The sequence below is a fragment of the Mchenga conophoros genome, linkage group LG7, assembly GCF_057382185.1.
Source record: "Mchenga conophoros isolate Kocher_MC1m ecotype Shallow Benthic linkage group LG7, M_conophoros_male_GT1.1, whole genome shotgun sequence".
NCBI classification, from domain to species: domain Eukaryota; kingdom Metazoa; phylum Chordata; class Actinopteri; order Cichliformes; family Cichlidae; genus Mchenga; species Mchenga conophoros.
Window position 1 is genome coordinate 11,929,440 of NC_140532.1, and position 70,908 is coordinate 12,000,347.

The 70,908-nt window shown below is 41.5% G+C and overlaps 4 protein-coding genes across 9 annotated transcripts in view; 2 read left to right on the top strand and 2 right to left on the bottom strand.

The window, feature by feature from the left end:
* The first annotated feature begins 4,229 nt into the window (after positions 1-4,229).
* Positions 4,230-16,509, top strand: rgma (repulsive guidance molecule BMP co-receptor a). The gene is made up of 4 exons (XM_085282095.1): positions 4,230-4,794; positions 8,431-8,546; positions 9,971-10,488; positions 13,531-16,509. Exons 1-4 carry the CDS (start codon positions 4,781-4,783, stop codon positions 14,221-14,223), a joined length of 1,341 nt encoding a protein of 446 aa, XP_085138221.1. The 5' UTR covers positions 4,230-4,780; the 3' UTR covers positions 14,224-16,509.
* An 11,843-nt stretch (positions 16,510-28,352) lies between these two features.
* On the bottom strand, positions 28,353-56,274 carry chd2 (chromodomain helicase DNA binding protein 2). Of its 4 annotated transcripts, XM_085282096.1 has the most exons (42): positions 56,051-56,274; positions 54,558-54,624; positions 54,349-54,409; positions 52,253-52,311; positions 49,187-51,056; positions 45,423-45,657; positions 44,621-44,707; positions 43,343-43,404; positions 42,788-42,904; positions 42,254-42,427; positions 41,516-41,655; positions 41,199-41,424; positions 41,007-41,107; positions 40,736-40,777; positions 40,468-40,646; positions 39,258-39,382; positions 38,953-39,169; positions 38,779-38,868; positions 38,508-38,698; positions 38,216-38,404; positions 37,935-38,097; positions 37,638-37,790; positions 36,915-36,986; positions 36,419-36,568; positions 36,173-36,321; positions 35,991-36,087; positions 35,811-35,903; positions 35,522-35,695; positions 34,217-34,386; positions 34,060-34,101; positions 33,804-33,943; positions 33,572-33,710; positions 33,316-33,466; positions 32,921-33,043; positions 32,697-32,819; positions 32,423-32,563; positions 32,185-32,301; positions 31,903-32,081; positions 31,687-31,786; positions 31,418-31,607; positions 31,073-31,319; positions 28,353-30,210 (listed from the first exon to the last, which is right to left on the bottom strand). In XM_085282096.1, exons 5-42 carry the CDS (start codon positions 49,246-49,248, stop codon positions 29,925-29,927), a joined length of 5,436 nt encoding a protein of 1,811 aa, XP_085138222.1. In that variant the 5' UTR covers positions 49,249-51,056; positions 52,253-52,311; positions 54,349-54,409; positions 54,558-54,624; positions 56,051-56,274; the 3' UTR covers positions 28,353-29,924. The 4 variants fall into 4 exon arrangements, with proteins under 4 accessions (XP_085138222.1, XP_085138223.1, XP_085138224.1 ...); XM_085282097.1 differs by lacking the exon at positions 44,621-44,707; XM_085282098.1 differs by lacking the exon at positions 42,788-42,904 and having other exon boundaries at positions 56,051-56,273.
* Positions 56,275-60,503: 4,229 nt separating this feature from the next.
* Positions 60,504-64,769, top strand: fam174b (family with sequence similarity 174 member B). The gene is made up of 3 exons (XM_085282103.1): positions 60,504-61,134; positions 61,855-61,986; positions 62,732-64,769. Exons 1-3 carry the CDS (start codon positions 60,857-60,859, stop codon positions 62,733-62,735), a joined length of 414 nt encoding a protein of 137 aa, XP_085138229.1. The 5' UTR covers positions 60,504-60,856; the 3' UTR covers positions 62,736-64,769.
* A 1,610-nt stretch (positions 64,770-66,379) lies between these two features.
* The window catches only part of st8sia2 (ST8 alpha-N-acetyl-neuraminide alpha-2,8-sialyltransferase 2), a 14,446-nt gene continuing 9,917 nt past the window's right edge, over positions 66,380-70,908 (bottom strand). For all 3 annotated transcript variants that reach the window (XM_085282101.1, XM_085282100.1, XM_085282102.1), the window contains one exon: positions 66,380-68,005. In XM_085282101.1, the coding sequence (XP_085138227.1) occupies positions 67,693-68,005 (313 nt within the window). In that variant the 3' untranslated portion in view covers positions 66,380-67,692. The remainder of the gene's footprint in view (positions 68,006-70,908) is intronic.

A 70,908-nucleotide genomic window follows, 5' to 3' on the forward strand; every position in this document is an offset into this window, starting at 1 on the left:
TCTAAGGTGCTTGCTTGTGGCAGCAATAAAAAGCTGTCAAAACACAAAACAATTCCCCATGCAAGTCTCATTATCATCAAAATATGAAGGCTGCTAAGTAATTTGAGGCTGACACTTTTTTACTTCTGCATGCATTGTTTTGTTTTTTTTGCTGCAGCTATTGTGACAAGATGGGACAAAAGCGAGAGCGGCATGAAACCCCCGCAGCTGTGCATACATGACAACGCTGCAGGACATGTAGCAAAGTTCAACAACCAGGCAGAAGAAGCCAAGACATAAAAGAGCAGCGAGGAACTGCTTGTTTTCTAAAAACCGAATCCCCAGACAGTGTTTGCAGCTTTTACTTAGGATTAACGGTGTGGGTCAGGTTGTTATGATAAAGTCTGCATTCCTCTCTCAGTCTTATCGTCATTCAGCATTTACGCAGGTCAAGGATGAACAACTGGAGTTTATGGGAGAAAAATATCAAGTGTATAAACCAGGAATGTCAAACATAAGCCCCGGGGACCAGAACCTGCCCAGCAAAGACTCCAATCCGGCCCACTGGATGACTTCAGTGTCGCTGGTCGGGGCCACATAAGATTAAAGTGGGCTGTATGTGGCCCATGATGTAAAATGACTTGTGAATTACAGCTGGATGTGACTTCTGTGGAAGACTACAAAGCTCTCCAGAAATATGAAAAAGAGAAATTTATGTGACAGTGACAGCAATTTATCATTTTTATTCCAAGGGTAAAAACTTTGCACCGCCGGTCTGTGTACAATACCAAAAACAGTTAGTTAGTTAGTGTATTGTCTGTCTTGTCTTAATGTTGGTTTAAAATGGAGCACTGTAACAAAAAATAATTTCCCCCAGGGATCAATAAAGTATTCTGATTCTGATTCTGATTCTGAAAAAAGCATCAGTTTTTCTAATGGCTGTGGAGACAAATATAAGAATAATGCACACATTTTCATCATTTCCACAGAGCGCCGTTGAGCCCTATCTAATTTTATATTCATAAACCGAATATATAGCTTGTCGTTCATTTTTTGTGCAGAATTTTTAAAGCAGGAAATTAAAAAGGCAGCTGTTTTATTGAGATAAGCTTTCCTTGCATACATTTATGAGATCGTGCATGCAAATGGAGTCATAGCTGCTCACCAGTGTGTATGTATGAGTGTTTGGGGTTTTTTTTAATTGTTTGTTTGTTTGTTTTTTAAACCCTGTCAGGTGCTGAACAGTGATTCATCATCCACAGTCAAAAACAGTTATCCATTCACAAATGTTTCTCCCTGAAATTTGGCCTGATCGGCTCTGTTGAGCAGCAGAGCTAATTATTTGTCTAGCGGCCTGTACACACTCTGTCTAGTTCGGTCCATGTCTGGAATTAAACAGTGTGCATAATTCTTGTTGGATTGCAGTCCATCTCTGCTCAGTACGAGAGAGAGAATCTGCAACGAGGGTCAAGTCCCTCCGTCTGTGTGAATGAACAGGCCAATTTGCAAGCCTCCTGCATCCGCATTGTTTCAGACTGTGGCAGTAATTCCACAAATTATCTGAGCCTCCCATATCAACCCTTAATAGAGTTTTCTGAATTCATGCCCACACCTTATTACCAAAGACAGTCCTGCTGTGCACACCACCCCCTCTTTTTAAATGCCAATCGTGCACATGAAACATAGATCTTAGACAGTTTGTTTTATCAATGAATGCTAAAGGGACTCTCACAGGTTAACACCCTTCTGCTGTAATTGTGTATGAAACCTCTGGCTGCGATACAAGTTGAATTTAAACACTAAAAATACTCCACGTTCACATGAGGTCAGCCCATAGTGGCATATTCAATTTACTATAGCTTCCTTACATAGATATTATACCTACAACTGAGTCTGTGGAATAAAACTGTCTCTAATATATTGTATAGACAATAATATCCATTAGAAATGTTGTTTCAGGTAAACAAAGCAGAAATATTTCCCTGATCAGTCCAGCACAAAAATTGCACAAATATATACAGAGACGCTTCATCAAAGTCCGAAATGTATTTTTAATCTTTTTCAGGTTTCGTCGTTCTTTTTTTAATACTCAGCTGCTGCTGTTATTATTATTGCAGAGTAGTCTAGCAAAGCCCAAAGAATAGATTAACTATTTGAATTAATATTGTCAGCAAATGGCAAAAATGCAGAGCACAAAGTTTGTTGTGATGCCATTAGAATCCATTAGAATCAAAGCTGTTCAGTTTAGCATCACAAGACAAAGAATAGCAGCAAGCTAATTCTTTGCGTTTGTGGATAAGAAATTACTTTCTCGTGTCGATTTGTTGATTAAATCGACACGAGAAAGTGATGCCCAGTCTTGATTCTAAGTCTGACACCTCTGAAAAGAAAAGCCCAGCAACGCTATGATGGCCTAATTGTTATGCTGCAGGAGTGCAGAAGGCGTCCGGAAGGTCACTTCGAGCATATGATGTTTACTAATCCCTGTCTGACTCAGAAATACTGCAATAGATCGGGTTTCTTACACAGTTCATCCACGCCCAACGCGCAACCGGCCGGGTGTGGATGAATGTAGTTTGTGTCAAAAGACTGAAACATCACCTAAAGATGTACAGAAACCATTTTTTCTCTGAGGAATTTATGACCCAAAATCACAGACCGTGCAACTGTTCTGTCCCGAGAATCTCACAGTTGAACTTTTGATCCGGCGATGAGGAAACCTAGCATGTGATGATCTGAGGAAATCACCTGATAGTGAAGCAAGAATTACTCATCTGCATTTGTCCACATCGTCTGTGTGGTTTATGATTAATCGTGCTGCAGAAACCTTTTTCTTAAAACTGCGGTCTCCAGGAAAGATTGAGCAAAAATGAATCAGTCAGTCTTCTTCTAGTATACAAGTATGTAATCTCTTCATTACAAAGTGTGAAGAATAAATGTTTCTGCCAGGACCTTGTAATCTTTTTTTTTTTTACATTAGTCTCACAGGCATCTTCGTCTCTCCTTGGTTTCTACCATATAGTTTCTGCTTAACACATTTTATAACAGACTAAATCACAGACAATTAAAGGAAATCACACAGCGCCCTGAGCATATAGGCATCACCCAATGCTTTTGTTCCTATAATAGTAACGTAGCTGATTGTCACACACATGCACACAGAGGCGTGCGCACACACACACACACACACACACAAAATTGAAGCATTATAATAATCCAGTGACATGTAAAGCCGTTGTGTTAACTGGCCGTAATACCTCAGCAAGGCAGCGTGTACACCAGCTGCGTTTAAGATGAGGCCGGCATCCGGCACCTCTAAAGCCATTCTTTTCACACCGGGGTGTCACTCTTTCATGTTCTTCTGCTACATCAATGTAAAATGTGCTGCCTCTCAGTGGCCATCTGGAGTGGGCAGGTCTGGGCTGTGATAGTAAAATGAGAGGATTTACAGGGGTCAGTTTCTTGCTGGATGCACCGAGGGATGATGTAATGTGACAGTTCTGGCCAGCGGCTCAGTGCAAGCAGCATCAGTGTCAATAGAAGGTGCAATCAGAAGCTCATTAGGAAAGGCTTGTGTCAGCTCTGCATTTCTGCTGGCTTTCTCCCGGCCACTCTGCTGCTTCGCTCAGACGCTGCTAGTCCGAGGGAAACTGGAGCAGAGAGAAACAGTTATGCTGGAGGTTTGAAACGCTTGAGGAGAGAGGAGCGGGTGGGGGGTTGTGGTGGTATTTTCCTGCATGCAGCCTGATCCTAAAACACAGGTGCAGGTTCCTTGAAGCCCTTTGAGCATACCCCACCCCAACCCCTCTTCCCAGCTGCAAAGTGTTTGTCCACTTGATCCTCCATTAAATCCTGATTATTATGGATTTGTCTTTTTCAAATTGGTGATTTGCAAAGATAAGAGACTGATAAAGGTTATCTGGCAAGGGCTGTTTGCTGCCAATCAATGAGACTAATTAAACTTGATCCAAATACTGCAGAAATAAGAGTATGTAAAAACAGAGGTGAAAGCAATGCAGATATCCTCACTGCCTGGTTTTAAAAAAAAGCCATTTGGTTTAAGTGAAAGCAGAGTTGTCACTACGCATGGGTTCGGTTTTTTTATAAGATAAAAAGTGTTCAAAAGTGCGTTTCTGCCTGGTTTTCAGTGCAGACCTCTTTTCGCTGCAAAGCATCTAGTTTAAAAAAAGAGAGAGAGAGGGGAGGGGGGGGTCTGATATTTGGGGCTCCCATGCGGCGTCATGCAGAGCCGATCATTGTCTCTCTCACACTTTCTAACTAGCCATTTCACAACATCCACACAGCGGATCGAGCTGTACGCAGCAGCAGTTTTACCTTCAGGGCTTTTTTTCTTTCTTTCGTTTTTTCTCCTACACGACGTCGACCCATAACTAACAATTTGAATTCGGCACGCGGATGAGGCCAATTACCGGACTTAATCTATCATTACGTCCCCGTTCCGATCGGCTGATAGTCAAATGAGTTAAGCGATGGCTGAAGAGCTCCGAGTCCGCCACCGGGTGCCAGAAGTGGTTGTTTAAATTTAAAAGAAAACAACTAAAAGAGAGAGGGGGGAAACACTTTGATTTCCTTGCAACGCGGACTTGGAGAAGCTGTGCGGCGGACATGATGTGCAGAGTGGCGGATTTTACGCGCAGAAAGCCGCTGGGTGCGTTTGATTTCGGATTACTGTGACACACTGGCTGTGTAGTTTTCAGGGGGAGATTTTTTTTAAGGAGTCTGCTTCCCTCTCGCTCCTGTTCGCTGCTGTCCTCCAGGACTCCAGAGTCGCGGAGATCCCATGCAGTCGCCAAGGTTGGTTCGAGACTAAATTTTACTCCTTATTTCTCATATTAGGCAGGAATGTGATCAGTTGTGTGCTGCTCAGCCCTGTAATGTGTCTTGTCTTCCTATCATCCTGCCCGGAGTGTTTGGATTTCAGCAGATTTAATAACCTGATCCTTTTTCCAGTGTCACACAAGAAAAAACTAGGAGAAAACTGAATTTTGAAATGCACCAGACCCCCCACCAAAAAAAAAAAAATGCATCTACACGCCTCATTACTTCTAAATTATTGGACAACTGGGAGTAAAACTATTAATCACAATTTTATATGTTATTTTGTCTGGATTTAGCAGTTACTCCCGACTAAAAATACCCTTGAGGCCACTTTAATCCAACATGCAGCCAATGATGATCTTAACGGTGCTACAGGACAAATGCGCCTGTCGGATGCAGATTTTTCACCTTTTAAATCCCAACTGCGTGACAGCTACCTGTAATTAGACCAATAACCGAGCTGTCCACAAAGCTCAAATTTAATGACAGGTTTGGTTGTCCTCGTAACGCCATGTGCGTCTGTGTCATGATTTGAGGTTTCATATCAGAGCTCATAACAAGCGCCATCTGTTGGAAAAGAGGATCAGTCCCTGTGGCTGTGGAGATAAAGATAAATGGACAGAGATATGTTGGCCTGTGCAACCAGTTTAACGCTGCACACAAAAGAGATGGAGCAGCTTGTTATTTAGATTACACAGGGAGGATTTAAAAAAAACTGTCTGCTGTAATTCCCCCAGCAACCTGGTTTGACAGGTGATATCAGAGATTTAAGCAGCACATCATAAAGCCATTATGCTGGATTTATGGAGATGTTTTATTGTTATATTGTGTCACCGCTACCTGTTACAGCATGTGGACGACAGGGTCTCCCGGATAAATATGTCCTCATTTATATGACGGAACATGGTGGTGGTTAAAAAGCAAAAAATTTGAGCTGTAGATAAAAACATAACTAAGCTAAGCAATTCGATGATCAGTGTGTTGACTCGGAGAGGTGGTGACTAGAAAAGACATGTCCTAACCTCATTTTGATTGATTATTTTATTAGTGATTTATCGATTAATCAATAAAATGTCAGAAGTTTCTTCCTATTTCCCCACCCAGGAAATACACCAGACCCCAAAGAGGTTCAATTTCAGTGAGAGATTTAAGAGCCTCTTTGATAAATAATTTAACTAATCAAACTGGAAGCAATCAAATTAGCTGATACTAATACTGTAATTTATTATTCTGGTATTCTAGCAGAAACAATTAGTGATTCAGAATAAGGAATACATGGGGTCGTTTTGGACAAAGAAATAGAGCTGTGACTTTTTATTGATATTTACGAACCCTCTGTGACATAACTGGTTTCTCATTCACTTTTAATAGTAATAACTGAATCCCTTAATGAAGCTGGATAACAACAGATAACTATCATTCATGCTTGTTCTCCATAAACGGATCATAAAAATGACTAGTTGGCTAAAGCACTGACAACAACAATAATTTCCTCTATTTGTTTTGTTGTTCAAATAGTGCAAAAACATCTTCACATAATGAGAGTAGATGGTTGATATGGATGTTGTAGGTTAGTCTGCAACAGGTGATGTATGTGCAGCATCTGTTTTTCAGATCTGGTGCATTTTGCAGATTGATCACTGGGCTGCTTCTGCCCAGCAGCTGACCGACATCTGATTAAGACAAGCTGCATCAAACCCTTCAGAGTGCTGCTGAACAGCTTCATTCCTCTGCTGCAGCCACGCTACAATCCAAAAATATTCCACAATTCATCAAAACATTTCACCGAGCAGCTTATACCTTTCAGCTGCGCTCATTCCTTCCTTTCAGATGTGAATGCTCGGTATATTAGGTTTGGAAGTAACTCTGCACGGGGGCCACCCTTGTTGAAAACATGTGTAGGCTCGGACCTCTTTGTACATGAACATATCCATCACCCGCAAGAGGGACAGCAACCACAAAGACAATCAGCGCTCTGTGGAAAAATACTGTACAGCCAGCCACAACCTGAGCAAGATGGTACATATTTTGGTGTAAATGAAATGCTCCACTAATGTGTCATCAGCACAATTCAAAGCTAATCAAAAAGAGGAGCAGATCAACACCTGCACTTCTTGTCATTTGGAGAAATGCTTTTAAATCCACCGAACCAACATGGAGGAAATGCTCACTGCAACGAGGGGCTGCTTGTTCTCATTTCAGTGAAGTAATTAAGTAGTAAAATGCCATCAAAATTCTTACAATCAGGTGGGGCTCACTGTAAGTTTGAGTACCTCATGCCCGGGTGCTTTAAATGACTTGTGCTGGGTAAACTATGGCCGCTGTGATATCAAAGAACTGCGGTGTTTCCACACTGTTTCGCTCTCTCTCTTTTTTTAAGTCATTTAACAACCTGAGGATGAGTTTACATCATATAATTACAGGCACATTACACATAGCGGATGGTTAAATGCTTATTTTGAAGTTAATGCCTTGAAACATGGTTGTAAGAAGATAACATTTGCAATAACAAATACTGTGCAATTTGTTTTTCACCCTCCTAGTAATTGTTTTTAAAATTATGGCTTATGGCTGAATTGTATGGCTGAATACATGGAGTTAGGTAACATTTTAGTAAAGTACGCTATTAAATGATTCAACTTTTTGTCAGTATACAGATATTGATCCTCAAGCTAAGATAATCTCCAAACATTCACTCGTTCCACTATGTTAAACACGATCAGTTTAATGGTTTTCCTTGTTATGTGTACCAGGAACCCAATTATCTTTGGATCAACTCAGGGTCTGGGAATCTGTGATGGGGATTTTTCCCTAGATTAAAAACCACAATGGAGAAATTAGGAAGCAAATCAGTGAGATGAACCCACAATTACATGTATGCTTTATCATTTTGACCCAACTTTTCACTCAATCCTGGGTATTTGTGGTAATGAGAACATCTTGTTCAATAATACCTTTGCACATTGCCCACAGTGGGCTATGTTGGGTGGAAGGGTTGTAGCAAGCATTTTAAGGTGATGCAAATGATGTATAGTTTTTCGAGAAGTGATATGAAGAAAAAAAACTGATGATTGTTCGTATTGTTGGTGGTTTTCCTCTTGTTAATCTGCCCACACACGCTCTGTGGAGGCATGACACAGTTTTCATTTCAAGCCTTTAAACGGTGCGGTTGTTGTTGTGATCTTATAACAAATCAGATCTTTCTTTTATATGGCGGTGTGGACTACCACTTTGTGGGTCATGAAAAGTCGGTCGTCGTCTAACAAGTCTGCACACTGAGGTGTAATTTGAGTCTCGCAGAAAGGTGGGGGTTTAAGGGCGAAACGGGCAGCCGTGATTGGTTCAGCTTGTCCGATGGCCCGCAGAGGCTTCGCCTCCTCGGCACTCCCTAAAAGGAAGGATAGCTCGGCTGCCTGCCTGCTTGGAGCTGTTTCAGCTAGCTGCCTAACTTCTACCGACGAGAGGAACAAAACAGCCTCTTACCAGGCGGTGATGAGAAGACGGGACCCCCAGCTTCAGACCGTTTTCATGGACTTTCTAGTGTTTTCTTAGCGAAGGCTTGGCGAGTTGAGCTAACTGTCCTCCACTGTTTTTTGTCCTTAATGCGACCAGGGAGAGGAGTACAGTGCGAGCCCGAGCTGGATGGATGGTTATGGGGGAAAGAGGGAGACCCTCGGCGCTTGAAGTGTGCAGAGTCCTCGCCGTGCTTTTCTCACTCTTCCCCTCTGGTAAGAATTTTTTTTTTTTTGTCCGTTTTCGTTTTCTTCCTTTTTCCTTTTAGACCCAACAAGCGCGTTTTACGCCAACACACACGGTTTATATGACTTCACGTAACTGTTAATCACAGTGCTAGCAAACTCCAGAAGTTATTAGCATTGATTTTTCTCCACCTTGGCGTCCAAAGTTGCCTGATTTATATACTTTTTATTTGCCGAAATATTGTATTTTGTATCATTGTTATTATTGAACCACTTGTTTTTATTTTTCAAAAAAAAAGTGACGTTTTAGCGGGAATCCGAAAACTAGTATGAAAGCTTATAATAGTCCTTATCGTTTAGTTAAAAATCCACCAAACTCTATACAAAAAGTGACTAAAATCTAGAGAATTGCAGCGAAGCGTTTACTTTGTACGTTTATAATTGTTTTTAATTTGAAAATATTAATTTTTCATATTTATTTATTGTTAGAAATCTTGACATTTAAAAATAACATTTTGCCAGGTATTAGTTTTGAGACAAAAACCACTGAAAGGTCTTCCCGGAGCTGCATGCGGCTCTCCAAAAGTGTTTTGTTGGGGGATGGGACGGGTCTCGGGGTTTTGGCTCCTTCAAAGTGTTTTTTCAAGCCGAGAACTGCACCGTAGAAGCCAAATAATGTATCTTATTAACTATATATTTGTGTGACTGCAGTCAGTCACTTTTTCAGCTCACTTAGCGCAAAGCCTAATCGGTTTTCTTCTTTGATCACATGTCGTTACACAACAAAGTGATAATACGCTGATAGCTGAGATCAAGATTAGTTTATTGCCATCTTGATAAGTGGATGGGTGGTGTGGACGCTTTGAGTTGTTTAAAGTTTGACTTCAAAGTGCTGGTAGTCCACCCCCCGGAAACCTCTCACAGCCAGTTCAAATAAATAAATGCTTTATTAATCGAAGGTGATAGTATTCAAACATGGTGTTGCAATGATTCATCCTGGGAAATGTTAAAGTAGCATTGGTGCAAAAGTTCGCCGGATATTGCAACAAAGCTGGAGACCCCAGAGGAGTAGTGTTATTAATCGGTTATCGTGTAGATTAGTATCCCTAATCGAGTTTTTACCTGTGCATATGAAGAAAGAGAAATGGAAACAACTGGATGTGAAAGGGAAGTGAAGCGAAGCTACCTTCTTTCCAGGCTTCGCTTTTGTTTGTGGCTACATCATATAAAATGTATATATTGGATGAAAATTACATCTAATGTTATTGTAATTGTTATTAATTCTATAGATTGTTTTTTTTTTTTATCATTTACAGTATAGTATGCACAAAGAAAATGGTTAACTTAAGGAGGAACAACAGTAGCCTTTTGGATAGAGAGTGTGCTTTAAAGTGTCATGTTTCTAGATGACTTTATTACTTTTGCTCCAACTGGATGTTGTTCCTCTCTGACAGTGAGCCTGCAGTGCAAAATCCTCAAGTGCAACTCTGAATTTTGGGCCTCCACCTCAAACTCTGGACCGGAGGAGGAGTTTTGCACGGCTCTGCGGGCGTACAACAGCTGTGTACGTCGGACTGCACGTACCTGCAGGGGTGACTTGACATATCACTCTGCACAGCATGGCATAGAGGACCTAATGAGCCAGCACAACTGCTCCAAGGAAGGACCGACTTCCCATCCACGTACCCGGACGCCGCTTCCTCCAGCACCCCCGCCGGTTATGACTGACAGCCAAGAACGCTCCGATGGCCCGGAAGTGTGCCACTATGAGCGCAGTCTTCCACGCAACACGGCGCCACCTAACTATACCCACTGTGGCTTTTTTGGAGACCCACACCTCCGAACCTTTGGCGACGACTTCCAGACATGTAAGGTGGAAGGAGCCTGGCCGCTCATCCATAACAAATACTTGTCCGTCCAGGTGACCAACACTCCCGTAGTACCAGGCTCTTTCGCCACCGCCACAAGCAAGGTGAGACCCTCTGTTGTTCCTGTGTATGACTGCAGCACTAGCTGATTGGCTAAGGCTTTGAATATATGTCTTGATGCATGCTCATCCAGGTAAGAAAATCCCAAAAAGTTGAATTTGTTCTGGACGTAGCGTTTTCAGTGGCAGAAACATTTCGTCACTCATCCAAGTGACTTCTTCAGTCTCAGCTGACTGCAGGTTTCCCCAACCTTATAAACAGCATATTTGCATAATGACTGAAACTAGCACCACTGACAAACAATGATTGCATTATTCATCAGTGGCGCTAGTTTTTTCTTTCTGAATCCAGTCAGTCCGCTTGCATCTGAGTGATGTAAATTCCATTATCCAAGAGGGTCCATGTGCCAGTTTTTTGTGACAGTGCAGAGTACCCCACAGAGACTGCACTGGATGCACTACAGCTAACTGCAGTGGATTGTTATCGAGGCTTAATGCCGAACTGATCATCCTTAATCAAGCTAATGTTTATTTTTCCACAAAATGTGCTGTACTAAGTATTCTAGAAGGGATTCTGTTCTGTGTTACTAAAAATACACTAAAAGCTACACAGAGGAGAACAGGAGGGCAAGATGTCTGACACAGGAATGGTATACAATCATCCAGTCACTTTTCAAAATAAAAGACCCTGTGCAGACTAAATGCTGTGCTGCTGAAAGTGTGTTTTGAAGAAGTTCAAAGGATGCTATGTGTGTTGCATCGCTGGGATGAGCCAACAGTCAGTCAGCTAGGGCCACTGTTAACAATTAAAGGGCCATTTACACATTCCTAAGAAGTTGTTCAAAATTTGGTGAACAATTTTTGGTTGATGCGCAGTTAAGAAAAGGACTCTTGTCTGTGTTGTGTTACCTCCGTAATTAAAGGGGGGGGAGCGCAATCAACAATTTCTATTATCATTGACTCAATTAAGTAGCAAAAATGTGCTGGGTACAGCTTTTAAAATGGGAAGCATTGCCTGGTTCTGTATAAATATATGGTATGTAAGGATTTGGACTGTCAAGCAAAACTGGGTTTTGTAGCATTCTCTGTAGGTGACTTGAAAAGGTGTTTTAAGATAATAATTTGTTGATCCTTGCAATATTGCTTGTAGGGTTTCATAAATGTTAGTACAAATTAACCAGCTGCACATATGTGTCTGTGTGAAGAGCTGGGATGATTTCCTTTTGTTGACATATACATGGGCAGCTGCAGAGACCGCAGGTGTGTAGATGTTCTTACTGCCCTGCTTTCTTATCTGCTTGGGGAACATGTTACATACACGTGCATTAGATCAGCATTACAGGAAGACCTGCAGGTCCTTTTTGAAGAGATGGGTTATTTATTTATTTATCTTTATTTTTTTCCCCCTCTACACATTATTGCACATAAGATTGCCATATACAGGTGTAATAGCAAATGCCATGTGTTCTGAAAGGTGCTGTGGGCCTGTGTTCCTGTCACACTGTGGATCCTGCTTATTTGGATGAGTTCTAAATTAGGATATGAGGAAGCTCGATCCAGCAAATCTCAAAGGGCTCCATGAGCTTTATCAAAATCTTTTGATACTTAAAATCAAGATCTTTGATAAAGCTTATCAAGATCTTTGAGATTTGTTGGGCTGGGCTTCTTCATCTCATAGATCTTGATAAGCTTTATGAATCATATGTTAGTATTAAAACAGCTGTGCTTTGTCGCATGTGAAGCTTCATTCTCTGTTGAGCTCAGTCTGATGTTTGGGTTTCTTATTGTAGCACACAGTGAGCACAGAACTGCAGATTATTTTGTCCACATTATGAGATATTTTCTTTCAGATTTATCAGCAGTGCACAAGTCATTATTGATGTTTTGTTGAATAGTGAATTGGTTAGTTTGGATAGCCGCCCCTAAAATGGTCAAACTGGAGGCCATAACATAGGAGTTGGCCTAGACTTGGCAATGCTCCAGCACCATTTGGTTGAGGACCTGAGTCGTTTGCTGAGGATCATAGCTGAAGTACTCAGACTGAGGTATAAGAGGACTTTGTCCCTAATCACATTTTTAGAAACTATAATTTTCTGTAATCAAGGTTTCTAATCATACTCTATTAAGCATTTGTGGGGGGTTTTAGCTTTTAAAGTAATTGCATTTTTGTACTGCTATTCTTGGAAGCAAATGAGACGGCTTTTTAAAGATCATGATTCTGGACAAAGGGAAAACAAAGCAGCAGCCAATGCCACCTGTGCAAACAAGGCCCTTCTGGTTAAAGATCTGCATTAGCAGAGCTCCGTGTTGGTACATAGCTCTCGCTACAGCAAATAAAACTGTCTGGTTATTTCCATCTTCATACCAGTAGATAAGGCAGGCCTTTTTCTTTTGTTTGCTTTTATTAAACATTTAAGAAGGAAACTGGGAAAAAGCAGAAGTTATTGTGGCTCGGATAAAGGAAATTGAAAGAGGGAGAGAGAGAGAGCTGGTGCAGCAGATAAATTGTCAAGCTTAAAGAGTATACTGTGGACCCCCACCCTGTGTCCCCTGTCTCAAACGAGCAGACATCCCAGTTCCTAGGCCGTCCATGTTCACACAAAGGCTCATTGGTGTCCTGATGAAACCAAGCTTACAGAGTCCTGGCCAGTCTCACTTAATTAGCTGCAGAGTATATCGCTGTGTCCTGGCCCGACGCCACTCCATGGAGCATAGTTCTGGGGGTTCACAGGCAGGTTTTTCAGTACTATGAATGGATCGTCTTTGTGTCTGCAAACTGAGGCCTGATTTTTACATGGCCGAGACTTGTGTTTTTTGAAGGCGTTTGCCTTGGCCTCCCTCATGTTGAGCCAGCCCTGAAATGTGACTCTTAAGTGGGGCGTTGTGGTAGATTGCACAAACTTGTTCTTAATGCAAAAGTATAAGCACTTCCCATTTTCATTCCGATGTTTACATTTACTGCAGTTTACTAGGATTTAGTATGTGAGTAGGTAGGGAAATGGTCACTGATAACTGTCCTGAGAATCGTAAAAGTTGACCGTAAAATGAATGTTGAATATTGATGCAATTTCTTTCTCCATTCTGCAGCTGACGATCATCTTTAAGAACTTCCAGGAATGTGTGGACCAGAAGATGTACCACGCAGAGACAGACGAGCTGCCGGCTGCGTTTGCAGACGGCTCAAAGAACGGAGGCGACCGCAACGGAGCGAACACTCTGCGTGTGGTGGAGAAGGTTGCCGGGCAGCATGTGGAGATTCAGGCGAGATACATCGGAACAACCATCGTAGTCCGGCAGGTAGGCCGCTACCTAACCTTTGCCGTGCGGATGCCGGAAGAAGTTGTGAACTCAGTGGAGGAAGGTGACAACCAGGACTTGTACCTGTGTCTTCACGGTTGTCCTGCCAACCAGCGCATCGACTTTAGGAACTTCAGAGCTCGAGCGGCGGAGGCCCAAAGCGTCAGCAGGACCAGGAGCAACACCGGTGCCAACGGCTTTACCTACCAGTCTGCAAAGACCAAGTGCAAAGAGCGGCTTCCAGTGGAGGATCTCTATTTCCATTCTTGCGTGTTCGACCTCCTCTCGTCCGGAGACATAAACTTCACCATGGCAGCCTACTACGCTTTTGAGGATGTTAAAATGCTCCATTCAAATAGCAAAAGATACCACATCTTTGAAAAGGCTGCCGAAATGAATAGTGCAGAACAGAAGGGCAGAAATGTACTTTCAGTCTTCCTCGTCAACCTCCTCGCTGTGTTATTGTGGACAGTCTGTCTATAGCGTCTTTACAACAGTGTCCTCATGGTGTGTCTGTCAAGGAGCATTAGAGCACCATCGCTGCGTCCTACATCGGCTCCTCTCTGCTCTGGTTCTGTGACTTGACAGGTAGCTTGCAAGTAGGTCATCCCCGACCCAAGTCTCATTTTAGTGCTATTGTCGTGTCTTGACGTCAGCTTAATGACAGGACGAGCTCAGCGTTCTCCCACCTATCATCACACGTATTCAGCTGCTTCATTGGATTGGTCTTTGAAGAGGGCAGCGGTGAGAGAGCCCAGCTACTGCTGAGCTCAGGATATCCACCTGGGATTAAATCCCACATTCTCAATGGGGCTTGCATACCTATGGGAAGCTGGACAAGATGATCTTTTGCAGAAAGAGGAGTTTGCTGTTCCTCCCTCCTCTGACCCCCCCCCCCCCCCCCTTTCATTGGTGCCAAGCCAGTGAAGCTCTATGGCTCATGTGGCAAAACGAGAGGACCTGACAGGGGCTTTTGTTAACCTTAGGCCAGAAGCAGCTCTATGTTTGATTAGTTTCCAGCTTTGGAAAAGCCGGAGCCTTTTGGAAGAAACACTCAGCCAAAAGGATGTCAGAGCAGCGTCTCCAGTTGTCTGCTGTGGAGATTAATGGGTCATATGTTAGGTTGTGTGTGTGCGTTAGTACAATATGTGTGCCGAATTCAGCATCTGTGGTTAATTTTGTGTTTGTGCGTGCAGCAGTTTCCAGACAACAAACCTCCAGCGGGAGAACTCCATTCCCATGTCTTTGTGTTGCACCTAAAATTTCAGAAATAGAAAAAGATGAAGCGCTCGAGTTCATCTAGTGGACTCTTTATCAGCCAAGTAGCAAATTCCAAAAAGGGAACTCAAAAATAGTCATCTGCACGTCATTTTTCACTGTCATGCAACCTTTTCCCCTCCTTTTGAGCCGTCACACAACACGCTGACGTGTGGATCAGACAGCGTTTGTACTTTTAGGTCGGTTATGTGAATGTAGCGAAGAAGGTTTAGAAGTGCAAACTTGTTTAAGGGCACTTAAAGCGTTTACAGAAGGTCGAGCAGCCAATCAAAGCCCGACACCTCCTCGAGAGCATTTTGTGAATTTGAATCTCCGTTTAAGCGTCGGTGGTGTAGATGCCGTTAGTACTCGCTGTAAAGACATCACCTCTAGTCAGTTGAGCATTTTTATAGACTACCAGCGTGCTGAGCTGACTGTGGCTTAGTGAGTAAACGATAAGCATATGTCTGCAGACGTGATTTCATGGCTTAAATCATTGCCAAAGAACAAGCCCTTGTGCCAACATTTTTCCAAACAGCTGAATTTTCATCTTTCAGTCCTTTAAAAACAGTTTGCGACTCCTGTGTATATAACTCGTGTTTGTGGGTGAATTACAGTAACACGTACTGTAAAGGCAGCATTGGTTTCTGTTACTGCAGTCTCACTTTTTGCTTTTTCTTGTTTCACAATAAAGCTTCGAGGTTTCCAGCTGAACTTTGGCTCTCAGCTGCAGTATCTGTTAGTGTGCAAGTCCTCCCCCGTAGGTCCCGTTACCGCTGGGGCAGTTTAATGGTCATTTATCCTTTTTTACACTGAAGTATTTGGCAGGCCTTACTACTGCTATTTGGAATATGTATCAGTGCAGTTTGACGGCAACAAAAAAGGAAAAAAAAAAAACCGCATACAAAAAACTGATGATTGTAATGTTGAATCTTGTGTTGATAGATGTAATTTGTGTTTGTGTGTTTCACAGTAAATGGTTCTACATGTGTAATGTGAGACTGTACATGGTTTTTGTGTATTGTTGAGTTTAAATTTGTATATTACCTGTTGTGTTTTGAATTTATCACTCCAGTTTTTTGTACACAAGATGTTTCAGTGAATGTGAACTTTTGTTTTTCTTTAATTTGAAAAGGGATTTTTCTTTTGTCTTTTTGCAAAAACATGAACGCCATAGAACCGATTAGTCTTTACTGAGTACAGCGTACACATCGGTCTGTGTAGCAGTGATAAACGTTAGTTGTTTAGTATCAAACAAGACTGCCCACCTTACCCACAGAAGAGATTGTTGCAAAGTATTTTTTTGGGGCGTTCATGTTTTTGAGTTTAAAGCACTTTATGTTTTCTTTGACATTTAGCTCTTTTGTTTGACTTGTAAGGGTTTAAAAAATACAAAAAAAGCTGAATGGGGGGAAATGCCAGAAAGATCAAACTGTGTTGTAAATGTGATCCCACATGCCAGCTGTTTGTAATGTAAATTATTTATTAAATAAAAGGAAGATGTCTCGTTTATCAGCTCTCCTTTTGTCCTGTGTGGTGTGAGTTTGAAAGCATTTTTTGAAAACCACCCCGTGTGGGTTTTCTGCCTACACTTTGCAGTGCTTGACTGCCCCCTGCTGTAGATATGGGCAAATGTTAAAATGTTGTTTTGTTGTTTTTGTTGTTTTTGTTTGTTTGTTTTTAAAGAAGTTTTAAGTTTTGACTTTGGAGTTAAAAATTGATATTAAAAATGGGATTTATGAGCTTTATATAGTTAAAATGTAAACGCAGTTAAATGTAAAAGTGAAGTTTCAGGTGTATCGACAATTTATAGAGAAAAGCATAATAAATAATCTAGAATTGACAATTTACTGAACATCCTATGCAGACAGAGTAGGAGGAACGAGTAGGAGGAACGTCCAAACTTCATACAGAAGTCTCAAGGCCAGAATCAGTCTGCTGCAAATTAAATAAAATGTGAGGTCAAAATGTCCATAAAACATGTCTTTCTGACCCAGAGGAGGGAGGAACAGCAAACTCCTCTTTCTGCAAAAGATCATCTTGTCCTTGCGGTGGTCACCAGAAAGCTCCAGGCAGAATTTGAGTAGGTATGGACATCAATGTGATGCCGAAATTTTATTATCCTGTTTGGAAGAGCCAAATGAATCTAAAATAACACTCAGGTTTACTGTTTGCTGTTGCACTGAAGAACCCTGATCCAGCCTTCCTGTCTTATTAGTCCGTTCACATTTATCTGCAGGAAACGAAACGCAGAGCATGAAACTGCTTCACCTCACTGGAAGGAGAACCGCAATCGGTTGTAGCCGTGATGCCCTCATTTAAACATCGGATAATTCAATCGTGCAGGAGGAAGGTTTCCATGTTAGAATATTATGTGGAGTGGTGTCTTTGAAGGCCACGCAGGAAGAAATATACACAGAGCAAAGATTTATTAGTGTGTGTGTGTAATGTGAGAATGGTGGTTTATGTATGTTGAAGTTTATTCTCCTCTAATGACTTCAACAGAAAACATGAAACTGAGGAGAAACTCTGTTAGTCCGTGCTGCATTTTCCTACTACAGGCCATCATTGGCGTATTAAGATAAGATAACCTTTATTAGTCCCACACGTGGGAAATTTGTTTTGTCACAGCAGGAAGTGGACAGTGCAAAAGTTATGAGGCAAAAATTAGAATACAATAAGAATAAATACAGTACACAGCTGTACAGAATAGAATAAAATAAAATACTATATACAGTAGAATAAAATAAAATAAATATACAATAAGATAAAAATAGAATACAAATACAAATACTATATACAACTGAGTAAAAATACAACGATGACAGAAAGGATTATTGCACTTAGTATTATTGCATATGTATGGATGTGTGTGCTTGATCAGTTAAAGTCTTTATTATGGAGTCTGACAGCAGTGGGGAGGAAAGACCTGCGAAATCTCTCCGTCCCACACCGTGGGTGCCGCAGTCTCCCACTGAAGGAGCTGCTCAGTGCTGTCACAGTCTGCTGCATGGGGTGGGAGATGTTGTCCATCAGGGATGACAGCTTAGCCGCCGTTCTCCTGTCACTCACCACCTCCACTGGGTCCAGAGGGCATCCTAGAACAGAGCTGGCCCTTCGGATCACCCTGTTCAGTCTCTTCCTGTCCCCAGCAGAAATGCTGCCGCCCCAGCAGACCACGCCATAAAAGATAGCAGAAGCCACAACAGAGTCATAGAATTTCTTCAGGAGTGGGCCCTCCACTCCAAACGACCTGAGTCTCCGCAGCAGGTACAGCCTGCTCTGCCCTTTCCTGTAGAGGGCGTCTGAGTTATGAGTCCAGTCCAGTCTATTGTTCAGATGAACACCAAGGTACCTGTAGCTGTCCACAGCCTCAATATTCTGTCCCTCCTGTTATTTCTAAGGCATGTTTTTTATAAGTTTGTTATATGGCGGGTCATAATCATTCGTTCTGTAATTAACTGTTGCAACATGTCAGAAAATATGTTTATTCCTGATCTTGTCTGGGCAAAGCCTGCCATCTAGTGGGTTGACAGGGTAGCACCATGTTAGAGCGCAAGCAGTGGTTTTCTCCCAGCGCTCGACAGGGAAGGTCCATTTGGCTGTGTCTCTGTAAATTCCTGCATCTGACGCCCTTGAAAAGGCATAATCTGTAAGTGTGGCAAAACGGTTTATTGTTCCCACTTATTAGTACCTTGTTCAGCAAAGTAATGAGCTTCTTGTGTGTTTAGCGAGTTTGTTACATTACTAGCACAAGCTAGCTGTTAGCCCTTTGTTTAGCCTGCTAACATGAAGCATACCAGCATGTGGTGTTAGCTGTATCTCTTACCATCTCTGTATCTCTTGATTGTGTAGTGACTGTTTACATAAGTCAACAATATTTAATGTAATCTTTGTGTATTTGTATGGAGAGTGAATACACTGTATTCTGTTTCTGTTATTACAGTTTTACAAAAAAGGAAAATAAGGATCAGTAAAGCTCCGAAGAATGGCACGCGGTCTCCTGAGTGTTTACTGAAGCCATTTTATGTTTAGCTCACTGCATAAGCTGGATAGAGACATTCAGCTGAGGGCAGAAGAGTAAAAAGATTGTCCACGCATCAAGTGCACTGCCAGGATCCTGAGACACTCCAGCGACAGCAATCATGTCCAACCACGGGGACACCTCGCAGCTTTCACAGCTGGAAGTCAGGTCGGAATGCAGATCAGCAGCTTCACGCCGGTCAAACAGCTCAGCAGCTTCACGCCGGTCAAACAGCTCAGCAGCAAGCCTTGCTGCAGCACGAGCACGAGCTGAAGCCGAAGCTGCTCGAGCAAGAGCAGAATATGCCAAATGCCAAATAGACATGGAGGTCGAAAAGGCCCGGATGGAGGCAGCGCTAAATGCTCTGAAGCAGGAGGGAGAAGCAGAAGCAGCACTTGCAGCTGCAAGGGTCCTAGAGGCTGCAGTTCTGGACCAAGCAGAGTCTGTGAAGCCACCAGACATTCCTGCCACAATAGCTGCGGCTGTCAGCCGCACTCAAGAGTATGTAGATACCCACTTCCACAATAACACTAATATGGAAGGTGAGTCAAAACACAGTAGAGAGCAAAAATGTGACTTAGACAACACCCACACTACAGGGCCGGACATATCAGCAGCAGCTGCGCGTGGGTACCCCCCCAGTTCTCCACCTGTTTGGCAGCCCAAACTTCCACCTCCCCATTGGTCCAACTATGTTGGAGCAGCCAAACCACAACGACAAGCAGATGTATCAGACCTCGCTGCCCTCCTCTCGCGTCGTGACCTACTGACAGCAGGACTGACAGTGTTTGATAACAAGCCAGAGACTTATCTAGCATGGAGATCTACGTTTCACAATGCCACTGAAGATTTAAACCTAAAGTGCAGTGAAGAACTCGATCTGCTCACTAAGTGGCTTAGTGGGGAGTCTCTCCAGCATGCTCTGAGAATCAGGGCTGTCCATGTTAACAATCCAGAAACAGGTCTTCAGCGTTTATGGCAAAGGCTAGACAGGATTTATGGCTCATCAGAAGTTATTGAAGCTTCTCTGTTCAAACGCCTAGAGAGCTTTCCCAGAGTTACTCCGAGAGACAATCACCTTCTACAGGAACTTGCAGATCTCCTCCTGGAACTTGAAGCAGCAAAAAACGAAGGATATCTGCCAGGCCTCAGCTTTCTTGACACTCCAAGAGGCATAAACCCAATTGTGGAAAAACTCCCACATACCCTGCAAGAGTCATGGATCAAACAGGGGTCCAAGTATAAGAAAGAACACAGAGTGCACTATCCGCCTTTCTCCTACTTTGTCCAGTTCGTAAATAGCAATGCTGAAATGAAAACTGACCCCAGCTTTATCCTACAAAATTACAGCACTGGGCACATGAGGATAGAAAGGCCGCTGGTGAGACAATCACATTTTAGAGCCCCGCTAACAGCAAACAAAACACAGGTTGGCACACCCAGCAACAAATCTAACACTCACTCTCTTGATCCCGACAAACGGTGTCCAGTACACATGAAGCCCCATTCACTTGCAAAATGTAGAGGGTTTAGGATGAAAACACTGGATGAGCGGAAAAGTCTGCTCAAAGGGCTTTCGATCTGTTACAAGTGTCTCTCATCAACAGAACACAGGGCCAAAGACTGTAAAGCTGATATTCGTTGTCTGGAGTGCAAAAGCGATACCCACATCTCCGCCATGCATGCCGGGCCACCCCCTTGGAGAAGTGGGAGCTTTGATTCTACACCAGAGGCACACGGCGGGGAGCCAGACATCCCGAGCTCCACAGTGACTACATCTAACTGCACTGAGGTATGTGGACAGGGACAACAAGGACGGTCTTGTTCTAAAATTTGCATGGTGAAAGTATATCACAGCACAGCCCCTCAAATGAAAACGAAAATGTACGCAATTTTAGACGACCAAAGTAATGTGTCACTGGCTCGTTCTCCCTTTTTTGACATGTTTAATGTACATGGTGAAGCCTTTCCATACACAATGAAAACATGCTCTGGCACAACGAACAAAACAGGCCGTAGAGCTCACGGCTTTGTCATTGAGGGTGTGGACGGAAAAGTGTCCATACCACTACCAACACTGACAGAGTGTAATCAGATTCCTGACAACAGGAGTGAGATACCCACCCCAGAAGCTGCAGCTGCTCATCATCACCTAGCTCACATAGCTGCACAAATACCCCCTCTTGATCCAGAGGCAGATATTCTCCTCCTCTTAGGCCGTGATGTAATTCAGGCTCACAAGGTTCGACGCCAGGCAAATGGGCCCAATGAAGCACCTTATGCCCAAAAGCTTGATCTTGGATGGGTAATTGTTGGGGATGTTTGCCTCTCGGGAGCTCACAGACCCACATTGAACTCCTACAAGACTAACATACTGGATAATGGCCGCCCCAGTTTTCTCTCTCCCTGTGGCAACAGAATCTACACAAAAGTGAAGATCACAGAAGAATGCCCCCTTTTTGAGAGCACACAGGTCAAAGATGAACTGGGCAAACACATCTTTCAACAAACTACTGATGATGACAAAATGGCACTCTCTGCAGAAGATAAGACGTTTCTGAACATTATGCACAAAGAGTTTGCTAAAGATGATGCAAATAACTGGGTCGCCCCCCTGCCCTTTCGTCATCCCCGACGTCGCTTACCCAACAACAGAGAGCAGGCTCTCAACCGCCTCATGGCCCTACGGAAGACATTAAAGAGAAAGACGGAGATGAAAGATCATTATGTGGAGTTTATGAAAAGGATCTTCGACAAAGGTCATGCAGAAAGGGCACCCCCTCTCAAACCCCACCAAGAATGCTGGTATCTCCCACACTTTGGTGTTTACCACCCCCAAAAGCCAGCAAAAATCAGAATAGTCTTCGATTCAAGCGCCCAGTTCGAAAATGTGTCTCTGAATCAAGTACTGTGTAAAGGCCCAGATCTCAATAACAGCCTTGTGGGCGTGCTTCTCAGATTCCGAGGTGACCCACATGCTGTGATGGCTGACGTGGAGCAGATGTTTCACAACTTCACGGTCAGAGAGGACCATCGTGATTATCTGCGTTTCCTGTGGTTCCGCGATCACGACCTCGATGGAGAAGTGGACGAGTTTCACATGACAGTCCATGTTTTTGGGAATTGCCCGTCCCCCTCAGTTGCCATCTATGGACTCAAGAAGACTGCTGTGGAAGGAGAGAAAGAATATGGCAGTGATGTAAGGGAATTTATTGAGCGCCATTTTTATGTAGATGATGGGCTAAAGTCATTTCCCTCTGAGACCCAGGCGATTGACGTCCTTCACAGAACACAAAGGATGCTGGCTCAGTCTAACATCCGCCTTCACAAGATCTCATCCAACAGCCCTGTAGTCGTCAGTGCCTTCCCAAGTGAAGATCTAGCCACAGGCCCGCAGGAACTCCAACGTGGACAACACGCCCCACTCATGCAACGCAGCCTTGGGTTAGGCTGGGACCTGTCGACAGACCAATTGTCATTTCAAGTTGAAATCAATGACAGGCCTTTCACCAAACGTGGTGTATTGTCAGTCATCAACAGTTTGTATGACCCACTCGGCTTCGCTGTGCCAGTCAGCATCGAAGGCCGCTCCATTCTGAGAGAGATCTCTATGGACATTAGCGAATGGGATGCACCGCTGCCGAGGGAGAAACAGGACAAGTGGCAGCAATGGAAAGATTCCCTAAAGCACTTACAACAGCTCAAGATCTCCCGCATGTATACATCCATCTCACTATCTGAATCTCAGAGAAAAGAAATGCATGTTTTTTGTGATGCATCCACAAAAGCTGTTGGAGCCGTCGCTTACCTGAAACTCACAGCAGGCAATGGGCTCAGTGAAGTTGGGTTTCTTCTTGGAAAGGCCAGGCTGGCTCCAAAACCAGACATCACAATTCCAAGACTGGAACTTTGTGCTGCTGTGCTGGCTGTAGAAGTGGCGGAAATGGTCCAGCAGGAGCTTCACACTACTATCGATGAGGTGAACTTCTACACCGACTCGAAGGTGGTCCTTGGATATATTTTCAATGAAAAAAGACGCTTTTATGTGTATGTGCATAACCGTGTGGAGCGCATTAGACGTTCTACCCAGACCCACCAATGGCATTACGTACCCACACAGCTAAACCCAGCTGACCATGCCACACGAGCACTGCCCGCTGAGCATCTGTCTCACTCTACATGGCTTAGCGGACCTGCCTTACAGATTCAGGCCAACGACAAATACAGAAAGAACCTTTTGACCTTGTTTGCCCTGAAAACGACACTGATCTGCGCCCAGATATCGTATCCTGTGCCACCTTTCTGTCAAAAAAAGAGCTCGGGACCACAAGGTTCGAGAGATTCTCAAATTGGAGTCGTCTGCTAAAAACTATTGCCAGACTGCTGCACATTGCCGAGTCGTTTAAAGGTGAAACGGAGAGCACATGTCGTGGATGGCACAAGTGCAACAACTATGCTACAGAAGAACAGCTCCAGCAGGCCAAGGTTACTATCATTCGTGCAGTTCAAAAAGAGGTGTATGCGGATGACATCAAGCGCATGGAGCAGAGTGAGTCCATTCGCACACAAAGTCCACTTAGCAAGCTGAGTCCTTACATAGACGCTGATGCAGTCCTTAGGGTCGGTGGCCGGCTCGCAAGAGCTCAACTGTCAACAGATGAGACACACCCCATGCTCATTCCCAGTAAACACCACATAACCCAGCTCATAATCAGACACTTTCACGCACAAGTATGTCATCAGGGCAGACACTTCACCGAAGGTGCAATCAGAGCTGCAGGTTTTTGGATTGTGGGTGGGAAAAGAGCCGTCAGTAGTGTCATCTTCAACTGTGTCATATGCCGCAGATTAAGGGGCAAGCAACAAGAGCAGATCATGTCAGATCTACCAGAAGACAGAATGTGTACAGACCCTCCTTTCACGTGTGTGGGCCTAGATGTTTTTGGTCCGTGGCCTGTTACAGTCAGAAAGACACGAGGAGGTCAAGCAGAGGCCAAGAGATGGGCAGTGATCTTTACGTGTATGAGCACTCGTGCCATACATATCGAAGTGATAGAAGCAATGGACACTTCATCTTTCATTAATGCTCTGCGCCGTTTCGTTGCCATGCGAGGTGCTGTTAAACTACTCAGATCCGACTGCGGCACAAACTTTGTGAGTGCTTGCAGAGAACTCCAAATCGACAAGAAGGGTTGTCATAACGACAAAATCAACAAGTATCTTGGAGACAGAAGCTGTGAGTGGCAATTTAACCCTCCACATGCATCGCACATGGCTGGATCTTGGGAGCGCATGATTGGCGTCAGTCGGCGGATCCTTGACGTAATGCTGCTGCAGCACGGAAATGCAAAGCTCACACATGAGGTGTTAGTGACATTCATGTCGGAGGTCACTGCAATAGTCAACTCAAGGCCACTTACCACAGTTTCTGCTGACTCAGAGCATCCTGAGATTCTCACTCCTGCCATGCTACTCACACAAAAGGTTGGTGCGCCCCCAGTACCACCAGGTCAGTTCCACGATCAGGACCTGTTTAGAGCGCAATGGAGACGTGTACAGTACCTAGCCAACATCTTCTGGGGACGATGGAGGAGAGAGTACCTCAGCGGACTACAGGGTCGTCGCAAGTGGAGGGCATCAAAGCCCAATCTACAAATTGGAGATGTGGTCCTGCTCAAAGAGGGACAAGAAAACAGGATTGACTGGCCACTAGGGCTAGTCACAAAGACCTTCCCCAGTCAAGATGGCAGAGTAAGGAAGATTGAAGTCAAGATCATCCGCAGTGGCGAATGTAGAGTGTACCTGAGACCCATCAGTGAAGTCGTCTTGTTGGTACCTAAGAGCTAAGTCTGAAAGACTCTTAATATCCTTTGTAATAGTGGGATTCAGCTTTAGTTGGTGTGACGTCCTGCAGACGTCAGGCGGGGAGTATTCTGTCCCTCCTGTTATTTCTAAGGCATGTTTTTTATAAGTTTGTTATATGGCGGGTCATAATCATTCGTTCTGTAATTAACTGTTGCAACATGTCAGAAAATATGTTTATTCCTGATCTTGTCTGGGCAAAGCCTGCCATCTAGTGGGTTGACAGGGTAGCACCATGTTAGAGCGCAAGCAGTGGTTTTCTCCCAGCGCTCGACAGGGAAGGTCCATTTGGCTGTGTCTCTGTAAATTCCTGCATCTGACGCCCTTGAAAAGGCATAATCTGTAAGTGTGGCAAAACGGTTTATTGTTCCCACTTATTAGTACCTTGTTCAGCAAAGTAATGAGCTTCTTGTGTGTTTAGCGAGTTTGTTACATTACTAGCACAAGCTAGCTGTTAGCCCTTTGTTTAGCCTGCTAACATGAAGCATACCAGCATGTGGTGTTAGCTGTATCTCTTACCATCTCTGTATCTCTTGATTGTGTAGTGACTGTTTACATAAGTCAACAATATTTAATGTAATCTTTGTGTATTTGTATGGAGAGTGAATACACTGTATTCTGTTTCTGTTATTACAGTTTTACAAAAAAGGAAAATAAGGATCAGTAAAGCTCCGAAGAATGGCACGCGGTCTCCTGAGTGTTTACTGAAGCCATTTTATGTTTAGCTCACTGCATAAGCTGGATAGAGACATTCAGCTGAGGGCAGAAGACTCAATGTCCATACCTTGGATGTTCAGTGGTTGCAGTGGAGAATGCTTGTGCCTGCGGAAGTCTACCACCAGTTCCTTGGTTTTACTGGCGTTGATCTGGAGGTAGTTCAGCTGGCACCAGTCCACAAAGTCTTGGGTCAGACCTCTGTACTCCTTGTCGTCCCCATCAGTGATGAGGCCGACTATTGCAGAGTCATCAGAGAACTTCTGCAGGAAGCACTGGGTGGAATTGTGGGAGAAGTCTGCAGTGTAGATGGTGAAGAGGAACGGAGCCAGAACCGTTCCCTGTGGGGCCCCCGTACTGCAGACGACCCTGTCCGACACACAGCCCTGAGTCCTCACATACTGTGGTCGGTCGGTGAGGTAGTCCAGGATCCAGGTAGTGAGGTGATGGTCCACTCCAGAGTTCACCAGCTTGTCCTTTAGAACCGAGGGAAGAATGGTGTTGAAGGCACTGGAGAAATCAAAGAACATGATTCTCACAGTGCTTCCAGCGGTCTCCAGGTGAGCGAGGGAACGATGTAGGAGGTGAATGACGGCATCATCCGCTCCAATGCCAGGCTGGTAGGCAAACTGAAGTGGGTCCAGTGATGAGCTTATTAGGCGCCGAAGCTGAGCCAGGACCAACCGCTCCAGGGTCTTCATCAGGTGGGATGTCAGAGCCACCGGCCTGTAGCTGTTGAGGTCCTTGGGGCATGAAGTCTTTGGCACTGGTACAACACAGGAGGTTTTCCAGAGCTGTGGGACTCTTCCCAACCTCAGGCTCAGGTTGAAGAGGTGCTCCATCACCCCACACAGTTGGTCCGCGCAGGACCTGACGACCCTCGAGCTGATGCCATCTGGACCCGCTGCCTTCTTGCCATTAATCCTCCTCAGTTCCCTCCTAACCTGGGTGGTTGAGAGAGACAGGCTGGAGCCTTGTGTTGAGTGTGTATTGGATGCTGTTGTTGGGGGTGGGGGGGGAGTGAGCAGGGTGAATAATTTATTAATTATTTATGAATTTATGAATTAATTTGGGGTTGGCCATGAATGCAGACATGTTTGTTATTAATAAAGAAGAAGAAAGTACTACAGATGCAGTACACATGGGCACTATAGGATCTGGGGTCTGGAGCAGGTTAATGAATGTAGCTGCTTGTTATGAGCAGCCTGTTGCAAAAACATTTATTCCCATTTCTTTAGCTGAATCTATGACAAATGTCAATAATAACACAGTTTGGCAGGCATAAAAAAGCATTATTGCATCAAGAAGGTGATTCTGTAAGAGCGATTATCCATAAATTTGGCACATCTTGGCATAGTGTGCAGTGTGTCCTTAAAAGTTTGAGGAAACTGGATAAATGGAGGTCGAAAGAAGAAGTGTCAGGCCTAAAAACTATCTGCTGGAAAAGGGTGAGGTATGCCTAATTACATGGTTTGGTAGTGACCAAATGCAGTGACCGCTCCTCAATAAAACGCACACGAGGGCCCGCCTGGAGTTTGCCGAAAGGCACCTGAAAGACTCTCAGACCATGAGAAACAAAATGCAAAAGGAGTGGTGAAACAAAGATTGAACTCTTTGGCCTGAATGCCAAACATTTCATGCAGGAAACCAGGCACCAATAATCACCTGGCCAAAATCATTCCTACAGTAAGGCATGGTGGCGGCAGCATCATGCTGTTTTTCAGCAGCAGGACAGATGAATGCTGCAATGTACTTAAAGTTAACCTGCCCCAGAGCGCTCTCGATCCTTAGACTGGGGCAAAGGTTCATCTTCCAACAGGATGACAACCATAATCACACAGAGCCCAGATCTCTGGTTATCAGAAAATGGCTGTACATCGACGCTCCCCATCCAACCTGATGGAGCTCGATAGGTTCCGCAAATAAAAATGGGAGAAACTGCTCAAAAATGCCAAACTTATAGCATCATACTCAGAAAGATTTGAGGCTGCAATTGCTGCCAAAAGTACTTTGTAACAAGCGTCCGGCTGCACTGTAGATGTGGTTCCTGTGAACATTTAGTTGAACTGATGCTGAAGCCACCGTGTCATGTTGGAGACGAGGTCAGGTATTAGGACAAACTTTGTATTCCTCTCACATGGTTTGGTCAGACCTCTGTCACAGAGAAAAACTCTCTAAATCAGATAGTGAGATGGTCCAGTCGTCTGATAGGTGAGCCACAGTCTTGTTTAGCCTCCCTGTACTCTAAGCAGGTACAGAGGATGGCTTTATCAATCCTTAATAATGGTTCCCATCCTCTAAGGGGTGAATTTCAGCTTCTTCCCTCAGGACGGAGGTTTCTATTTCCGAGATGCAGGACAAAGCGTTATAAAAATAGCTTTGTCCCCGTTGCTGTCACTGAATTAAATAAGAACTGTTTTTGATTCGAAATATTAAAGTATGTGTCACAGTGAGTTTTATATATTTTACTAGGTATGTGTGTTTTTAAAGGGATGTCAAATGCTGTCATTTTTCTGTAAAGCAAATTTACCTTGCCTTTAGGTATAAATAAAGTTACCTTACCTTACCTTACCTTACACCTCTGAAAGCATGATTAGCATTTTAGCTCCTGCCTCTCCTGCAGTGCTTTTACACTTTGAGCAGAGAAACTTCAGAGCATTTTGAGCACTTCTCATGTTTGTAGAGCAAAAGATGAAGCAGTTCTAATAGATCAGTTTCATCAGGCATAGTTTTATGAAGACAGCAGAGATGAAAGTCATTGTGTAACAAAGTTTATTACATATGTCCAAACATATGTACAACACATTTCTCACTAAGAGTGGTTTTTTTGTCACAAATATAAATTATTTAGACTTTCTTAAAGAACATATGATACAGGAACTGTAGCTTGCTTGATGTGGAAGAAAACATGGGCTGGCTGCTCACTGTAACAAATCGGTTAAGTACCCCTGGACAGAAGACGCTTGATTTTCCTTTATATTCTTGTTTAAATATTTCTCAAATCATTAACTCTTTTGGAAAAAGCACACAAATTACCAGAGTGGGTCCCTTCACCAGTTTGCAAAGAATTACAATTTTGTACTTAAAAATGTGCCTGCGTGAGCCCTCCGTATTGTTCGTGAGCTGATATACAGTTTGATAATACAGACGTAAATAAGGCACAAACGGAGAAGCAAAGAAAAAGGTAGGGAAAAAAAAAAGAAAAATGGGGGTGGACAGGGTCAGATTTGGCACAGGAAAAGTGACTAAAGACAATAAACACAAAGAAATTTCAACAGCAACTTCCTAATTATAATTCAAGAACAAAAATATTGCCAAACGATTAAGTACAGAGAGGAGAAAAAAGAAGAAGAAGCTTATGTCGCTTAATTCCCCCCCACCCCAGAAATAACTGAGTATTTAACCATCGTAATACTGATAATCAGGGATCGATTGAAGTCGTAGTGTTATAAACTTTCGTACAAGTTGTTGCAATAAATACTGCTTCCAAAGCTTTCGATTCATCGGACCTACTAACAGTAAAGTGGTTAAAGTCAACAGAGCAGGAGGATTTCAATGATTTATACTACTACACAATGATTTTTTTTTTCCTTTTTAAACACGTGAGAAGTGTGACTTTGTTAAAAACCATCGCTGCGCTTGTAGAAGAAACAACTTGGCTTGTTTCGTCATTTAAGTGTCAACAGATCTCATTTTAACCTGCATGTTGAAACCCCCATGGTTCTGTTCGGCTACATGTTCGACACAAAACATTTTGAAGGTGCAGGTGAGAACACGGTACACATTCTATCGTACGGAAACCTTCTTATGACATCATTTGCACTTAAAGCTAAACGCAAAAATAAAAGTTCATGTCATGGTTCCTTTGGGAATTATCCCATACATTTACCATTCAAAAAGGCCAAAACACCTTCAGGCACTTTTAGGATGGAGATCATGGAGATTTAGTTCTTGTATCCTAAATTTTCTTTATATAATAATAGTCCATGGGACTAAGCATCCATGAGCGCGCCACTCAGTCTTTCCGTGATTAACTGATGAGTTCGTTTAAATAAAGTTGCATGTTTTAGGTTCTTTGTTTTTCCATCTTTACGACAGAAAACAAAGTTCTTCCTTCACGGCACAAATTCAGAGCCACGGTCACTGTCGGGGGCGGGGAAGAGCAAAAAATAGTTTGGTTTTGCTGGTAAAGAGGGTACATGTTGATTCCCTTTTCAACTGTGAGCTTATGTTTTGGCCAGTCCAGACTTGTCCATCAGCAGCAGCATGTGGCTTTGACCCTGGACTAAACGCTTAAATGAGTTTTTTCAGCCTACTCTGGGCAGACTTAAGTTTTCCTGTTGTTCCAGTTCGGATCTGCCATGGCATTCAGCTCTCCGGGCCTCTCCAGTGGAGAGCGGGAGTCCTGTGGCGACTTCTGAGCCTGCGGGGAACGAGGGTCTAGAAGTGGAGGAGGTTTTTCAGGGTGGAACGGCCTGTTGTAATGATCTGGCCCTGAAGGACCTGCAGGCCTGTGGTCCGGCATCCTCCTGAAATCCTGAAGAGGACCGTCTCTTCCCTGGTGGTAGTTAGGGCGGAAATCATCAGGACGTCTTCTTTTGGGGTCTGGATGCCTGAAATATAGTTGAAAGGTCGTTAAACTAAAGAAACAATGGTTCTCCTTACAGTGTAGTATTGTAGGGTCTTTACCTTAAAATATTAAGCACCTTGAGGCAACTGTGTTGTGATTTAGTATAGTATTAATCGAATTTATTTATCACTAAAAATAAATTCGTTCCAGTAATAATAATGGAGCTAACATCTCTGTAACTTAGGTGAGAAAAGAGCTTATTACGCACAGTGAACACGCCTGCATTAAACAGAGAGCTCTCTCTAAAATGTTACCCCATTATCTCCTAATGAGCCTAAATAAGTCACCTGATACTAGACATCCCTTCACAGATGTTGGTGTTACCATCGAGCCTGACGCTTTTCCCATTTCCTCCTGTTGTTTGTTAATTATTCTGGTTTTTCCTGAATAGAGGAATATTTGGTGCCACCTCATTTTTGTATTCAAAACCTGAAGTAATAATAATAATAATAATGGATTGGATTTATATAGCGCTTTTCAAGGCACCCAAAGCGCTTTACAATACCACTATTCATTCACTCTCACATTCACACACTGGTGGAGGCAAGCTACAGTTGTAGCCACAGCTGCCCTGGGGCAGACTGACAGAAGCGAGGCTGCCATATCGCGCCATCGGCCCCTCTGGCCAACACCAGTAGGCAAGTAGGGTAAAGTGTCTTGCCCAAGGACACAACAACCAGGACAGAGAGCCCAGGGATCAAACCGGCGACCTTCCGGTTACAGATGCGATTCCCAACCCCCTGAGCCACGGTCGCCCTTTCAACAAAGTGAAAACATTTTTACTTGAGTATAGTTTCTGGCTAATCTACTAGCCTCTGAAGGTCACCATATTCACGTAAACTCACCTGTCATAGTAGGGTCGGTGACCCCTGTGGTCCCTGTCGTTGCTGTACTGCTCGTATGGTCTTTTTCGAGGAGAGGAGTTGTTGCGGTAACCGCCCGAGCTGCGGTAGGGGTCTCCGTGCGGCCGTCGATCACCGTAGTGGTCCTTATAGCGATGAGGGTCATAGGGATGATGCCGATCTCCCTGCCACGATGAGTTGCTGTTACCTGGGTAGCTGTATTTACGGTCCCTTTGCCAGTCTCCTCGATCTGTAAAAAAAAAGAAAAAAAAAAAAACACAAGCAAGCTGACATTAACTGACCGATGTCTGATTTTTCTCCCTTTGAATAATCATCAAACACACGTACCGTCGTTGCTAAAGTGCCGCTTGTTAGCGTTGTACGGTTCTCTGTGGTGTCCGTGGGGTCCTGGCTGAGTGGAGTGCGATGCAGATCTGGAGGACGGCTGAGTCCCCGTGGAGTCTCGACTGGAACCAGACGGCTCTGGCCTGAATGACTTTACTCTCCCTGAAACGTCCTCCTTCTTCTTCTGCTCCTTCTGCAAATGTCACAGGATAATTTCAGCGCTGCTTAGCCACAGTATAACAGGTCAGGTTTAACCCCAAACAGCTGCTCACCTCTTCCTCATGCGATCGCTTCTTCTGTGCCATTTTGTAAAGCTTGTGTAGCTTCCTTGCACCAAACTCTGTAAACTTGGACACGAAAATCCAGAGATTTCTGTCCAACCCCCCCCCCAAAAAATAACATAAATAAATAAATAAACGATCAGCAGAATTCAAGAGACAATCGTCATGTTCAGTTACACACAGAAAATTCCCATTTTAATTTCTCACCTTCGCCATATTTTGACGTGTTCGGGATCACTGTAAGCTTTAAGGCACTCTGTGATGCGGTCTCCAATCTTCAGTAGGCATGTGCGTGTGTGCTGGAGCTGCTCCTGGTCGCTTAGACCCTCATCTGGTTTGTCCAGTTGCTTTAGGGCCTTTTTCACAGGCCTCATGCGTTCCTTACACTACAAACACACAGACAATGATTAATGCAATGCTTTGTTCTCGGGCATTCAAAAAATAAATGCAGAAATGTGATTTGTTCACAAGAGCTAAGAAGAAACTCACAATACTGAAAGTCTCCTGGTCAAGTTCATCGTCCTCCTTTTCTTCAATGGGAATTGGTTCAGATCCAGCTGTAATATGAACTGGACCTTGAGTCTTCTTCCCTTTGGCTCCTTTAGCCTGAAAGAGCAGACATCAAAACGTTCTTCAGCTGCACGTTAAAGCACAAATCCTGTCCGATTTAGCCTGTGTAAATGTGAGGAAGGCACTTAAATTCAGGTTATCAGCGTCTCTGAAATACCTTTTCTTTTCTGGGCTTGGCACCCTTCTTTTCTTTGTCCCCATCCTTTTCCTTTTTGGGAGTTCCCTGTTTTTCTTTGTTCTCTTTGTTGTCCTTTTTCTTCTGTCTCTTCTTCACAGTGGACTTTTCTGTTCCATCCTCCTGATTAAAAACATATAACAGCAGTTCAGTCATTATTTATTTACTTTTACTACCATTACATGTACTGCAGGCAGGCCTGCGTCCACACGCAGCCTCTAACATCCATAAAGAAGTAGAATTCAGTCTGACCGACCTTGACCTCGCCCTCTTCTGACGGGTTGTCTGACAGGCGAGGGGAAGAGATGTCGTTTCCCTGCTCGTCTTTAAGAATCTTGTTCTCCTTCTTCACCCGGGGCTTCCTCTTCTTCACTTTGACCTTGAAGGAAAAGACAACGAGTGAGGCTGAGGTACCGAAAGTCCCTTTGTGTACATGCAAATCCAATTTAATGAGATACTCAGTGATTAATAGTAGCACACCTCCTCCCCGGTTTTAGCCTGATCTGTGCTGTCTTGTTCTTTTTTAAGCAGCTTGAGAAGATACTCTGCCCTCGCCTGCAGCTGCTTGGCCTGAGGCTTCTTGCTTGGATCATCTGGAAGAATCTGTACAGACAGATTTTATTGTTAGACTCTTTAATTAATCTGTCAATTTTATATATTCATAAGGAGTGCAGTGAATATGAAGACAGAAAAAAAACTGGAAAGAACTTAAAACAGCTTTTTCGAAAGCTTTTACAATAGCTCCATCAAGCCATTTTTCTTTAAATGCTTATAATAAAACTATTTTACATCGTGTGCTTGTGTCATTTTTGCTGTCTTCTACACTGAAGCTCTACTTTTCAGCTTAGCAGTAAAAGTAAGCATGTAACGCTTGCCTTATCGGCGAGTTTAAGGTCAGAATCAGTCTTGATCAGATCCCAGTTGCCAAAGCCGTGCTCGTAGATGCCGAGCAAGAGCTGAATGTCATCCTGCAGATCCCAGTCTACATCAAAGTGAGCCACTTTCACCCTGCACGTCAGCTTAAACCTGGCAGAAGCAAAGTGTTGGTAGTTTTAATCCACAACAGAACATCAAATCTTCAACATGATACAAGACACTGTGTTCCTTCTTATTTCTACAGTGATATCTTACTTATTTCTCTCAGCTGGGTTGGAGGGCACAACTTTGTGCAGCGGCTCGAACTCTTCCTCGTGCTGAATGATGGACTTTGCATTGACTTGCACTCCTGAGATCTTGATATTAATTCCTCGTCGCTTCCCAGGACCTTTAGCTGGAATAATAATAATAATAATGATGCTGCTTCCTCATTTTTGCCACTCAAAAACCGGTTTCTTTATTAGCTAAATGACTAAAAGCGACATACCTTCGACTGGGTTCTCTTTAAGGTGCTCCTCGTGCTCCTGCACTGCAGTCACGCAGCTAGAATGAATCAGTTCACCGAGCCTCTTCAGGTCTGCGATGGATTTGTCCACCAGTTCAGAGTCTCGGGCAATGGCTTCCAACCTGGACACACAAAAATAAATAAATAAATAAATAAATATGCAGAATTTAAACATAAATAAATAAATTTAAAAAAAATCTGCTCACTGCTACCTTAACATCTGTGACAATAGGCTTACCTTTCAAGTGGACATCCAAACTTCTTGTATGCCTTGATGAACCTGATGATGAGATTATGAATACGTTTTTATTGTGCTGACGAAAAGATGCTTTCAAAGAAAACCGAATGTCACTTTAAGAACAATAAGAAAAAACAACACACGGGACAAGTTTTACCTGCGAATCTCCGCGTCAGTGAAACCCTCCACGTTGTTTTTGCGAGCTCTTGGCCTTCCTCGCTTCTTTGGCTTCTTGTCATCATCGCTGTCATCGGTCTCACTTTCAGAGCCTGATGAACGGTGCTTCAGTTTGGAGCCCACATCACTGTCACTGTCATTGGCCTGAGCCTGAAAGCCAAAAGAGCCACATATTGAGCAGCTGCCTTTTTCCCCCCCCAGTTTTCTGTAACTCTTATGTGTAATAGTGACATAATCCATAATATATACTCAGTCACGAGGCTATGGGTTCATACAATTAAGGGTGATGCAGGAAAAATAATGGAAATGCAAAACATAATGCAAAGAAAATGTCGACATAAAGCCAACGCAAAGTCTAAAACCAGACAATCGAAAACTGTCATCATTATTACTCTTTCAGCTGCTCCCTTTAAGGATCACCACAGGAGATCACCTGCCTCCATCTCACCCTATCCCTAACATCTTCTTCTGTCACACCAACCCCCTTCATGTTCTCCTTCACTACATCCTTGAATCTTTTCTGAGGTCTTCCTGTGTTACTCCTGCTTGGCAGCTCCAGCTTCCTCTCATGTACTCGTTCCTAATCCTGTCCTGGACAATGAACTCTTTGCCTCTCCAGCTAAGCCTCCGGTCTTTTTGTCAGTGCCACCATCTCTAAACCACACTTTATAGCCTTGCTGGTTTCCTTCTATCACTCATCTCCACCCTGCCTGGAATCTTCAACTTCAACAATTTTCTTCAACTCACTCGAGCACTGTCTGCTGCTTTGGATGGCTGACCCCAGGTATTTAAACTCATCCACCTTCAATACCCCATGCCCCTTGCATTTTCACACCTGTCTCTCTTATAGTCACTCAAATGAACATTACATCAATTCCAGCTTTTCTTTTCGATCAATGCTACACTGCATCAGCTGGGAGGTACTCAGTGGGAAAAGCACTATGCAAAGCCTGAAAGCTTAACCTCCACCTCACATCAACACCCAGGAGAGGGGCATCTTGCTTCAATAAACTCCAGCTGAACTTTTAATAAGACCAAACTGATTAACTTTGTATGTTCACTATTCATAGGCCCTCATGGAGGCTGGATGAGTAATGAGAGGGCTCTTCCATTTGGCCATGCAGTGTGGGAGATTCAATTGTCTTGTGGAAGTTAACAATTTCATAGTCTTGCAAGCTTTCAAGGCTTAAGCTTGTTAGGTAGATGCTGTCATTCATCTCTTTCTTGTATATGTATGCAATATGAAACAGAGACCAGTGCTGCTTTCACAAATAACCTTTCCTACCCGCTTATTAGAGCTTCTGCTTCGAGGCAGCATGAAGATGTCCTCCATCTCCCGCTGCTTCGCCTCCTCTTCAATTTTGCGACGTTGCTCCTCGGGAATTATGTCATCCCATTCTGGAATGGGCTTCTCCTCGAACTCTGGAGTGCTCTCTTCCATACTGGAGAAATTGGCCACCTGCATTGACACATCGATGCGAGAGAAAGAAAAGAGACACTTTTGATCAGTATTTTATAAAAAAATTTATTAAATTGGGTTGGTCTTTGAGGATGCCGTAACAGCTTGCAGATACCTTAAACTGCGACAGAAGTTCATCTGTAGCACTTGAGCCTTGATCACTTTCTCTGGTTTCGGCCAACCTCAAAATCTCATCAATGTCCATTTCCTATAGAAACAAAGATCGTCTGTTTTAACTCCCAAATATGTGAAAACTATTTTAAGCACACACGAGCTTATTCACCCATTTTGATACCTGTGGTTCAGACTCCTCGCCTTCAGCCTCTTTGAAAAGATCTTCTGCACCAAACTTGAGAATAGCGGTCAGTTCTTCTTTATTGAACGGGTTTGAACTGTTAAAACAAATTAAAAGTGTTAATCACACAAAGAACGTCCACATCCCCTAAAACCTTCACTGCTAAACTCTCAAAGTCTTACTTTGTGTTTCCTGAGTTGCTGTCCAGAACAGTTCGACCAGTCGTGTCCATTCTCTGAATGACAAGATGGTCCAAAACCATCTTCTTCTTCGCCCTCTCGATAATGTCCTCCTCCACTGTTCCCTTCGTGACAAGTCTGTATATATTCACCTACGAGGGAAGAGCGCAGATACATTTTTATACAACAATCTCACTAGTTACAAAGCACACCTACGATTACAGACGTGAACCTGAGCGTTAAGATTACCTGTTTCTTTTGACCAATCCTGTGAGCCCTCGCCTGCGCCTGCAGGTCGTTCTGAGGGTTCCAGTCAGAGTCAAAGATGACGACGGTGTCTGCCGAGGCCAAGTTAATACCTAAACCTCCAGCTCTGGTGGATAAAAGGAAGCAGAAGTCCTACAAAACAAAGAAAAACAACAGAAACGATTATGTGAGCAACTGGAAACTAACTAATGGCGCTATTTGGGCCTTACTGTATAATTTATAAACTATACCCTTCACCAAATTTGCCATATTCTGTGTGTGCAATAAAGAGCAGCCCAGGAAACGTGAGGACATGCAGGAAATGGTCCAGCTGGCCAGGACTCTGCTATTAAGGGCATTAGAGCCCACGTGCCTTATGCCCCAAACATTTGGTCATCGATTTGGTCAGCAGTTGAGCCAATAATAAAGAAATTGCTGTAAGTGTATTCTACGTTGTTAAAAGATTAGAATAAAAACTGAAACTCTTTTATTTACATACCTCTGAGCCTTCTGCGTTAAAGTGGTCAAGTGCTTGTTTTCGGATTTCTCCCTTTATGGAGCCGTCGAGCCGCTGAAGAGGAGACAAGCAAAGAGAAATTTACCCTTTGAAGATTTTCCCGCCAACCACTGCATTACTCGTCCTTACATGCCACGCATTGCACTGATCTATATGTTTAAACTGACCACAGCAGCCTAAGACTAAGACTGTAAGCAAAAACAACCCGAGTCGAGTGACTTGCAGGAGTCCGTCTGGCCTTCGGTAGAAAATAACTTGTTGATATAAATAAACACATGAACTCTAAGGCCGGGAGAAGTATGCGTGCAACAACACTGACATCTGATGCCGAGTCTAATCTGCCCAGTGCAGCCATCCCCAAAGGCGCTTTCGCTGTAAACACCAATAAAAGCAACAGTCAAAGCCTGAGGCCTCTATTCACTGATGTTCCCACTGATGGTGGCGTTTTTATCATGAACAGGAGGCAAGGCGACAGCACCAAATGTATGGTGAAGGTTATGAAAATACTTATTTATATTCCGTCAGGTCCTCCTGATCTCTAACAACTTATCAAACAAGAAATTGCACATCACAGGAGGTGCATCACTGCCCTCCTAACCCTGGAGAAATCACAAAACTGAACACCACAGCCTGAATAACCACACCAATCAATCCTTAGTGAAATCTAACATTAGCCTTCTATTTTTTTTTTTTTTCAAATCTTACCTGAAACGGATATCGTTTCTTAGACAGGTATTCAGCCAGAATGTCCAACATCCTGACCATCTGGGAGAAGATTAGGACCCTGTTGCCTCTTTCTCTGAGCCTGGTCAGCAGCTTGTCCAACAGTACCAGCTTCCCACTGCCCCTCACCAGAGCCTAGAAGGCACAAAAGTCAAAGCAAAATATCAGTGAGCGGGAAGAGCCGTGTTTTCTTCCTGTGTTAAACTGCAGCTAGTCTCTTTTAGCAGAGCTATCCTGGGGTGACGCTCGGAGCTAAATCGGGTTCACACTGAGATATACCTGCAGGTGTTCCTGTTGCGTTTCAGCGTCTCCATCCTCGGGCTGTTTTATGAGGAAACTATGGTTGCAGCACTTTTTAAGCTCCATTACGATGTTCAGGAAGCCGCTGGAGCTGCCTCTGGTGCCTTTGGCAAGAGCTTTGTAATTCCTTGTTAAAATCCACCTGGAAATATTCAGGAACAAATCAAGTTAATGAAGAAGAGAAATGCAGCCGCTACAAATGGCATTTATAAGAAAGACAGAAGCAATAAATGTTACAGAAGGAAGAAATAGAGTCATACTTGTAAAATTGTTTCTGCTGTGCGGACATTTCAACACGGAGGATTTGCTCCACCTTGGCCGGGAGAGATTTTTCCACATCTTTTTTGACACGCCGGAGCAGGAAAGGCTCAAGGACTTTGTGAAGACTCTGATAGCCGTTTTCCCTTCCCTTCCCATGCTCATCCTCAAAATCCTCCCAGGAGTCAAACCTACGATGCACAGCAGATATAGGAAATGCCACTCGTGTCACACAGGATGCCATTTACCCCGCTTTTGTTCAGTAGAATGCTCAAAGTGTGAATCGGGACGTACTTGTCAGGCATGAGGAAGTGTAAGAGTGACCAGAGCTCTTTGAGCGAGTTCTGTAGCGGCGTGCCGGTAATGAGGAGCCTGTGATTAGACCTGAACTCCATTAATGTTTTGTAGAGCAGGGAGTCATCATTCTTCAGCCTGTGAGCTTCATCAACGCCCAGGAACGCCCAGTTGATGTTTCCGAGCACCCCCTAGAGTCAAATTTTAAGATGCCGTCAGTTATCTCAAAGTATAAACATTCATTTAAAAAAAGAAAAAAGAAGAAGCCTACCTTGTCTTTAAGTAGAATCTCATAAGTGGTTAGTAGTGCATTGAAACGGATTCTTTTGGTTTGATGGTTCACCCACTCATAATCACGGATCTGCACAACACAGAAGCACCAGTTCAAAGTATGCAACTATTTGTCGAGCCAGCAGGAGGACAGAAGTATTCGAATTCGACCTACTATTTTCCTGCTCATGACGTCGCCAAGGTAGACCACCACATTCATGTCAGGGGCCCAGGTGTCGAACTCCCGCTGCCAGGAAGTGAGCGTGGACAGAGGCACCACCAGTAAAAAGGGCCCATAGAGCTGATGCTGGTGAAACAGGTAAGACAGGAAGGAGATTGTCTGGATGGTTTTTCCCAGCCCCATCTCATCAGCGAGGATAACGCTATTGCACCTACGGAGGGGGACAAAAAGATAGTTATGCAGGCTTTGTAAAATCCTATTTGGAGGGGAAGGGGGCGGCCTTGGTTATATTTATTTACCTGCACCAGGAGTGAGCGAGCCAGTTTAACCCATCCAGCTGATAATCTCTCAGTTCAAGGTTGGAGTCCCCAATATATGACGGCTGCTTCTTCAGAGCAACAAATCTTGGTCTTTGCTTTAATACCTGAAATGATAGAAACACACTCCTTCATTTATGAGGAGCAAAACATGCTCACGTAAAACTAAAAAGAGACAAAACAAAGAGACAGACCTGTAGTTACTGGGCTTTTACAAACAATTACTCATAGCACTCAGTAGGATCCACGTTCTACTGTGCACACTTGGTATGCAGCTATTGATTATTTTAGTAATCGAGTAATCTATTGATTATTCCATTGATTAATTGGATGGGAAATACTTTTCTCATTGGTTTCCATTTCAGAAATTGCAATGTTTTAATGCAAACATCTGTCAAAAAATAAATAAATAAAACAAATTAATCCTTTTTCAATTGTATTGAGATGCAATATTAAATTGCATTTTTTAAAGAAAACATTCTTTTCTACATTTTTTATGCAAAAATATATAAATAATCTAAAGTACAATCAAAAGGTCAAAGTCAATAAAATCAGATGTGTATAAAAAAGTAGCCCAAGTACATTTCTATTGGCTTACAAAAAAAGCTTTTATTTTTATATTTTCAAATATTAACACAGTTTAATTAATACAATATTTTATATTATTTAACTTTTAGTCTGAAAATATTATGAAAGCCTTATAATTAATCAGATGTAGTACACCCCATTCCCCCTTTAGACTCACCCCTGTTTGCTGCAGGTATCGAATCCATGTAAAATAGGACGGCTGCCGTTAACTTACAGTTAACTTATACAGCTTTCTGTATAAGTTAAACGTGTATCAGACTATGTTGACAGATCATCTGCATGTTTTAATAAAACTTCTAGAGGCCTAGTGCAGACTTTTGTTGTGTAAAACAAACAGGAGTGGATTGAACAACAACAAGGTTCGCTTTCCTTCACATCAGAGTTTGTTGATCAGGTGCTTGAGGAAGGATTCCTGCTAGCTGCTTCCCAAAAGGTTTTAATTGTGGTTACAGGAACAGCTGTTTTGGAGTCACAAATGTGGCTTGAAAATCTATTGGTCGCTTGTCACATGAGTGTGAGTATCCTATGCTTTCCTTGAACTGTTTCGCCCTAATGCATGGGGTCGGATTAAACTGTGCTTTGATAGGACTCCTTGCAGCCTTACCTTGCAGTCTTTAGAGGGAACTGTTTTGCTGGAGTTTCGGTTCATGAAGCTGTCTATGCAGTGCTGAAACTTCTTTCTAACCAAAGCTCCATCTTCCCAGCTGCACTCGGAATAGGGCAGACCCATCCACTTGCACAGGAACTCTGGTTCATTGGAGGATGGAGTCTTATGACTATGAGCTGTTCATTGAATGAGAAAAATGTTAGAAAGGTGATTGTTAAAACTGTTCTTGTTGCAGAGATGGTGGGGAAGAAGTTTAGCAACTTACAGGGGAAGTCAGAGGATCCCGGTGTCTTTCCTGTTTTTGTTGCTGTTAATAACAAAAATAATTTTAATGGTAAATGAATTAGTTCTTATTCTTATATTCATACATCCACCCATGCACAAACACTTTCATACAAGCACCACCAAGACTGGAGCAGCCAGGGATTAAACCCCTAACTACCTCCTGAGCCACAGTCGCCGCAAAAATATAGTTTGCCCACAACTTACATCGAAACGGTGTTTTCTGCAAAAGCGAGAACATAATGATTTCTTACCGATGATACGCTCCACAAACTGAAACTGCTTGTTCAAGTCAGAGGTGAGCTCTTGCTGGCAGTTGTGAAATTCAATGTCCTCAGGGGACGCCTTCCTCAACCTACAAACACGGACAAAATTGATGGTGAATTTCAGGGGTGGTGCACACTTGAAAAGAAATTCTGTGTAAATGCGAGGGTCGGGATTTTCACCATGAGTTCAGTTCATCATTTTTCTTCTTAAAGTTCTCCAGTTTCTTCATCCCCTTGACTTTCTGCTGTGTCAGAGAGTCCATGCTCTCCCACGTGTTGTGGATGTAGGACCAGCCCTTCCACTTAATCAGGTAATGAGACTCCCCTTCATCCTTCTCGGGGTCAAAGCCTTCGCACGGGTCCCCATTTTCCTCCACGGCATACACAGTAGTGCAAGCCCCAGTGGCTACAAGAGACAACGCTGACCTTTAGACTCCACAGAAAGCATTTGAGTGAATATAGGTTTAAAAATAATGAGACGAGTGAAAAAGTATCACCTCCTTTTTTGCCAGTCCTGGCATCCATTACTTTCTCGATGGTTTCGCTGTCGTCGTCCTGCTGCTCCTCACACGCGTCACCTGTCATTTCGATCAGGTCATCAGAGTCCGTTTCAAAGTCATGTTGGTCCTCTTTATAACTAGAGCACAACAGAAAGATGTGATGAAGATTAGGTGGTGCATGCGAGGTAAAAATGTTACTGGACTTCAACCCGTTTTAACACCAGCACTTATCTTTACATTTTTGCACGCTGTAGTGCCAGTTTTGGAGCATTTAAACTTGCTATACATCAATAAAAATAAAATGCATATATATAGCTGCGGTAGGACTTACAGGAAAGAGGGAAAAAAATCCCAGGAAATAATATCACTTCCTTCATAGCTCATACAGCAAGACTGACGACACATATTCCATTCTTGGAAGTGCTATGAACAGCTGACAAAGCACCTGCGTCTGGATTATAATTTTATTTTGTTGTGTGCACTTTTTGTTGATTTCTACAAACCCATTAATGAAAGGCAAAGGCATTCTGGGATATGTTGAATTCCTGATATGTAAGTGTAACTCATCTGGCTTTATATGCAAAATAAAAATACATTTCTCCATCTCATTTGGCTAAAATTTTACTGCCATTGAAATGAGTGCGGACACTCATAAAGGGTTAATAACACTGGTCATAGTGAAAACTCTAAATTACTTTTAAGAAAATATCCTTAACTTTAGGTTCAGCAATTCACCTTTTGACTTTTGTGGCACCCCTTCGTCGCGTCTGCCTCTTTGGAGTGTCTTCCTCATCGTCGTCGTCGTCGTCGTCATTGTCGTCGTCCTCTTCTGCCGACGACACCTGTTTCCGGGACTTCTTCGCCTTCTGAGAGAGCTGCTTTTTGGCTGTTGACGATTTGCCCTGAGGCCTGTAAAACAGAGTTAAACACAAAAACAAAAGAAAGAAAGACAAAATCCACTTAGACACGCTAAACCAAAATTCCTGGCTCGTTCATGTCACACTTTTTTTTGGTTTCTGATTGTTTCATAGGTGATTCTAAAAGCTTGAAGCAGCCAATAGCATTTCACACAGAGCACAGCTGTAGCAAATTTGAGCAAAAACAAATGAGATGTTCGGACATGTCACAGTTTCATCAGGCTGGAGTGTTAAAACGTTTTTACTCAAACCAAAGAAAAGTCAAACCAATCAGCTCGCTCACACAATATGAAATGATTTAGAGATGCCCAGTGGGTAGCTGTCTGATGGCCAGGCTTCACTTCACTCTTACCTTCTAGCAGGAAGTCGTCTGGATCTAACTTTTTTCTCTTCCTGCTCACTGTCTGTACTGTCGGAAGCATCCTCCTCCTCCTCTTCATCATTTGAGTCATCATCTTTCCAGATATTTCTTATAACAAAGAAATGCCACAAGTTCACCCTCCACGCCCATGACTTTGCCATTTTACCGATTTTAATTGAAAAAATAATGGCCGTAGGGTGTTCATCACAGCCCAATTTTTTAAAACCAGGGTTAAGCCACTAATTGGATTTTAATGTCGAACAGCACCTGGCTGGCTGGCTAAAGCTAACTGAGCCCATTCTGAGACAAACAGATACCCATTTTAAAATAAGCTTTAAATGATAAGGTTCACAATATGAACACAGGCTGGCAGCAGAATGACACAAACTGACATGAACTCTAAAAACATGGGTTGAGTTCAGTGCACGTGTCATGAAAATTCAAAAATATTGAAAACAATATTGTGCTGTACTGACAAATTATAAATAAATAAAATAATGGTGAGATTATAGTCCTCAATAAGGTATTGACAGTCTCTATACTTACTCCTTTTTCTTAGCCCGGGAGGTTTTCCTTTTGGGGCTTTCGCTCTCAGACTCACTGCTGCCCTGCAAGAACAGCCAGCAGAAAAACATTTCAATAACAAGAAGCACCCGACAGCGCAAACCCTCCACCAAGGCAGCTTATTCTCTCCCTCCCTTAACAATACTTTCTTTGAAGAAATAAAGCATTCTGGGGTCAACTTGAAAGAAAAGCAGATGTGAAATGTAAACGTGAAATCACAGGTCAAATGAAAATTTGAAATGTGATATTTAGAATCCTCATTTATCAGAATCACTTCATAAACGTTGCCAATACAAACAAAGGCAGCAGAATTTTAAGCGTAGTTTTAAAGATAAGACATTTTATGCAAGTTTCACCTTATTTGACCTTAAAGAAGAGGTCAAAGGTCCACAGCAACATGACATTTACAATCCCCATAAAACATATCCTATATGCCTATATGACATAATCATTTTGATTGGAATGAGAGAAAATTGGGAACGGACGGTTTCAGAAAGACGAGTTTTACAGGGATATTCAGGTGTGTCACGCTAACACAAGGCATTCACACACTGCTGTGCTAGTGCTACCCATCAGCCTACTAGCTGATAGGTGTGTGGTATGAATTTTTCTTCGTTCTTGAGTTATGAAATTCACAAGATTTTCAACTTTGTCCTCAAGTTCAAGGTCACTAAAATTCAAACTCGTCCAAGATTTTTAGCAGGTCGTCCTGTTGTATTTTGAATTTTAAAATCCAACATTGTCTTGTTCTCGAGTTGTCGCATTCACAAACTTGGGTGTCCGCCTGCCCAGCTGGGCAACAATACCCAAAAGACCCAACTCAACCATGGATCTTATCAAGCATTCTTCAGATTACCGTAAGTTTTCAATCATTCTGGGCTAGAGAGGTAATTCAAATGCTGCCTGAAAGATGAGCCAAAATGACCACATAACTTCATTAGGCCTGCATGCAACTTGGGTAATAAAGGGTTAAATTGACCTTAAAGATCTTGGTGGCTGTAAGGCAAATCTGTATGTACCGCTAACATGACGCCACTTTTGTACCTCTATAAAATTTTATCAGAATTCATTGCAATCTTTAAAGCTACAGGCAAACACGCACGCAAATGCTACCAAAAATAACCACCTTGGCAGAGAGAATAAGTGTCAAACAGACCAACACTACAAAACATCCACTAGATGGCGTGCATGGCTTGTTTATAGCAGCTGATGTCAATGCAGATAACTGCAAACCAGTACTGCTCATTCACATCTGCTTACCCCAGCTCCAATGTTTAATCGAGCTGGCTCCTGCCTGCTCCGATTGGACCGCCGGACACCGTAAACATCTGGATGTTCTTCCCACATCTTCGAAAGAAAACAATCAGATGCTATAAAAAAAAGCCACGGGGTTTTCTGTATTTCTTTTTGTAAATGTAACATGTCGTCTTTTCTACTCTGCTGTTGTAAGCTTGCACTACAGGGCTGAAAGTAACGATGAGTGTGTCGATTTTTGCCTCAGCTCATTTCGTCATTGCTGCAAACCATCCACAAGCCACTGTGACACGTCAAAATGCATAGTTCTGTCAGACGAACGACGAGTGTACACATATATTCAGTTTACGATTAGCTGAGAAAAGAAAAGCAGCAAATCTTCGCTCACGAGTTAAACATTAACTGGGATTTTTCAGAACATCAATTGTTCTGTTGACTCTTTATTGTTACTGTAACCTTTTATGGCCTTTATCAAGGATTTATATCATTAAAGAATAGCCTTTATCCAGCTCCACCTAAAATTCAAATAATCTTTATGGCTGAGTGTCTGTATCACGTCTGTGGGAGAGTAATGTGAGAACATTGCATAATCACGATGACCTAGGACACAGCAAGAGCCTGACACAGATAGAAGGACAGTCTGGATAAAGAAAAGCTTTTACTGCAAAGAGCTAAAGCCCAAGTTTGCTGCATGTCACACCTTCATGATCAGATTACCACGCTCATGAATTAAGTCATTTCCATCACCACTGCGAGAGGGCAGGAAGTACAATCTGGTTGAACACAGAACGTCTCCGATGGCCTTTACCTTCTTCACATCAGCCAGGCGCTCCTTCTTTCTAACTGGCTTGTCTTTGACCTCTGCTGCGGTTTGCTGTGACTTGGACTCTGCAGATTCGCTCTCTGACTCTGAGTGACTCTCTGACTCTGAGGAGCTGTTTGACTCGGAGTTGTGCGATCTCCTCCTTTCACTGCCATGTTCGCTCTCTGACTGACTTCCCGACTCCGACGCAGAGCGGTTGGATTCCTCTGAAGCCGAAATGCTACAGGAAAAAGAATATGTTCATTTGACTTTGCCGTCAATGATGGGCTATTGCTCAAAGAGCTATGTGCAGCATCATGGCAGTAACAGGAGTTGTCGGTGGCAGCAATAAAAAGAATAAATATTTATGTAAATAAAAAATAAAGTCTTAAATTTCAGAGCACACCCCCACATGAAGGGCACAGCGAAACTGCAAAAGCTGGATGGCATCAGTAATTCGTGACTTGGCCGAGAGGAAGCAGAAGCCTCATTACATCATGCTCCATGTTCCTTACTCAGCTAACCATCTTATAATAACCTCTTTCTCTCCAAGGCTCATAAATCCTCTTACAGGCATTTTAAACAGGCCTGCAGTGAACAGACCTGGTTTCACAACTAAAATACATTAAAACTGGGTCAAACACATTTAGCAGGATCAGTCTTTTCCACTCTGCCATCCTCTAAATGCTTGTGGCATAATGCAAAGCTATGAATTACCACAAGAAATATATAATTAGAAAATGCAATAAATAGGTGAATTTCATCCGTAGAAAAGATTAAAAACAACCAAAGAATTTACAGAAGCACCGCAGCCATCTGTAAGAATGGTCACTGTTCAGTGTTTATTGATCACTCACTCCTAATCTTTTAACTCAATCCCTTAAAACCACATGAATGGTCACAAGGAAGGTCAATATAGTTGGGAAACTAACAAAAATACTACCACTACTAGTTAATCTGGTAAGAATATGTTATCATGATATTGCTGATGAGGCTTTGATACTTTGGAAGTCTACAAGACTTAAAGTCAACTGCTTCCAGAAAGTTGTCAGTTTTTATTGTAATGCACTTACTTGTTTTTTCCTGTGGCATGGGTCCTTCATACAATAAAAGAGAAACTAAAACTGAAACAAATCAAAGCTAAACTGAAACAAGCAAAATTACTGTGGAAAGTCATTTAAATGGTTTACAAAAAAATCCTAAACTATAAGCTCTGACCACAAGTGCACATTTCTTCAGTTTAAAACGTTTTAAGGGAAGCTTGGGCTGTGAGCAGTTTAATAAAGCTACGTTCTTCTATGTTGTATGAAAGTTTTATAGAGGCCTGAAGACGTATAAGGATTCAATGAAATAAAAATAAAAAAGAAGAGACATTTCGTTAGCCAAAAGGAGATAAAACTAATGCATAAAGCAATAAGAATTTTAAACATCTCATCAGATTAATATTTTTTCTGACGCTTTCAACTTTGATGCAAATGAACTAGCCTTGTGCGTAAACATATAGGTTTTGGCCGGAAGTTTCAGTAAACAGGGGTTATCAGTGGATAGATTTCTGTGTGCAGTTATCTTTTTGGACACAAGGCGTCACCAGAGCCCAGCATGGCTGGGCATAAATCTCAAGCAATCACTGCCTTTTACAATGGATCACATTTTAAACCATGAAAACGGCATCGTGTCCCATAAATGTTTTCATTAAAAACATTTGGTGTCATTACGTCTAATGAGCATCATTACTTTTATTTTGAAAATGGAGAAAGTGCTTATAATAACCATCTCGTGCCCTTTTTTAGACGATGGGAATTATGCTAAAGGCAAAAATAAATTAAAATGGTTGAAAGTACGCTATTACAGCATACACATGTTGCGCTCCTTCAAAGACCAAACTCGGAAGTAGATGGCTTCTTCCGCTTTAAGTGAGGTCAGGAGTGGGCGGGTCATAGAGACGTCCTCGAATTATTACTGGCTGGCGTGTTGCTAGGTGGCCACCTAGCCTATCACAGCCCTCCAAGCAGTCTCCCTAGCATCTGAGGTCTTCCTGTTCCTCCTCTGTGTAGTTCTGAGCTGAGTTTTAATACTGGTAAGTGAGCAAGCTGGGTACACAAAGCAAGGGCCATTTTGTGACTCAGGAGAGTATGTAAATACTACTTTAATGTCATTTAATTACACAAACCGGATAGATTTCCCTCATGTTGTTATTTTGGTTGCTTTGTTTGAATGCTCATAGTGCTCAGCTCTCTGTCTAACAAAGTCAGGCTGTCAACCCTGCAGAGGACACGTTTCAGTCACACTAGAGGAAAATACTAAAATGGCTGCCACAGGATCACACACAGAGACTACAAGTGTGATGTAACCTAACTGCAGTGTACAGCCAGTGTAATGCTGTGAGGGTGCTTGCAAACTGATGTGTCTTTTTTTTTTTAAACAGTCTATTGAGGTCAGGTCGCAGTATTTGCTTTGACAACATGGCAGTTATTCTTATACTGTTAGAAAACAGCATTTATGCACTGAGAACAAACAGATCCTGAAGAAAAAGAGCAGCTAGTCACCCCAGCATTATCCTCAAACCATGCAAGATTATTTGATGACATCTTTATTGATCAACAGATGTTTCCACTGATTTTGATACGAAGATTTGGTGTACCTGAGGACCACAGGGCCTTGCAGACATCAACAAAACACAATAATAAAAGTGGACAATAGGGCAAGAAAATGCCACTGTGTTAAAGTATTCAGACTCCAGGCCAGAGGCCTTTACAATCAACCTAGCAGGAAATACAAATAAAAGCTAGATTTAAGTAAAAATTACCACTGTTTAGCTTCAAACATTCAAAATATACATGTTCAAAAAATACATTTACATCCATATACCCAAAATAAAATGAGCCCCATAATCATTTAAATGTAGTGGACATGAGGATAAGAGAAAAAAGTTTCGAATTGAAAATGCTCTTGCAGGAAAGTAAAAATAACACCTTAAAAACATGTTAAAATTCTGTAACATAATGTAAGGATGTGAACACTGACATAACCTCTTTTTTTACTTTTAGCAGCTGTAAACAAAACAAAACACAAAAAACAACACAAAAACTGTTTACAACCACTGAGCTTTAATGGCTTTTTAATAAACAGAAATAATCCAGTATTAAAAGGTAGATGTGGTAAAACTTTAAAATATTTGGCCAAAAATGTAAATACAGAATAAAATAAAAATAAGTAGAGACTGACATAAAGTGAGAGTTGTGGGCACTTGCAAGGTCCAGAAACTGTCTGGTAAAGTATGTTACATATAAAATAGTTGTAACACTGTATATATTAGTGTCCAATGACAAATCAGTGCACCATTTCAGAAATAAATCAAAACCCCAAAATCAACAACGTTAGTTTAAAAAAAAAAAAAAAAATGGTGCAATGCAGTACTAACTCCAAGACAAGGTCATATAACATTATAGCGAACGGACATTAAGACATCTGTGACAAGTTTTTTTGCAGAATAATACAGGAGGAAAGGCTTTCCCAGTGGTCTAACACATGCATCTTGTGGGCAAAGATCCATAACACAGGCCTGAAACCTCAGTATTGAGTGTAAGAAATGGTAAGGGGGGAAAAAAAAAAATCAGGGTGTGGCTATTAAACAATAGCAAGGTCATTCAAGACACTAGTGCACGTCTTCAAAACCACGTCGCATATCTAACACAGGTGATCAACCATGCTTGACAACGTAAACAATCAAAGCAGAAACGAAAAAAAGGTAAAAAGTATAAGGCTCATACCTTGATGCATTGCTTTGAGTCGATCCTTCATCCTCTTGTTTTTTACTTTTACTCTTCATCATTGTTGTATCCTGAAAATCTGAATGGATGTTGCTTTTGTCCTGGTATTTACTGCCAAAAAGTTAAGAGGAAGCATGAACTATCATACAAGTCCCACAAGATTGCTTTTGCTCAGGTGGCAGCTAAAGCCTCGGCGGTGCGACACGAGCAGGGGAAAAAAAGCAACAAATCGAAGAAAGTAAGGATCATTATTTACATCGCTGGGTTAAATAGACCTCACAAAAACGACAGGTGCTCTCACAATAAGTTAAATGCCTTTGAATGTCTTTCAATATAGTTCACAGATCGAGCCGCATGCCGTTAATTCTAACTGCGTCATCAGACGAAGCGGTAGAAAAATAATATTTAAACAGGAAGAAAAACAGTAAATTAAGCTTGACACAGTGTAAACATGTCAATTCAACGTGGAGAAAGGTGCTAGTCCATAAATGAACTATTAGAATCTCGTTCGCCCTATAACACTTTAAATATGCCTCCGACTCGAATAAAAATAAAGATGTAAAGATAATTACTTAATAAATTACAAAAACAGCCTTGTTTCTATAAAGCTCGTAGGCCCCTTGCATTCTTCATCTACTGAGAGAGCGACAGAGGAGAGGCAGCAGCACACTAAAAATGGAGGCGCGCCATGGCTGCCAGAGACCAGTATGGAAAACAACGACGAGCACTTCGCCGGAGCAGACGGCTCCTACGGCTCGAAAAAACAGCACTAAAACGGCACAAATCGCGTAGATTTTCGTTAAAAACACGAGCGCACGATCGTTGCCCTCAAAATTTCATCAAAAATCGAGCAGTCTCGGACGAAAAACAGGCAAAAGAAACGATCTAACGAAAGCCCATGGCACCCTTCCCAAGGCTCAGCCGCCATCTAGAGCTCCTTCCCTGCTCTGAAAGCTTTGCCTTTGATTGACGTTATTTCCATTTACCCCACACTCAGGTGATGTTTAAGTCCCTCCCCTTTTATTATGTTTTTAAAATTCGTTTATATGAACTTACATACATTTTCTGCCCCAGGACACAAGCCTCAAAGTGAAACCTTTCTTGCCCTTTGATAAAAGGTAACAATACTGAGAGGCTGTAAAAGTATATATTTTGCACCAATTACATCACTTCCTGCGCAGGCAGGAAGAAGGACGACCAGTAGCCATTTTAGAGAGCCTTTGGAAACCATTTGGGCTCTGACCAGAAAGCTTTCAAGTGAAGTGTATTTTCAGGTGTTTTAGGGTTAGTTAAGCTTCACCAGTGGGGCTAATTAAATGGAAAAAGGGGAATTTTAATCACTCCTTTCTCTTTTATCTTATAAATCAACTTGATAAATTCCAACTCGAGTCTGAAGCTCAATTTCTATGGCCATACCTTGATAATTATTGACACAAAGCCAATGAAAAGTAATGTGATATTTTGTATGTATTCACAAATACAAAAACGAACTTCCGACTTTAGGTACTTCAACGTTGTCAAATTTTTTCTGCAAATGTGCCCTTGATATTTCTCTGCTAATGAAACAAAGCCAGGAAAAAATATACGAGGTCACATACTTTATTTAAAACAACATTTGAATATCAAATGTACAAAAGGCTGACTTTCCAAAATCAAATGTTAACTTTTCAACGAGTCCACTACATAGCCAGCAAAGGTGTTCCAGAGTCCATGTTGTAGGTAAAAAATAAAAAAAAATAAAAATCCAAATGTCAAAGTCCAATCAGAAAAAGGTTTCATCTTGTCAAAATTTGGCTAACCGCCAAATAACTTGCCATCTTCACGTTAAACAACGTAGTCTCCACTTCAGCAATATCCAGTTGAATGGGGTCTTGATAGGATAAAAAAAAGAAGGAAGAATTGTAAGCCCACAGTGCAATGTCCAGCAGTTAAAACCAGGTATCCTAAACTAGATTACAATTATGCCAGTCAAGCAACATACGTAGCTAGCTTTCAGCTGCGCTAGCGATCACTGTGCAGGTGTATTTTGTTTTTTGAGAGTTAAGTGTTCCTATGAACGCGGAATTGATTAAAAAGGATACAAATAGTAAGTGAACTGTAATAAAATGGCATAGCGATGTACTGAATGCGAATTTAAATTCGATAGGGTTCGCAACTGAACTTTGTAACTCTTGATACGTTTACAATGAAACCCAAGACAATGTTGTGTTGGTCCCAAGCTTTAATGGCTGTGGTACTTTTTTGTAGTGCTTTAAAAAAAAAATTGTGTGGGTTTTAAAGTAATTAGCACAATGAAATATGGGCTGAATAGGTCTTCCAGCAATTTGCGAAAAGCATTTCCTCAACTGACCACCAGGAGTAAAATGAGTCTAGAGTTGCACCTAAAGTCACATCAATCAGTTACGTATGCAATCTATTCACGCAACAGCTTTGATGTTCACACAAATTAGGAGTAAAACAGCACAACACAGGTCTGTAAGCAAATATTACTATATGAAAAATATGATCCACTTCATCAATTACCAGACTAACCAATTACATGAGCAACAGATGAACAACACATTAGCATCCAATAACTGTTAAAGCAACAGTTCAAACTATGGTCATTTTCAGTTGTCCACTATTCAGCAACAAGTAACTGTGGTTTGGTATTGGTCTTGTTCTATCAGGTTTTCAGCACAATGAAAATCTATAGGATTTGGCAAAATTAAGTATATAGGTAAATATGGCTTTTTTATTAAATGCCTACAGGAGGCAATACAGGCAACATCCCCAAAAATTGCGTGTAGCCGCATGAAATTGTTGTTTGTATCCTACAATGAAATTTATCGTCCCAAACTTCCCCTTTGTTAATTCATTTTCACAGCTGTTTTTTGCTAGCCTCTTAGAACTAAAAGTGAACGTCAGTCATAAAACATGGACAAACTCTACTTAAAGCAAACCTAGTTGAACTGGATCTAAATGTAAATATTCTGTTGAAACTTAAATTTGCCAATCAAAAAGCACATGACAAACGCAATCAGGTCAAAAAAAAAAAAAAAAAAAAAAAAAAAAAAAGGAACTTACAGAGCTGTCTTCTTTTTCTTCACAAATTGAAATCTTCTCCGCAGTGTCTTCTGTCTCCACTATAGAAAAGATGAGGAACAATGAATGACACCCATTTAAAATATTCACAGAAAGATTTCCAGCTTTACAGGCTTTAATGAGCTTTAAGTGCTTGGACCTTTTAATCTATAAATGCTAATTCTAACTGTCAAAGATGGCTTCCAAACACTCATTTTCGTTGTTTCCAGTTGAGAATGATTTGAATGTGAGGAACGCATTTCTGAGAAAACAAAACCAACTTTTATAGCAATAATGACTTGAAAGATAATGTTATTTAACATAAAGGTTGAGGAGAAATGGTCATATTTAAACTCATACTGACTTCAACCTTTGTTGTTAATGTAAAATCAGTATTTTGTGCTTTAAAAGATCATATATATATATATACACACACACACACACACAAGCACATATTATATGGTAGATGTACTGGACTGAATGACAATTAGAGCTGGCAGGATCTTCTTAGTCGTTTTGCAGACTTATAATTTATCTAATGCAGATAAAAAAAAATACTTGGCAATTTATAAGTCACTGTCGAGACACTCAGGTGTTGGTGTATGGTACATTTATGTGCTGTGTAACTCAAGTAGCTTCGCAAGTTAAAACTATTGCAGTTCTTTCTTTTCAAATTTATTCTATCAAATGAAATACTTTGTATTGCTCACTGGAGAGTGTTTCCTTTATGTTCTGTGTGTGGGTGTATCTAACCTGTGGATTTATTTTAGGATTTTTACAGTTACTTCTTACGATTAGAAGACGAGATTAATAAATGAATGCTTTTTTTTTTTTTTTTTTTTTTTTTTTAAATCACACCTGAAAAGGACACCGAAAGACTTGAATTTCTGTGCGGAGAACAAATTGTGGTTGCCACTTTAATTGGTTTGGCAACATTTATGGGAAATAATCTGTTTTTTCCATTTTGAGAAAATTCTTAGTTACTTATACTTGTTACCCATCTGTGCAAGAAATTTTCTAAAATTCAAAATGGTCACATTCTTGGCTCCAAGTACTTCTACGAGACCCGTTCATTCCAATAATCCAGGGACTATAACCATTTTTATGTTATAGTTAGTGACTTTCAAGTTGAATTTTGCTTCCCAATTTATCAAACATTTTAAAATGTAAGATGTAATTGAATGTGGAGCATTTGCAAAATTTGTCAACTGCTTCCAGACACTAAAGTTCAGAGGAAAAGAAAAGGTTCAGTGACACTTTAGGTATAAATGATTAACAATTCTGCCCCAGAGGAGTTGAATTGCAGTTTTTAACACTTTAAGTTTTAGTACACCTGCAAATGAGATGCAACAAAAGTTCTTAAGTGGTAAAGCATTAAAAGCAGAAACGTTAATGATGATGTGCTAAAGTTTCCACAGCCTGTCGTTTACACATCTGTTACAAAAACATTGTCTCAAGTATAATTTACGATCACACACGAAACGCATTTCTTGCCCACGTACTACAATTGGTGTCATCGTTTAAAATCTGACACAAGAGTTATGAAAAGAACAATCCTTAAGATTAGTCACAGGTTAGCTAGTCAATTGTAAAATTATCATCAACGTGTTGCAAATAGAGATGTTCTCTTAAAACAACACAATAGCAGTTTAATATTAAGCAATTTAAATATTAATGTGCTGTAAGCTATAAAAATGTGCGAAGTGATCTTACGTGTCTGCAGTACACTTTATTCTAAGTGGCGGGAAAATTATTTCGAAATAACCGCGTAACGTTGCCATCCATAGTAAGTGAGCCCACTTCTATACATTTGGAATTTATGTGTTACATCATACACTAGGGGGCAGAACTGTGTTTGTTCAGAAGCGTAGACGTAGCGGTACTTCCTAATAATGATTCTGATGTACAAGCAAAAAACATAAATGTGGACTTTACAACGTTGCTTTTTTTTAAATCAAATTAGTAAGGTTATTGTTTTTTAATTGTTATTGTGATTTTTTTTTTTTAAATAATTCAGCACTTTTTTTAAGAGTTCAAAGCTCAAACTGCTTATAAGAATTCTTCTAAAGACACTCAAACTGCCTTAAAATGATACTTACAGTGTCTACTTGCAGTACGGATCACTCAAATTCTTCCGTTCACGTTGGCTAAATGTCAACCCTTTGAAATAACAAAAAACAAAAAAAACTTTTTTCAGAAAGGAACTGTGACAACAGCACGCCCTACTGGCTGCAGGTATGCAACAGTAAAGACTAACGAATGGTAAGACTACGCAAAATACCCTGGTTGGTACAAATATAAAACATACCATTTAGATAAGGCAAAGCAATCTCCGCTCTTCTTTGACGTCATTTGGGAAACATCACACCGAATCCCTGCAAAAAACAAAACATTATTTTGATTATTCTAGTAGTCGCAATTAAAAAAAATCAGAACTTACATAGGCATACAAGCCAGTCATAAGCAAGCCATCTGTTTTAATACCTTTTTAAAGCAATATTTTAGGACTATCCAAGACCTCATTAACATATTACCATATTACAAAAACCCTAAATAAGTATTTACATATTTAGTTGTTACTTAGTAAAACTGTTTTATCTTTGCGTGCTTTGTTGACTCAAAACACGACTAAATTTGTCTTAAACAGTAACATCCACTAGAGAATACCTTAAGGAGGACATTTTGTTATGTGTAGGGTGGTACTAATCCGTTGGATTTAACGATATAGTCAAAGTTAGATGTATTATGCCATAAAAGACTAAATATCATCTGCTTTTATTATGTGTTGCATTTCCCTTTATATGTTTAGAAATCAACAACCTCATCCATGAGACTGAGATATTAACATGATTTTATGTCTTTATTTAATTTTATTACAGAATTTAGAATTTCCTTAAATTCACATACTTTTGGTGAAGCTTTCTAGCATAACTTTTTCTTTACATGATTTACAGATGTAAAGTGACTTGAAGAAGAAAATTTATGAGAATATTTAAATGACTTCTCCCTTCAGTACCTCAAAGGGTTAAAAGCCAACACCCTATTTTGTATTTCTAAGTATATCTTGGCTTTTATAATGTACAGAACCTACATTTTCACAATCAAGTTATGTACTGTTTATGTATGGTGTCTAAAATAAAAGGATTTTAGTTAATAGTCATATTTTGGACATTTTAGCAACTTATCACAATTTATGTAAAGTATTTTTAATTAATAAGCAATGAGTATATAATACTTTGTTACATCTTGCTACAAACTATATCTGAGCGGTCTGTGTTAATAAAATGTAAGAAATCATCGATTTTTAAATATTTTTTTCATCTAAAACTCGATGAAAAACCTCAAAAACCGAATACTGTGAAAATAAGCAAAAATGTACTTGAGGTTGTTGCGTTAATATCAATCAGCTCCCGATACAACATTTTTAAAACGAAACTTTTGCTTATTTTTGCTGGTTTTGTCGAACAAATTCAGACAAGGGCATTTGCCCTTTCAAGGACAAAGCAAATTTTAAATGCGTAGGTTGAAATAACTCCAAACAGGTCGCGAACAAATACACTTTCAAAAATCTAAACTAAGCTAACTCAAAACTGCCCTTACAAACATACAAAATCCACAAACTAAAAAACAAATGCATGCAATTTAAACTCTGCAGACCCTTTTCTTTTTTTCTTCGCTAACAGCACACCATAGCCATTTTTACCAACACTGCGCCTATCTGTCGTTCTTTCCACCATATTGCTTTACACGCCTGGCTCGTTTTTTTCAGCTATTAATGTATGATTACTCTTAAGTTCTTACCAATTTCACGGGCCGTGTCTATCCCCCGTCATCTGCCTCGGTCAGTGCCGCATTTTTGCGCGATTTTCGCCGTTTTGGTGGGTCTTTCAGCCGCATCGCTGAGCCCTTCCTCCACTCCGTCGTCGACGCTTTGCTCCTCTGCTGCGTGTGTCCTCCTCTCTGCCTCTGCCTGAGCTGATATCCTTCAGCGGCTCTGCCCACTTTTGCTCTCAACGTAAGCCAAGCTCCACTTCCTCTACAGCCCCATCTAGCTAGCGCTAGCATCATACTGAACATAAAAGAAATGTCCTCCTTTTTTTTTCTTTCTTCGGCTGAGTTCATGCCACGTTAAAAACAGCATATTTAAAACATTGTCGTAAATGAAAGAAGTTAACAAAACATTATGTTGGCCAAGTGTAGCTGTATATTTGTCAGATAGAGCTACATTAGGACGCTAGCTAGAAGTCCAAGTGAGAAAACTTTGTACGAATATTGTTATGAATATTGGCCACGAAGCTACAGTTAGCTTATTGAGGGTATACCAACACTTGAATCTAGTGTGTGCTTTCAGGCTACCCTTTTTTCTTTTCTTTTCTCACAAATCAAATGTGAAATAGTTTGTTGTTGTTGGGGGGTTTTCTTTACCATAATGCTGACCTTCTTTGACCCCCTTCCTTTTTATGGCCTTAAAGGCTTGCCGGGGACCTTAATAACACTTTATTAAGTTATAATACATGTTTTTTTGCTACCATGTGAACTCAGCTTCATTGAGGCCTTGCACACAGTCTTTCTTAGCCTAAGATGATGCCATGCTAGATGTGCTATGAAATTAACTTTTTATTTGTTAGTTTTGAACAGAAAATTCAAATATTTAACTGCATAATCCCCCCCCCCCCCCCCCCCCAAAAAAAAAAAGATGAATTGAATGGACTGGAAAGACCAAATCTACTTCAGGGTTAAGACATACATGAGGATGTAGCCGGATATAAGCACAGGTGTGAAATAGACAACAGAGGTCCACACTGCTTGTGACAACCTGGCAAAAATCAACTGATTTCAGCCCATTATTAACCTTAACTGCAAATAAACAAAAGGAAATAGAAAGGAAAACTCAAACTAATAATGTAATGGATGCATTGAGAAATCTATTGAAAACAGCCAAACATGGCAAGCTTGGCTTGTTCAGTGAATGCAGCCTTTGTTGGACACTATTTGTTGAAGACTCTGGTATGCACGCACTCCACCCCCATCGTGGGCCAATGAGATGCTCCACACAGCAGCGCATGCTCTTTCCAGTGGAAAATTTCTATAAAAAGATCATCAGCCTAGCAACAGGAGTGCCCTGCTGAGGTATTACAAATTCAGACGCCTCAAGTGAAGTGACCATGGCCTTATTTTAAATGACTGGTTGGATGGATGGTCCTTCCTGAATGCTGAAATCTAAATATTGTGCTCTGAGAGACTGACAGGGTTCGCCTCTGTGCCCCAATTGTACAAGTGCCACTCCTATTTGGTTCTTAAATGTGTTTATTTTAATGTTGCTTTTTGTAATGTCCTTAATGTGGTGTAGTTACAGTCATGTAAGATTTTATATTTATGTATAGATTCCAGTTTTAATGAAATTAATAAATGCATTTTGGTAAGAAAATAGAGTGTAGAAGAGGGTTTTAAAACCTGTACACACAACTTCACAAGAGATTTGTGTCTCCTCCTGGGGCCATACTGAGGCTCTTTCACTTACTGGGCAAATGTATGAACAACACTAAACTATAGAGCCAGTAAACAAGTGGAAAACTCACTCCCCTTAATTTAAATATAGAAAAGTATGATACATGTAGTACATTTTATTGACAAAATGACCCGTAAATCAAAGATAATGGAGGATCTATTTATGCGTAGTTTGGTAGGAAAATGGTAGGAAATTATAAATTAATCACTAGAATCGCATTTCTATAGAAAATAGTGTGATTAGAATACTTTAAACACATGTGTTAGCATATGAAGGACTACCGTTTATATATGTGAGTAAATGTATGGATAAATGATATATAGAGTGTCCGACCTACCTTTTTTATACTGTTATTTGTGGTGTTTTTTATGTGTATGACTTGCAACTTCTTTTCTTCATCCGTTCTTAACAATTCTTTAAAAAAATTTGTAGTTTTGGGGAAACTAGGCTTATAATGGTAGCTTTGGAGATGAAAAAGGTAAAGTGTAAAGTGTTAACATTTATCTTGGAACACATGTTCTCAGAATTTAAACCTGTAAATGCAGCACTGTTGTAGAAAGGTGTGGATGTTGGTTCTAGCAAAGACTGACCCAACAATCAAACATAAGAACAGGTTCTTATGTTTGATTTTTCACTTCGAAAGATGTGAATACACACAAAATGTGACAGTCAAACAAGGAAATTAATGCTTAAACCATCTTTGAAGGTAAAGAGAAATAAGATTCAAAATAAATACCATGGATTATAATGAGCATATTTCATAGCACAGGTAATATAGATCCTATAGAGTATTGATGTGTTTCAATCTAGTTTAAGGAAATGCATGACATGATCGCCTCAGTCATAACCTGAGCTGTTTTTCTGTGCAAAGTTCAAGCCCTGTTCTCAGGATGTGACAATATCCTTGTCAGCTAAAAATTTGTATCCTCCCTTTTGAAACAAACTCTTGCCCCACATGGGGAAAACCACAAAAAGCAAATACATCTGAGCAAAAATGATTATATATAATATACATCCAGCCTTTGGACAGTTTATAATGGTTGTTTTGTGTGTCTGTCTGGTATTTGTGGTTCACTTAAGCTCCTCTGACATTATTGTAATTTGCGTACAAATCCGTGTTAGATCTTACGTCATAAAATACGTCTTTAAATATGAAAAAAGAGTCAACCACTAAATGGATTGTTTGCTTCAAAATGCCTCTGATTCTCGAGGTTTTCGCTAAACAGAGTGTGCTGCATGTTGAAACCTCATCTGAGGAGAAAATGCTTGCTCTATTATTATTTGGTGCTGCCATCTGGTGGACCTTGTTCAGATTAAAGAGTTCTAGTAAGGGAAATGTACAAAAGTACAGAAATAATTAAACACACCACACACACACACAAAATGAGACTAGCTTTTGTCTTTGTTTTCATACACAGGGAGTCCCCACAGGTTTGTCTGTGGTCTGATGTCTACATCTACTGTAGTTTTAAGTTCCTTCCTTACTCTCAGTTACAGGCAACCCTTGTAAAAATAACTTGTAAATATCGCTTCTTCGTTTTTTTGTTTTTCTTACAATAATTCTGGTTAAAGACGTAATTTTTTATTTATTTATTTTTATTTTTTGGGGAGGGGGATCATTATTTGCATCTATTTTAAGACAGACCCAAAGACACTGATTTAGTCATTTTTTAATCCTTACTGATGTGGTTGTCAGTGGTTATCACTGACCCACTGACTTCTAGGTATTTTCTGGTCAAGATTCCCAGGAATTTGCGGTCGTGAACCCGGTGTCTGCTGCCCTTGTAAAATTGCGTATGCTACGGCCCACCGTTAGAAGGGAAAAGGGCTGCCTTCAGTACAGTCGGAAATTTGGGAACTACCAATCGACCTTTAAATGTGCTTGAAGAAGTCAGGATACTCTTCCACCTATGAACCGTGTCAGAGAGTAATGATAAAGTAAAATTGTCCAGGACTTTACGTTGACTACATACCTGCAGACAAGTTGAGATTGCATTTATTCTTAGATTAATTTTTATACTACTTACATAATGTTGAATTTTGATTACAGCTATCAGGAAAATTTCACTGTGAAGAAATTATGGTATGTGTTTTTGCTTAAACGTGGACATAAATGTTTACCCCACCCTATTTAACTGTTTGTGTGCAGGTGGTCTGGTAACAATGAAAACCACATTTCATGGAGGCATAAACGTGTGCACATGAACAGAAATTCATATGTTGTTCTAAAATCACATATAAATAAATGAAAACACTGTAAAATACCAAGAAAAGTAGCTTTGGATGGGACAGAATAAACTGTTTTTTAATTTCCTTCAATAGCTCTTTAAACGCTGATGACTAAAAATGACCATTTTCTAAAAATCAAATACATTTAAAAGCTGTTATCTATTAACACTGAAACCATATCAGTAGCCAGTATCTTGAACTGTGAAGTAGATGGGCCACAGCAACATAAAACTACACCAGGCGTTGTTTCTGTCAGCTAAGGAAAGTCTCGTCCACACTTCTAATAACTTCTAATGATTCAAAATATGAGCCGTGTTGAAAGGAAATCCATGAAATTGGACCTGCACATTTCTTTGATATGTCTCTTGTATTTTATGAGCTTTTTTTAAATTTGTTTTTTATTAAGGTAAGCTACTAACAGGTCAAACTAAAGTTGCCAGCATAATTTTCCCCCAATCGCACGAAGTTGTTGAAATTACACGATTAGCTTGAACGCAGCACAAGCCCACATAATGCTCTTCTTCAGCACCGGGAACAGCGGGTCAGCCTGCAGAGCTCTTCCGGAGGCGGATAATCCCCTTCTCTGCGCGAAGTCCTCGTACAGTCAGGAAGGGATCGCTGTAGCTCCCCTCGAGAGGAACACGTTTTGGGATCAAATGCAAGTTACGACGGGGGAAGCGCAGCTTTGAGGACAGCTTGGACGTGTAGAGAAATGTCTGCGCATCTCTCCCTCTGGCTTTATTGTGTAAACAACCAAATCTGACACCGATAAGCGGATTCTCTATAATGTGACAGCTGCTGTCGCCGCTCATCTATTTCGGGAGAAACTACGGGCAGTATCCCGCTTGCGTTTTTATTATTTCAGGACAATGGTGGCTCATAACCTGGCCTTAACCTTTATTGCCGCGGCTCTTTGGGGGGTCAGCGGCGAACTATTGCTCACTCCTTCATCTGCGACGCACTTAAATTCAACATCATCATCATCCGTCATCAGTCAAGATTCACTGACTAACAATGCCACGGATGCTGCCGTGGGATCCCGGATTTCATCTCTAATGACGTATCTTCCGACCCTGAAAAACATTGTTATTTTCATCTGCGTGTTAACAGCTGCTCTCATCACGTGCCTGGTCATCAAAGTGGTCAGGTAGGCAGGTTGGCGCAGAAAAAACAAAGCAATCGTTGCAACGGTTGTGAAGCTGTAAAAGTCATGCAGACATTATGAGAGCAGGATTGTTTATACATTTGCGTGTGGTTGATTTGTCCCCGTGTGATGTGATGGAGAAGGGTCTGGGCCTGTTGATTCTCATCTTACGGGGATTTCTAGGCACTGATAAGTTTAGCGTCATACTGCCTTATGTAGTCGTTTTATGTGCCCGTAAGCCTTGAATCTAGTGAAGTGGGCTACATTGTTACTCTGTTTACATTTCTCTGATTGCACAGTTTATTTTCGGGCTCATCCAGGTCAGATCTAATTCTGCTAGTTGCTATTTTCCTTTGCAGTCAAACTGTTGATCATATTTCTAATTAATCAGTGAGGTTTTTTTTAGTCCCTAGCATTTAAGAAGTTGATGTAAATAAAAACAGTGTAAGATCCAGGTCAGATCTAATTCTGCTAGTTGCTATTTTCCTTTGCAGTCAAACTGGAACTTCTTCTTTGGGAGGTTGGCGCTTACTTAAGCAACTGATTATCACCATATTGAAATAATATTTGCCCCACTTTTTGGGCCAGTCTGAGCACTTTAACACACTTCATATGGCAGAACTAAAGGAAGATTACAACTTCAGGTTGTAGGCTTTGTGGTCCAAAAGGCAAAGTTTTAATTCTCTTGCTCACCTCATGTGTGACTGTTGTCTTTTCTCGCAGATCTGGCAGAAGAATCAGGAAGACTCGGAAGTATGATATTATCACTACACCTGCAGAGCGCGTCGAGATGGCGCCTCTCAATGAAGAAAACGATGAAGAGGATGACTCAACCCTTTTCGATGTCAAATACAGGTTGGTTTGTTTTGTTTTTATTTCTTTTGGATCACTTAAGCAATGACAAGTTCATCATGTTACATTCATCATATTCCAAGCAGAACCAGAGGAAAAACTCCTTTTCTTCAATTTCTACTGGTCACATAAGCAGAGAAGAAAGAAAACACGAGAGCCTCATGTACTGAGAATGTTCTACGTGTATCAGAGAAGAGAAAATGTAGATGTGGATGAGATGCTGACCATGAGAAGCCATGAGTACTAAAAATGATGGCCTTGAAGACAGATCATAAGTTTCTTTGTACAGGTTCTTACACAGCAAATGTAAGGTTAATGTAGATTTTAAAACACTGATACGTTTTCCTCAGGCGCCTTAATCTTTACTATTACAGTCATAAAATGCTGAAACCCTGATTTGCTTATGCAAGATTGCACTTTGGTTTTGACTGTGAAATTTTGCACAACGGCAAATTTACCAGCCGTCCCGGAAGTTTTTTTTTTTTTTTTAAGTACAAAGCTTGATTAAAAACTGTGTGTCTGACCAGCTTTGGTCATCCTAAAGAAACACACTACTTTAATTCTAATGCACTGTTGACTTTAGGTCTCACCCTTCCGTGCTTTCCATTGTTCACACAGTCACTTCCTCAAAGGGACGCCTTGTTTAATTGACATTCCTGACTTCCAAGTCAGACAGGACTCTTGACGGGCAAACACACTTCCTCCTCACTGTGTGCTCGTTAAGTAACTCTAAGTTTCTGCTTTGCAGGTGAATACCGGCGTGGACGTCAGCGTGTTTGAGCTGATGACTCCCACTTGGCCCGGGACAAGTACAAGTGATTTCCTGTATTTTTTGGGGGGTGTGTGTGTGTGTGTGTGTGTGTGTGTGTGTGCGCGCATTTCCAAGTCTTACCATATCAGCAACTTAATGCTGTCAGTGCATGGCTTGTATCTGTGGTTAAATGGTGTTTTGACATTACTGTTCGCTGCTTTCCTAAAGCTTCTATCACGTGAGCCAAATAATCTCCCAGGTTATTTCTAATGTTAGAGATAAGGAGGCTCCAAAAGTCTTTCAGCGAATGTCTGCTTTGAAGCCATGTCCGTAATCCAGGGTTAATCACACTTTAAATAACTAAATAAATACATGGTGGTCACTACAGATCATCGCCTAATGCGTAAAGTAGTCATTTACCAAGAGTACTTTCTTCAACTGTAAAATTTAATTGATATTTTTTTAACCAAAACCAAATATTACCTATATGTACTAACCACTTTGTTGTGCGTATATACTGTTAAAGGCTTTCCGGTCAGGAGTGAACATACGCTACATATATATATATATTTTACCGTGTATTCTTTCAGACATTCCTGTTTCGCTGCTATCACAGCTGACGTTGACCTTTAAGGTTATCAGATTTGACTCGAAGCGCAAAGACTTTGTGTCATATTTATGGAGTATATACCAGTTTGCTATGAATGTGAATCTGCTGTTATCGAGTGCGCTGAAACACGCTTAATCCTTAAAAAAGGAACCGCTGAGCAGGATCGGCGCTGCCTGTGGAGACTGCGGTCATGCCGCCACAGTGATTAACATGCGCCCAGTATCTTACTTTCAAGGCCAAGTTAAAGTTTGACTTTTCAGGGTCAAAGTCCAGTTGCTCGCTTTAAAAATATCCCCAAATTTGATATTCTTTATACGAGCTAACAAATTAAAGTCCCTCACTGTAATATTCACTAATGGCTAACTGACTTCTTCTCATAAAAGAAGAAATTTTCCTGGGCTATGATTGTATTAAAGGCCACTTTTGACATTTGGGGAAGTGATTGTTACTTTTTATAAATACTAAACCACTATATTAAAAACTCATATTAAAAAAAATTAAATTACGATTATCTACCTAAAGTTTTATTCACAGTGAATGAAAGGAAAAGCAGAGGAGATCACAAGACCCTCACGTCTCCGTCTGCCCAATAACGATAATTACATTGTTTGAGGAGCGAGGCAGAACAGACACAGATGAGCTTTTCTGCAGCACACGGTCGCGCGGTTGCCGTCTGTGACCTTCTCTTTTAATCCAAACTGTTATCTGATAGTGCACTGTGGCCTGCAGGTGCAGCTGTTTCCAAATGACCTCCATCCTCGGTTTAATAAGAAAATAAAAAGACTGCCGTGACCAAACTTGCACAATCAATTTATCGTTTTCTTTCTCTCCCCACGCCTGTCTGAAATAAAGTGTTTTTGGAATTTTGGGTAAAGCTGGATGTGTTTATTGTCTTGACAGAATCATTCATTGAATCATATGTGAATCAAACTTGTAAACATACTGAATTTTTTGAAATATGATGTTCTGTAATATTCCTCAAGCTGGCTGCTGTTATTTACTGTTTTCCACTTTTTCTCTTCTGTCCCGTGTCTTTAACTGTTTGTGCAGAAAGCTGCAGATCAATGTGTTTGTGCCTGCTCAGACAAAGATGCCAACCTTTGTCAAAGTTTTTTTTTTTTCTTTTTCTTGGCTGGAGTTGTGTGAAATGATGGAAAAACTTCACCGAATCATCTGCCGCACATGGTCGCTCGTAAAGAGAAATTAAAGCTGTAGCGGTGAAACTAATTTCCATGATTCCGCATTTTACCCAAAAACAAAAAAGAAAAAAAATTACAAGTGGAACTGTTTTAAAAGTTTATAGTAAACAAGCCCCTGCTTGGTTTCTGACACAGATGTGCGTGTAGCCCTGTCTGTTTCCTCAGTTTCCATTTATTTGAAAAGCCACTGAAATAAACCCGCTTCCTTTGAAGTGTCAAGGAAAAATTTTGTGTATTTTTTTGCCACAGAAAAGTACATTCACGTTGTCATAAATGCACACGTTAAGCATCAGTGAGTCACACTGAGGATCATAAAAACGAACAAAAAGACTGGAATATGCTCAAACTGTATCCATTAACACAAGACAAACGTGCAAAAGCGAGTATTAGTTTGCTGTAATTTGCACATTAAACAGATGTTAACAGGGTACGTGGGGGGGGGGGGAGCAAGATAAAAACTGTACAATCTTCAGAGCAGGGAACATGTGTGAGAAAGTTTTTCTCATCTGTGGCAAACTCCACATTCTGGGTTAATTAACTTAATAGCGTTGGTCACAAACCGTTTCTATTTTTTGCCAAAGTCAGACAAGCTCACACAAATAAACCTTTCATTGCTTCAGACTGCTGACGTCTCTAGTACAACTTTCATGTCTATTCTTAACTTAATTGGCGGCGTAATAAGGTCGACATGCAAGTCAACAGGCGCATCCTGTCAAAACAACACTTTTTGTGGACAAATCACATGGCTGAGAGCGCATGAGAGGCTATTTGTTTAGCTATGGAGCTCTTGGAATATTTCAAATGCTTCCTTTAATTTTCTATAACAGAGGCATATTGTTACAGAAAAATACCCAGAGCTTCTTGGCCAAAATCTCAACATCGAGATAACTCCAAAAAAAAAAAAAAAAAAAAAAAAAAAGCCCAAAACAAAACCCCTTTTGATGAGGTGGATCCTCGAAGTACAAAAATACAATTTAATCTTGTGTTAAGATGTTCCCGTTTGAAAAGCCAGTCTACTACTGGCCTTAAAATGTACATAAAAAGGAGTTTCTATCCTGACCAGAGGCCTACGACGAGACGTTTTTTGCATACTCTGTTTTTATTTTAAACTGATAACTAGGTTAAAGAACTCACAGCCAAATAAAACCTTTTATAGTGTCTGGGCATGGGGATGGTCCACTTAGGGACTGGTGGAATTGATTTATTATAGGCACAATACTATGTATCAAACTATTATATTGGTTTAATACTAATTCCAAACATGCTCTACAAGAAAAATGAACACATCACTCTACCTCCATATTTCTTAAAGTGTGACCTGTGAGCCCGTAGCAGCTCTTGGTAACATGTTACGAGGTCTTTCAGGGCAACAAAGAAAGAAATGCACTAGTTTATATTTAACTAATCCACACATCAAACTATTCTTTACACTCACTGGCCACTTCATTAGGTTACCTTGCTAGTAAGCTGCCTTAATGCTTTATGGGATATGTGCTGGAAACATTCCACGACCACCCGTTGTGGTCTCCTGTCGCTGTGCCCCGTCTGCTTCACGGTGCAACGTGTTGTGTGTTCAGAGAAGCTCTTCTGCATACCTGGGTTGTAACAATAATTTGAGTCAGCTTAAAGCAGTCTAGCCATGCTCCTCTGACCTCTGACATCAACAAGGCATTTCCACCCAAAGAACTGCTGCTCACGATCCAGTGAGCTCCTCTCTTTATCAGGCCATTCTCTGTGAACCCTACAGATGGTTGTGTGGGAAAATCCGAGCAGATCAGCAGATTGTGAAATACTCAGACCAGCCTGTCTGACACATTCAGAGTCACTTAAATCCCCTTTCTTCCCTATTTTGATGCTCAGTTCAAACCTAAGCAGGTCATCTTGACCACATTTGCCAACATTCCCAAATGCACTGCTGCCTCATGATTGGTTGATGAGATATTTGCATTAACAACCAGTTGAACAGCTGTGCCTAACAAAGTGGCCAGTGAGTGTAGCAGCACATATCTGTGTTACAGCCATTATAGCAGACTAAACCTTTCTACCACTGACATATATAGCTGGTGTCAAGAAATGCAACACTGAACATATTAAGTGTCACGAAAAGTCAATTAAAAACACAAATAACAGACACGTCACACACATTTCCAGTGTTTGTGATGTGTGCAGACCTCCTCTCCCTACATTGGTCATAAAAACCTTGAGAACCCTTGCTCCACATGAATAAAGGCATACAGATGTCCAGCTCGGGGTCCTCTCAGTGATATTTCACTGAAATAGTTGCTGATTGCGACTTAATGTTAATTTAAAAGCACATTATGGAGCTTGCTTGTTCCCAGGTTTGTAAGGAAGCCAACGAATACATTCATCTCAAAAAGTAAACCTCTTCTTAGTACAAACATCCAGCTACCGTCTCACCCTCCGGTGAGGAAACAGGGCTGGTGCTGTTTGAGGAAAGTTTACAAAGTGGGTTTACCGTTGGCAAAGTCTGAGTAAACATTCGTATGTGAACAGCTGGTGCACTCCTCCATTATGCTCACGCCTTCCTTTCTTGATTTGGTTCTCAAGGTAACCTAACTTTATTAGACGGTGGCTCTGGTTTATTGGAGGTTTGAGTTTTTGCTTGTTATTAACCTTCTAACATTAAAGTAAGGTTATGTCATAGAAAGCGTTTAAGAGATTCCATTTCAAAGTGTTTTAAAAAGAAACGTTGGTCCCCTTTTTTCCTCTATCATCATTCTTCCTGATTATTAAGTGCTTCCATCTTGTGGCTCAACAAGCGAACCAGTAATTTAACAGCTCACAAAACACCCCTAAATTGAGTCTTGTCATCGCAAAGTTGGAATATGAATTTCAGAGCCAGCCTTATTAAGTTTTAACACTTGTGGGATGTCAGCTACTTTTAATTTAGAATATAAAAATGAAATTATATTCATTAATTTATTTAATCAACACACATACAGACACGCAAAAAAAGATGTGCTTGTGGAGAGACCTCAGGCCTGAGGGTGGAGTTGGTCACTCTTTGAGCTTGAAATAGAAAAATTGTTCATTCCAGCTGTTGAAAATAAGTTAATTCAAGTCTCATAAAAGTGCTAGCAACGAGAAAAACTGCTCGTATTCAAGTCTGCTTGCCGCAGAACCTTCTGCTATTTGCTCTGGAGATCTTTCTGTGGTCTCTGCTGGATGCCACAAACCCCAGTGTGGAGCCGTAGCGCCCCCTGTCTGTGCAACGTGCTCAGGGTCCTGAACTCCAAAGGCATGGTGTGAGGACTCGAGCTGGAGGTGTACTCATATTTGAGGGTGTCGTAGTAGTGGTATTTAACCGGTTTGCCTTGCGGGTCGAGCGAAAAGGGCCAAAAGCCGTAAAGGTGGATCTCCTCGCAGAAGCGAGTGGCCATTGTGTACATGAGGAGGCCGGTGGTCGGACGTTTGATGTGGACGTTGTTCGTCAGCCAGTACCTGCAGATGCAGACAGAGACAGAGCTGTAAGATGAGACAAAACAGGAGACACTCGGACAGAACCAGAACAAAAGGATGAGCAATGAAGGTGTCCATAACTCTTTTCTGGGTACACAGTGAGCTCTGCATTCACTGGGAAGAACCACTTTTCTCCTTCAGTAAGAGGAGGAGTTGAATCCTGCGCGACACAAGCAAAAATAGAGAGTTTGACCGACACCTTTCTGATGTAAACAACAACACACTGGCCTCACAACTGTCTCGCATATTCCTAAAGTCTTCTGTAGGTCAGTTGGTTTAATAATTTCAGTCTTTCAAACGTGATGACTGGCTGCTTTCTTCCCTCTCTCTCTTTTACCTTTGAGTTTTCCACTGGTGATTGGTTGAAGCTGTAGGAAATGGGATTTTTAATTTTGTGAAAGAAAATGACTTCTATCTGTCGAGAGTTGGATTTTTTCACTGCAGTTGCAGAACTGCAGTAACTCCTGGCTGCTGAATTTGACATGAAATCAAAAATATTTAGGTGGACGATTTTTTTATGTTTTACTTTTTTGCAGAGTGTTGCTGAGCAGCACAGACTGTACGTTCTTTTCACTGCGTGAGCCTTTTTAACAAAAGCTGCAGACGCCACAGCTGCTCTGCACGACTATTTTCTCTACCTGAGGTGACTAGCAGCTCCTGTGACAGTGACGTGCCACACGCTCCCCTTGGGAGCAGCTTCGGGGACAGATGGTCACACGTTCGCTTGCATCAGCTTCATTTTCCTTTCCAGTCACTGGCCCATTTGCCCAGCCTTGAGGCCACAACAGCCTCTCCTCTAACACCCTCTATAGTTAATGTGGAAGCTCGTGTTGAGATGCAGCAGCAGTGCCGTGCAGGACAAACAGTGGGCAGGAGAACAGGGTTTAATTATCAGTGGCATCATCCGAGGTGAGATTTGAGATTTGGTTGCGGTGAATATGAGCACATAAGATTTATTCTCTACTGCAAACTAGCACGATTTAAAGTTCAGCTTTTCCAAGGAAAGGTCAGGGGAGCATTTATCAGGCACGACTATCGATTTAGGGCAAAGACTGTTTCTTACGGTCTGTAAACAAGAAAAATCATGGCTGGTTGTACCTCTTTGCAATACCGAGAGTGAGTTGGAGCATAGAAAATCGCATAATTTGGTCACCGACCAGCGGTGGTTGTTAGGCTTTTAACGAGGCAGGAAAGAACCAGGGCAGAGTGTGCTAATGATAACAGAGGCGAGGACACACAAACAATAGCAGAGAGGGATTTTTATAAATGTCCAAATGCACTTTAGGACATTTGACATCAGTGTAAAGAGGACTTCTTAAAAAAAAATCACTGACAAGCTGTTAAATAAAAAAAGATAACAGTAATGATAATAAATGGAATTTATAACATGATTAACCAAATGCACTAAACACAACACATTAAACCACAGCGCAGCAGCTTTTCCTATTATCTGAGCTATGCAGGAGCTCCGGAAAAAGCAGCAGAAGGAACAAATCAACAACATTTGCAAATAATTAGGCAAACTGATCTTTTCACAAGCTCGTATAAATCAGGCTAAAGAGCTGACGGGAACATGTGATCACCGAGATTTTGACTTCGCCTCATCAGTGAAGCCTCAGCGTGACGCTGAATTGTGAAATGTGTGTGTTTGCTTTCTTGCAGAGAATCAAGTCGAAAGATTGACTTTATGAACACCATGAGGTCAGTCCACACAGCTTTTTAATGCAGCATCTCTGCTGGTTGCCTGGCAATGTCACGGTGTCAGGTGCAGGACTCGCTGCTCCCTGCTTTTTTTTAACCAAGATAGAGTCAAATGGTGGGAGCGCTGTGACTCAATGGAAATGTCATATTATATTTTGGTCCAGCACCACCTCTGACCCCGTGACTTTTCTTTTGATTTCACCATGAGGATGATATTGTGGTTTCATTTTGGAGTGATGATGCAGGTTAACCTCTCCCAGCTGTAACTGGGCAGGACCATCTAATCAAACCACACAGAGCTCCTGTGGATGATTACGAAATGCTGGGTGACTCTCACACTTTTTAGCCACGGTATCTTTGCTGTGAAGTACAGCAGCTGCTTAAAGACTGGTCCATGTTGATTACCATGCGTGCTAAGCACTATGGAAAAGCCTTTCCCAAGCATGGTGGGCAGACACAGCACTCAATTTCTAGAGAATTTTTAACTTCCCTCTGTGCTCAAGCAGCTTTAGTGGAAAGTGTGCACAAGGAGATGGACTTAAACACCGTGCGTGTCCTTGTGGACTTGTACTGAATCCTCTCATGCACCCTGCCCTCAAAGCAAGCATTGAGCATTGTGCGGGTGCAGCACTGTTGGACAGAACTAAGCAGCATATGCAAACATTCAACTTGAGCCAAAGAGACCAGGCTAGTACTTTTCCTTTCCTTTCCTCAAGATATTCACACTAAGCTAAATGCTTCTTACCTGACATGACATCAGACAAGACTAGACCTGAAGCAACATCTGCCCATGTGAAAGAAGTACATTTCCCAAATTGACCCCATCACATTGTATCCAGGGTTAAATTGGTATTTTATATATAAAGTGGGCCTATTTTATATTTTCCTTATTTTTTTGTCACAGTGCTCATTTCGGGAAAAAGAAACCCATTTCTTTTCCTCCCTTTTTTCCCCGAGTTTCCACAATTTACAAGTGTCCCATAAATGTGTCACAAGCAGGCGATCCTAAAGCTGCAGACTTGAAAAGAGGACAGCTATAAAAGGAGACAGCAACCGAACAAATGAGTGCGATGGTGCCCGTTTAAAACAGCCCTGTGCAGAACAGACAGACCGTTTCAGGAAAGCAAACACATACAATGAGATAAAAGTGTAAACAAAGAAATGTCGTTCATACTTGTTCAGCT

What these genes read in the sequence shown, in the direction of transcription:
- rgma (XM_085282095.1), top strand. An exon ending in TTTCTCACTCTTCCCCTCTG is followed by an intron (nt 8,547 to 9,970) that starts GTAAGAATTTTT and finishes CCTCTCTGACAG; the next exon opens with TGAGCCTGCAGTGCAAAATC. An exon ending in TCGCCACCGCCACAAGCAAG is followed by an intron (nt 10,489 to 13,530) that starts GTGAGACCCTCT and finishes TCCATTCTGCAG; the next exon opens with CTGACGATCATCTTTAAGAA.
- chd2 (XM_085282096.1), bottom strand. Translation starts at nt 49,248, where the DNA reads ATGATGAAGAGTAAAAGTAAAAAACAAGAGGATGAAGGATCGACTCAA. An exon ending in TTAACGCAGAAGGCTCAGAG is followed by an intron (nt 36,569 to 36,914) that starts GTATGTAAATAA and finishes TTTGTTTTGTAG; the next exon opens with GACTTCTGCTTCCTTTTATC. An exon ending in CACGTCAAAATATGGCGAAG is followed by an intron (nt 31,787 to 31,902) that starts GTGAGAAATTAA and finishes GGGGTTGGACAG; the next exon opens with AAATCTCTGGATTTTCGTGT.
- fam174b (XM_085282103.1), top strand. Translation starts at nt 60,857, where the DNA reads ATGGTGGCTCATAACCTGGCCTTAACCTTTATTGCCGCGGCTCTTTGG. An exon ending in CTGGTCATCAAAGTGGTCAG is followed by an intron (nt 61,135 to 61,854) that starts GTAGGCAGGTTG and finishes CTTTTCTCGCAG; the next exon opens with ATCTGGCAGAAGAATCAGGA.